The sequence below is a fragment of the Triticum urartu genome, chromosome 7A (assembly GCF_056163025.1).
Source record: "Triticum urartu cultivar PI428250 chromosome 7A, HENAU_Tu73, whole genome shotgun sequence".
In the NCBI taxonomy this organism is placed as follows: domain Eukaryota; kingdom Viridiplantae; phylum Streptophyta; class Magnoliopsida; order Poales; family Poaceae; genus Triticum; species Triticum urartu.
This window is the reverse complement of record NC_141879.1, coordinates 498,248,892-498,319,487: the sequence shown is the minus strand read 5'-3', so window position 1 is coordinate 498,319,487 and position 70,596 is coordinate 498,248,892. Positions and strand designations below refer to the sequence as shown.

General features: G+C 45.6%; 5 protein-coding genes and 1 long non-coding RNA gene across 7 annotated transcripts; 2 read left to right on the top strand and 4 right to left on the bottom strand.

The window, feature by feature from the left end:
• Positions 1 to 24,161: 24,161 nt before the first annotated feature.
• LOC125517951 (disease resistance protein RGA2-like) lies at positions 24,162 to 25,807 on the top strand. Its single transcript, XM_048682909.2, has one exon. It carries the CDS (start codon positions 24,188 to 24,190, stop codon positions 25,673 to 25,675), a length of 1,488 nt encoding a protein of 495 aa, XP_048538866.1. The 5' UTR covers positions 24,162 to 24,187; the 3' UTR covers positions 25,676 to 25,807.
• Positions 25,808 to 25,868: 61 nt separating this feature from the next.
• On the bottom strand, positions 25,869 to 27,528 carry LOC125517952 (transcription factor WRKY45-2-like). The gene is made up of 3 exons (XM_048682910.1): positions 27,059 to 27,528; positions 26,818 to 26,922; positions 25,869 to 26,647 (listed from the first exon to the last, which is right to left on the bottom strand). Exons 1-3 carry the CDS (start codon positions 27,511 to 27,513, stop codon positions 26,104 to 26,106), a joined length of 1,104 nt encoding a protein of 367 aa, XP_048538867.1. The 5' UTR covers positions 27,514 to 27,528; the 3' UTR covers positions 25,869 to 26,103.
• A 641-nt stretch (positions 27,529 to 28,169) lies between these two features.
• On the bottom strand, positions 28,170 to 44,918 carry LOC125517950 (protein MICRORCHIDIA 2-like). 2 transcript variants are annotated; one of them, XR_007287855.2, is made up of 21 exons: positions 44,673 to 44,918; positions 44,498 to 44,587; positions 42,981 to 43,015; positions 42,770 to 42,848; positions 42,573 to 42,662; positions 41,452 to 41,527; positions 41,267 to 41,345; positions 41,053 to 41,181; positions 40,117 to 40,215; positions 38,201 to 38,305; positions 37,975 to 38,124; positions 37,110 to 37,202; positions 35,638 to 35,689; positions 35,448 to 35,559; positions 34,567 to 34,805; positions 33,881 to 33,945; positions 33,443 to 33,528; positions 32,464 to 32,506; positions 32,277 to 32,383; positions 31,957 to 32,052; positions 28,170 to 28,444 (listed from the first exon to the last, which is right to left on the bottom strand). XR_007287855.2 is itself a non-coding variant. In XM_048682908.2 (20 exons), exons 1-19 carry the CDS (start codon positions 44,794 to 44,796, stop codon positions 32,279 to 32,281), a joined length of 1,851 nt encoding a protein of 616 aa, XP_048538865.1. In that variant the 5' UTR covers positions 44,797 to 44,917; the 3' UTR covers positions 28,170 to 28,444; positions 32,277 to 32,278. The 2 variants fall into 2 exon arrangements, 1 of the variants encoding a protein (XP_048538865.1); XM_048682908.2 differs by lacking the exon at positions 31,957 to 32,052 and having other exon boundaries at positions 44,673 to 44,917.
• Positions 44,919 to 45,377: 459 nt separating this feature from the next.
• Positions 45,378 to 49,931, top strand: LOC125523396 (uncharacterized). The gene is made up of 3 exons (XR_007290211.2): positions 45,378 to 46,865; positions 47,024 to 47,384; positions 47,481 to 49,931. It is a non-coding gene; the product is annotated as an uncharacterized LOC125523396 (long non-coding RNA).
• A 12,163-nt stretch (positions 49,932 to 62,094) lies between these two features.
• Positions 62,095 to 64,291, bottom strand: LOC125523036 (large ribosomal subunit protein eL20z). Its single transcript, XM_048688072.2, has 4 exons — positions 63,990 to 64,291; positions 63,770 to 63,890; positions 63,186 to 63,300; positions 62,095 to 62,385 (listed from the first exon to the last, which is right to left on the bottom strand). The coding sequence occupies exons 1-4, from the start codon at positions 64,150 to 64,152 to the stop codon at positions 62,323 to 62,325; spliced, it is 462 nt and encodes a 153-aa protein (XP_048544029.1). The 5' UTR covers positions 64,153 to 64,291; the 3' UTR covers positions 62,095 to 62,322.
• A 3,424-nt stretch (positions 64,292 to 67,715) lies between these two features.
• LOC125522777 (NAD(P)-binding Rossmann-fold superfamily protein) lies at positions 67,716 to 69,090 on the bottom strand. The gene is made up of 4 exons (XM_048687810.2): positions 68,737 to 69,090; positions 68,527 to 68,643; positions 68,110 to 68,382; positions 67,716 to 68,006 (listed from the first exon to the last, which is right to left on the bottom strand). Exons 1-4 carry the CDS (start codon positions 69,034 to 69,036, stop codon positions 67,839 to 67,841), a joined length of 858 nt encoding a protein of 285 aa, XP_048543767.1. The 5' UTR covers positions 69,037 to 69,090; the 3' UTR covers positions 67,716 to 67,838.
• Between the last annotated feature and the right edge of the window lie 1,506 nt (positions 69,091 to 70,596).

The following is a 70,596-nucleotide window of genomic DNA, read 5'->3' as shown; positions in this document are numbered from 1 at the left end:
CACCTCCGAGTTCAGCACACGTTCAGCTCGATGACGTCCCACGAACTCCAATCCAGTAGAGCTTAACGGGAGAGTTCCGTCAGCACGACGGCGTGGTGACAATGATGATGTTCTATCGTCGCAGGGCTTCGCCTGAGCACCTCTACGATATGATCGAGGTGGATTATGGTGGAAGGGGGCACCGCACACGGCTAAGAGATCTAGAGATCAATTGTTGTGTCTATGGGGTGCCCCCTGCCCCCGTATATAAACGAGTGGAGGAGGGGGAGGGCCGGCCCTCTCTATGGCACGCCCTAGGGGAGTCCTACTCCCACCGGGAGTAGGATTCCCCCTTTCCTAGTAGAACAAGGAACCCTTCCAAGTAGTAGGAGTAGGAGGGAAGGAAAGGGAAGGGAAAAGGCGAAGGAAGGAAGGGGGCGCCCCCCCTCCCTAGTCCAATTCGGACCAGCCCATGGGGAGGGGTGCGGCCACCCTTTGAGGCATTTCTCTCCTTTCCCGTATGGCCCATTAAGGCCCAATACGAATTCTCGTAACTCCCCGGTACTCCCGAAAATACCCGAATCACTCGGAACCTTTCCGATGTCCGACTTGTAACGCCCTCGATGCGGCTATAGCTCCCACGTGTCGAGGCACGACTTAGAGACATAACCGCATTGAAAGCAATGTCGCAAGTCAGGCAATCATTACAACATCCCATGTAATACATAATAAAAGGGGGAGATAACATAGTTGGCTTACACTCGCCACGTCACATCAGAGTACATAAATAACATCCATCAAACAAACACTCATGGCCCGACTACGGCGCCAAAATAGAAAAGAACCCAACATGCGACAAGGCCCTGAATCAAACCCCAACTCGGCCCCACTACTGATCATCGGGAAAGGAAACATAATAACGCTGAGAGTCCTCGTCGAACTCCCACTTGAGCTCGTACTCATCACCTGGAGCGAAATCACCTGGACCTGCATCTGGAGTTATAGTAACTGTGAGCCACAGGGACTCAGCAATCTCGCACCCTCGCGATCAAGACTATTTAAGCTTATAGGAAGGATAAGGCAAGTATATGTGGAGCTGCAGCAAGCGACTAGCATATATGGTGGCTAACTTATTCGCAAAGGAGAGCGAGAAGAGGAGGCAAAGCGCGAGCGAGAAGCTAGAAGGACAACCTGCGCAAACATAACTCCAACACCGTGTCCACTTCCCGGACTCCGCCGAGAAGAGGCCATCACGGCAACACACTCGGTTGATTCATTTTAATTAATTAAGGCTCAAGTTATCTACAACCGGACATTAACAAATTCCCATCTGCCCATAACCGCAGGCACGGCTTTCGAAAGTTCAATCCCTGCAGGGGAGTCCCAACTTAGCCCATGACAAGCTCTCACGGTCAACGAAGGAATAGACCTCCTCCCAAGACGTTCCGATCAGACTCGGTATCTCGGTAACTCAAGACACTTCGACAGGTTAAAACAAGACCAGCAACACCGCCCGAATGTGCCGACAAATCCCGATAGGAGCTGCACATATCTCTTTCTCAGGGCACACTCAGATGAGCCAGACGTCGGGTAAGCCAGCCCAGAGTTGCCCCTGGTAGCCTCGGACATCGCTCAGTGGGACCAACACTCAGAGGAGCACTGGCCCGGGGGGGTTAAAATAAGATGACCCTTGAGTCTGCAGAACCCAAGGGAAAGAAAAGGCTAGGTGGCAAATGGTAAGAACAATGTTGGGCATTGCTGGAAAAGCTTTAATCAAGGCGAAATATCAAGGGGTTCCCATTATAACCCAACCGCGTAAGGAACGCAAAAACCGGGAACATAACACCGATATGACGGAAACTAGGGCGGCAAGAGTGGAACAAAACACTAGGCGAGAGGCCGAGCCTTCCACCCTTTACCAAGTATATAGATGCATTAAGATAACATAGCAATATAATGATATCCCAACAAGTAAATAAAAGATGTTCCAACAAGGAACGGCCTCCAATCTTCACCTGCAACTAGCAACGCTATAAGAGGGGCTGAGCAAAGCGGTAACATAGCCAATCAACGGTTTGCTAGGACAAGGTGTGTTAGAGGTTGATATGGCAATTAGGAGGCTGACAAGCAAAAGGTAGGCATCGTAGCATTGGCATAGCAAGAGCGAGCAAACTAGCATAGCAAAGATAGTAGTGATTTCGAGGGTATGATCATCTTGCCTGCACAGGTGTCAGAGTTGACTGGATCCTCACAAGCAAACTCAACGGGCTCCTCGGTAGCGAACTCGTCTCCCAGCTCTACCCAAACAAGACAAACAAGCAACAAGGATACAATCAACCACGTGCAAGACCAAGCAATAGGATGAAATGAAGACATGCTATGCGGGATGCGATGCGGGATGCAAAATGCAAGATATGACAGGAAAAGTATGAACCTGGCCTCAACTTGGAATTCCAAGTGTGCCACTAGATATAGGGGATGAAATCGCTTGAAAACGATATAAAGATCATTGGAATCGGAGTTACGGTTTGGAAATGGCAAGCGTTGTAAGATATGACACCAGTCTGCGATTTACAGCAAGTAGGCATCTAAACGCAACGAAATGAACATGCTACAGCCGCCAATCATGACAACAAAATACATGGCAGGGATGCACACAAGATTCTTAACAAAAGAGTAGCACTGAGCCATGGCCAATTCATCCATTGAGAGCTTCAAACAAGCATGGCAAAAACACAAATGCAAAACAGATTCCAGACTTAGTGAAATTAACACTTGTCTGAAATTTCAGATCACGAAGCCCTCTTCGGAGCAGCAAAACAACATGATATATGATCAGAACATGACAAGTAAGAACATGGCATGGAGCTACTCAAAAATCTTAACAAAAGACCCAAAGTGACCTGGAGCCAAAAGGGTTCACAAAATATATTAACAGGCACACGAACATAGCATAAAACACAATCAGTTTTCAGACTTGGTGAAAACTGAGACATGCTAAAATATAACTCACGAAGGCATGTAAACGAGCTCGATGCACACACCACGGTGCAAGTCATGGCAAGGCAAGCATACACCCATTAATAAGGCACAAAATACAAGCTAGACATGGCAAGAACAATGGCATAGCATGCACGGATCAACTACAACAACGCCGGCAAAATCGCAAACGAGTTGACGATCTGCCCAGATTCGCCACGAAGCAAAAGTAGAGCTTGATTGACTCAAGCTAGGGTGCTCCATAATTGCAAAAAAAGGCATGGATGGAAAGATCATAACATGATTAACAAAACTCCTTTACTGATCATCCTCAAAAGAGGCACGGATCACTAGGAAACAAGCTGAACATATGGCATCATGAACTAAATAATCCCAGACTTAGTGAAAACAACTAAGTCCCTGAAAATAGATTTCCCGGGTGCCTCTCTTTGCAAGCTTGCACAAGTCACCACACACATCCTAAAAATGCATGGGTTGCACCCCTGGAAAGAAGAAAAAATGCTTAACAAAACATATGAAGGACTCACAGGCATAGCATGCACACAATAATCATGGCAAAAATGACAAAAGTCTAAGATGAACTAGCAGATCTGACAATTAACTCACGAAGCCTCCTTCTAACAACATTTTGGGCACCAAGATGAACTCAAATGAAAATGATGCAATGGAATGAAATGATGTACTCGTCGAGACAAAGATTTTGATATATTATATGGCCAAAACGGAGCTACGGATGCAAAGTTACGGGCGGTCAAAGTTAGCACAAAAATTAGGGTTCGGGAGCGAAAAGTCAACCGAGATTATTTTAGATCTGAGATCCAGATCGCGGATTTCGAGGATCGCCGGAGAGCTCGCCGGAGTTCCTGTAGATGACGGCGGCGGGCGAGGAAGACGAGGCCGGAGCGGAGAGGTGGCGATGGCGCGCTGTGGAGGAGAGGCCGGGGCGCCACGGCGAGGCGACGGCGGCTCGATCCGGCGCCGGGGCGAGGCGCGGCTGCCGGAGTTCGTCGCCAGCGAGCTTCGGTCGGCGGGGCGGCGCTTGGGCGGCGGGGCGTGGGCCGGACGCGGGGAAGACGAGGCGGCGCGGGCGGCGGAGAGTGGCCCGCTCGGGCGGCGCGGGGGCCGGGCGCGGGCTCCCGCGGGCCGGCGGCGGCGGCGGCGGTTAGCGCCACGTGGCGCGTGGCAAGTGGGCGGGCTGCGGCGGCGGACGCTGTCCGGCCTGGCGCGGACACGTCCGTCGGCGGCAAGATCTGTTTTTTTTAAAGGGTAGGGTTTGGACGGGGAACACGAGATCCGAAAATGGAGGGGGTTTATATAGGCATAAGTGGAGCTAGGAGAGTCCAAATGAGGTGCGGTTTTCGGCCACGCGATTGTGATCGAACGCACTAGGATATGGAGAAGAGTTTGGTGGGTTTTGGGCCAAAATGGAGGGGTGTTGGGCTGCAACACACACGAGGCCTTTTCGGTCCCTCGGTTAACCGTTGGAGTATCAAACGAAGTCCAATTGATACGAAACTTGACAGGCGGTCTACCGGTAGTAAACCAAGGCCGCATGACAAGTCTCGGTCCAATCCGGAAATGTTTAATCCCCACACACGAAAGAAAGCTAGAAATGGCCACCGGAGGAGAACAAAGCGTCAGAATGCAAAACGGACAACGGGGAAAATGCTCTAATGCATGAGATGAACACGTATGCAAATGCAATGCACATGATGACATGATATGAGATGCATGAAAATGAAAACAACACACGGAGACAAAGACCCGAACCCGAGAAATAAATATAACTTAACGCTGGAAACGGCAAGAGTTGGAGTACAAATTGGGAAAGTTACATCCCGGGTGTTACACGAATATAGTCGTCCAATATATCGATCTTTACGTCTCGACCATTTCGAGACTCCTCGTCATGTCCCCGATCTCATCCGGGACTCCAAACTCCTTCGGTACATCAAAACACATAAACTCATAATATAACCGTCATCAAACTTTAAGCGTGCGGACCCTACGGGTTCGAGAACTATGTAGACATGACCGGGACACGTCTCCGGTCAATAACCAATAGCGGAACCTGGATGCTCATATTGGATCCTACATATTCTATGAAGATCTTTATCGGTCAAACCGCATAACAACATATGTTGTTCCCTTTGTCATCGGTATGTTACTTGCCCGAGATTCGATCGTCGGTATCTCAATACCTAGTTCAATCTCGTTACCGGCAAGTCTCTTTACTCGTTCCATAACACATCATCCCGCAACTAACTCATTAGTTGTAATGCTTGCAAGGCTTATAGTGATGTGCATTACCGAGTGGGCCCAAAGATACCTCTCCAACAATCGGAGTGACAAATCCTAATCTCGAAATACGCCAACCCAACAAGTACCTTCGGAGACACATGTAGAGAACCTTTATAATCACCCAGTTACGTTGTGATGTTTGGTAGCACACAAAGTGTTCCTCCGGTAAACGGGAGTTGCATAATCTCATAGTCATAGGAACATGTATAAGTCATGAAGAAAGCAATAGCAACAAACTAAGCGATCAAGTGCTATGCTAACGGAGTGGGTCAAGTCAATCTCATCATTCTCTAATGATGTGACCCCATTAATCAAATGACAACTCATGTCTATGGTTAGGAAACATAACCATCTTTGATTAATGAGCTAGTCAAGTAGAGGCATAGTACTGACACTCTGTTTGTCTATGTATTCACACATGTATTATGTTTCGAGTTAATACAATTCTAGCATGAATAATAAACATTTATCATGAAATAAGGAAATAAATAATAACTTTATTATTGCCTCTAGGGCATATTTCCTTCAATGACTATGTATGACATGCCAACATCAGATAGCCTAACGCACCGTGTTAAATCTCCAAGGGCGCGACCGCGCGAGCGACGCGACGGTCGTGGTAGGCGCGACCATGATACGGGCTGCTGGCAGCCCTTGGATCTGAGATCAAACGGTCGCATGCTAAGTTGCTGAAAATTTGCAGAATAACCCTCTAGGATAGGATATTCGCCCATAGGTCTAGAATCACGCCATGCAACCGTTCGATCTTAGATCCAAGGGCTCTCGGAAGCCCGTATCATGGGAGAATGGAAAGCCGCTACCCTGCCGTTCACACGCTGGCAGTTCGCTCCTACTCGTCCCCGCATGTTCTTCAATACTACGGTGGTTCACTCCTAGTCGTCCCGTCCATTCACATTACGGCAGTTCCACTAATCCTAACCCTCCTCCCAAATCCATGGCGTCCCAAATCTCCACGATTGGCGGTGAGTACAAGGTTAGAACCATCACCGGCGATGAGTTCGACGTCATCTACACCCGTTCTTCCACGACAGTGAAAGGATGCCTTTCTCGCTTCAGACGCATGTTCAAAGACTCAGATGATGAGTGGGTCGCTGGGCTAGATGTTGAGTACACCACAGTCCTGGGACAAGAGAAGGATCTAAAGCACAAAGGGAGGAAGAAGCCCGTCGTGATCCAGGTTTGCGTGCATGACTTATGCTTGGTCTACCACATATGTCATGCCGACGTTGAGTGCCAGGATTTTAAGGACTTCCTCAAGAGCAACCTACTCAAATTCGTTACTGTAGACTTTGGTAACGACAAAGACGTCCTGCATCGGATAGGCCTCATTGTAGGCAACACCTTCGACCTCCAGAAGAATCGTCTGGTGTCCGCTCGTCAGCCTTCAATGCTGACCCTGGCAGGAGCCATGGTTCATCCTTCGTATGGTAAACTGAAGAAACCTCCATACACGTTTCATCGTCATGCATGGCAGCGGAATGTACTAGATATAGACCACATCCAGTACGCTGCAATGGATGGCTACCTTTGCTTCAATATCTACAAGGGTTGGATGAAGAGCAACAGCCAAGTGTGCGGTTCAAGCAAAGAAGTATCGGCCAAGAGGAAGAGGGACAAGGACGAAGTCGAGGACATGGACGAGGACTTCGAGTAAGGTGGCAGTGTCGTTGCTCATGGTGGTTCTAATGCAGTGTCTACCGGAATAGTTGCAAAGTTTAATTTCAGGTGTGCTTAATTTAATTTGAGGGTTGTGTTGTGCTGAGCCCCCAGCAGAACTATGTTATGTTTCTTCTCGTTACTTTAACTCTTCAGTACGTACATACTAGTATTTCTTACATTTCATCTTTTAGTTGGTATCAATGTTTTAAATAGCCGGCTATAGCTCCACTATAGCCCGCTATATAGCCTTTTCACTAGGGTGCCGCTAAACGGTCCCATGTATAAATAGCCCGCTATAGCCTGCTATAGCTCTGCTATAGCTGATTTTGAGGTCCGCCGCTATTTGGCAATAGCCCACTATTTAAAACATTGGTTGGTATAATGCTACCACTCGTTTCTTCACATTATATACGTACAATATATATGGCCAACATCATATAGCCAGCAGTTTAGTTGTCAAAGAATTTCAGGGTGCTTAGTTTTGTCAAAGAATTCCAGGATGCTTAGAGGGTGCTTGGATCCAAGGGACTTATTTTAGTCTGACTAAAAATAGTCTCTTTAAGAGGCTAAAGTTCCAAGCACCCCTGACTAAAGAGGGGCTAAAACTAGTCTTGAGACTAAAAAAATTTAGTCAGGGGTACCCCTACTAAAATGTGGATTAGTCCTCTCTCTACTCATTTAAATCCTCTCCTTTAACACAGGCGAGTTCTGGATTGGAGGGTTTGGAGGATAATAAATGCTCATTAACTTGATTTTAGCCTTTTTAGTATTTCGATCCAAGCACGGGTGAGGCTAGCCTGTTTTAGTCCCACTACTTTTAGTCATGGGACTAAAACGTATCCAAGCACCCTCTTAGTTTTATTTGAGGGGTGAGTTGTGTTGGACACCATTATTGTGACTAGCATTTTTAATAGTACTATATGCATAATTTGGCGACGAGTGCTCTCTATATGTACCACCTTTTTTTAATTTCAAGTTTTGCTCCATGGCGCAATCCATCGATACTACTGTTGTACAAAAATATACATTTTTAAAAGGCTAGAGGGCGGGGCAGTCTAGCTTGGTCGGTTTCACGAGAGGCGAGGGCCTTTGTGATTTGACGGCTCATTACTGCTGGAAGGCGGGGCCTTGTGATTTGACTGCTCGTATAAATGCGCGGACGACCTGATCGAGGAGGAGCAAAGAACTGTGCGGTAAACTCAAGTTTTCCACTGGAGTAGTATTGCAACGGAGGAGCACGAAACACGGCAGCCCAGTGCCATATGGCGATAAAAAATGATCTAATTTGCTAGTCATCTCATTGTTAGCATTGCTCTATTCATTCCCTCAAAAAAACATTGTTCTATTCATGCCTCGCAGAGAACATGACACGTGTGGCGAAACACCCGAAGCAAAAGATGAAACACATGAGCAAAAGAAGAAGGAAGATTATCACCCCAAATGATCTAATTTGCCGCGGAGTCGTAACTGCTTCTTCATCGCCTCCACGACCTCCATCTCCTTGCGCGTCTCCTTCGCCATCTTCATCATTGTGTCCATGACGCGGCATTTCTCGACGCGAGCCATCATCATCTGTTCCACGGCCATATTACGTACCTTGACAGCAGCCGGGTGCTCGATGCGGAGCTTCGCCAACTCTTCCTTCTGTTCCATGGCGAGGGCCTGCAGCATCTTCATCAAGGAACTACTATTCTCATGCAGCTTCTTCCAGTCGGCATTCTTCTCCTTCAACAGGTCGATCTCGTGGCAAAGCTTCGCATTGTCCTCCCGAAGTCGCAGGATTTCGCCGGTCACCTTCTTCTCCGAGGCAATGCTCTTCTTCAGCAGCATCACCAAGACGGCGGTCAACTCCCCCTGCTGATTGAGCTCAGCGGGCATGTCGTCGAGGCTCTCCTTCAGCAACTCCATCAAGCCTTGGATGAACTCCTTCTGCTTATTGAGCTGATCGGGCATGCCGTCAAGGGATAACGACTCCAGCTCCGCCGGCTCGGCATGTTCGCCTCCGCGGCTAGGGCGCTCCTGGGAGCCATCGCTTGCCCGTGAGAGATCTTTCGAGGTCTCTACGTGGCAGCGAGCCCTTTCTTTTTTTTCCGCAGCCTTGGTTGCCGCTCCCTTGTTACGAGTAGTTCTCGACCTAGAGCTCTGCTCACTGGCCATGGCAACGACGGATGAAGAAGAAGCACTTATGAGGAGGAAAGGTAGAGTGATTTTCGGTTAGGTAGTTCCCCTTTTTATAACCTAAGTACTAGTACTAGCACTAGTACTAATACCTGCATAGTGGGAACACGTTCAGGTTTGGTACGTACTACTAGTAGGTGTGAGCAGGCTTTCGAATGTGATGGGAACAAGGTAAAGATTAATTGATGGCTTTGGTTTCAAGGCCCGAAACGGCTCCCGATGAGTTTAGCGGAACATAAATTTCAAGTACTACTACACTGCTCAAATGCGTAAATATTATGTTACTATCAAAAATTGGCACAAAATACGAAGGAGACCAATGAAAGTACTACTAGCAACCCATGATTTAACTACTCGCATGCGCGCAGTGGAGTAATAATATCTTTCTTCCGCCCTCACGTCCACTCAATTTGCATGCGTTGTATTAGTTGACCACCAATGAAGTGAACGACTTTACACGCGTCAAATTATCACATGGGGTGGATCTTGGTACAAAATTGCGTCCGCCCGTGTACCCACGTGTGTGCGAGGAATTAGTGCGTGCATGGCGTGCGTGCACATCTTCGCTTCATGCATGTACCGCCATTATGGCTCAGGGAGGACGAGTACATTCTTCTGGAACCAGCAGCTCGTCACTGTGATCAATCCACGCAACGAGGTCACGACAGCGCCTACACATGTGCCACGTGGCTTCATGAACTGTAAGAGAGACACTGTGTAGCGTGCCATTAGTATTCTAATTTACGTATTTTGCACATACTCGAAGTACTAATAAGGTACACGTGCATTGCACGCATCAGATTTTGCAACCAAATTATGAATAAATACCACACTATAGCATGTAAGCTCTGAGTCATATATGCCTGATGTAGCCCTTCGTTTAATTCTTATAGTTCATCTCATTCAAAATCAATTAGTTTTTATAAAAAAGCTAAGAATGCGGGAATAGGAAAAACATGGGATTATAGTGGAATGTCGTCTTGAATCCTTTCAAAGAGGTTTGAGTGTTTGATTGTGCATAGAAAAAACGCAGAATTCTTTCAAAGAGGTTTGAGTGGATGGGATGTTTCCTATGAAATCTAGTGCAAATGAATCATATGGAAAAATTCCTATGGTTTACAATCCTACGAATCAAACAACAAAGATAGGAAAAATTCCTAATGATTAGAATCCTCCAAAATTCCTTTGAGAATCCTTTGAATCAAAGAATCCCTTAATCTATTTTATGATTCATGGAATTGTGCATTGTAAAGCATAAAGTAAAAAACAAATAATGGCAATTCAACTAGAAAAAAGTTTGGGCAGTTATGATACGGAAGATTCTAGAACAAAAGAGAACCACTGTTGTTTTGAGGTTTGTGCATTATGCTTAAGTTCAACCATGGAGTCTGCTAGATTGTACATGTGGCAAAATCCGGTGGGGGGCTAGAAGATGGTGCGAGGGGCCGAGTGAAGGGAGACTATGAAGGAATGCACAAGTGTGAGATCGATATTTAGAGAGAGAGGGCGAACACGCGCGCTGATGCGCGCAGTAGCGGAGCCATGAAAAATAAATGAGCTAGGGGGGCAAGCATTGCTAATCCTTTACGAGGAGGGTCAATTCATGAACTTAAACCATTTTTAGCAGCAATTGTCTAATGATCACATTCATATTAGCCTTGATATATAGTGATGTTAGGGGGGAGGGGGCAGGGCCCTTACTGCCCCCTGTCTTCGCCATTGTGCACACGTTTGAAAGATGAAGCGGAAGGCATGGATGATGCGAGGGGGGCGTTGGATACATAATTAATGTGGGTGTATTAGCTATATATGTTAATCCTATATAGAGAGGTATAGATTGATCGATGTGGACGTGGGAAAGAGGGTGAGACCTCACTGGATATATCGATTGATCGGTTTGTGTGGAAAACTATGAAAGACCTAGCTATATACACACATACATAGAGGAACATCGATCGTTGCGCATGCACGTGTGATAGATAAAGAATGCCCGATATGATGGAGAGGGGGATGTGTGTTGGTGTGTGCCTTCATGGGAGACCGACCTGAAGAAAAAGATTGCATGCGTGCGATGGATAATGCCGACTGGTAGTGTGTGTGCATGCATGGACGAGAAGGTTAGTGGTACAATTATAAAGAGAAGACTACTGTGTGGGTGTAAAAAAATAGCTGAATAGGTGAGGTCACAATCAATGTAAAGTTGAATTCAAATATTTGAATAAGAGATCCTGATGTTTGAAACCCATGCATGCATGAATATAATGGAGATCTTCGCGGTGTGGTTTGGAAACGATCATGTTGTAATGTATACACATTGAACAAGGTCAGACTGATTTGAATTTGAGATACCGATGGCAGACATCATTTGGCCACGTCGCATCCGTGCATGGACACACTATTCTAATTGGAGATGATGGGCGGCTTTCGCATCACATATCTATATCTATACCCCTATATATATATATATATATATATTATATTTTATATATTGTGTGCGGGTAACTTTAACTTTTGAAAGATGGTCGTTGGATGAGGCGAATCCGATGGTCCAAAGATGGCAAATTTGAGCACTACTGGCCGTTGGATATCATCTAGATTCCACCAGATTTCGCCACATGTATAATCTAGAAGACTTCATGGTTAAACTTAAGCATAATGCACAAACATCAAAACACAAGCACTTCTTATTTGTTCTAGAATCTTCCGTATCAGAATTGCCCAAATGTTTTTCTACATGTTTTGCCATTATTTGTTTTTACTTTATGTCTTACGACGCACAATTCCATGAATCTTAAAATAGATTAGCTTTCTTATAAAAACTAGATGATTTTGAATGAAATGAACTATAAGAATTAAACGAACATCTACATCATGCATATATGACTCAAATCTTGCATGCTATAATGTGGTATTTATTCATAATTTGCTTGCCAAATCTCATGCGTGCAATGCACATGTACCTTACTCTAGTCTAAATGGTGTTTGTGTGTGTGTTGTGCGTGTTGAGGTGCAAATTGTCTTTTTTTGATACATGTTAAGCTTGTTCTTCCGAAATTTCAAGCCGCGCCTTGTTATGCCAAAAATTCAAGCTAGCGTCTCTGTCTATCGTGCTAGGAAACTCCCGCCTCTTCAACCCGCGCCCTGTTAGCCCGAAATATTTAAGATATATCTTTGTCTCGTTGTGCTCCGACAACTCCCTCCATCTCAACCCGCGCCTTGCTATTCTGAAATTACAACACGCGCGAAAACTCCCACCTCCTGTGAAATCCCGACACGCAAAATGCCTGTGGTACCCCTGAACCGAAAGAACCGCCTCAATTCGGTGCGGGTACTTTCGTAACTTACCCCATATTTCGGACAAGCGCGTCTCTAAGCCATGGTTCCCCACTGTCATCCCATCCGCCCACCCATTCGTACACCGAGGCCGCGAAAACCCGCGACGAAACCCCACACCCTGCTCCGTCCGCCACCCAGCCGGAGCCTCTTCCCCGACGACGTCGTCCACAGCAACACCTCGACGTCCCTCATCCACCGTACCAGATGAGGATCCGTCGTCGATCTCATCGTCCCGCCGGTTCAGCCACACCGTCCTCCACCTCCAAGGAGCTGCCCCGACGTTCCCCTCATCTTTCGCGCCACCTCCATTCCCACACCGGCGTCTTCACCTGCACCACCGGAAGAGCATCATCATCACCATTTCCTCGGATGAAGCTGCGGCCTAATCGGCGCCACCAAAGAGGTTGTACACTAATCGCCGCATTTTCTTCTTGATTCGATCTCACGGTGCTGTCGGCGCTCAGTCCCGAGCCGACATGGCGCGGCTCCATCCACGGCGGCGTCGCCGGCCACTTCCTCCACAGCATCGCTCCCTTGGCGGTGACGTCCACATCAGTAGGACCTGCTGCTGCTTTAGCTCCCGCTTGCGCTGCTGCTCTGCTCTTACTCTCGGTCCCCTGCCTGGTCTGCTCTTGCTATTGCTCTTGCTCGCGCTGCTGCTCTCGCTCTTGCTCTTGCTTGTGATGCTGCTCCAATTTAGCTACACTTCACTCCAATGTCGCCGGGGTGAAGGAAGAACCAGCCGCAGCGGGGAGGGGGGCTCGCCGAAGAGGTACCCCACTATCTATCTTAGGGTTCAGGATGGGAGCGGTGGTCGCCGACGGTGGCGGGGCGGTGGCATGGGGATCGCCAGAGAAAAAGCTCGGCACGGGGGGGCCTAGAGGGATGGCCGGGGCGGCGGCGGACCGGCGGTGGGGAGTGTTTTTGGGGCAGGCGGGGCGGCGCACCGCCGGCCGCGGGCGGCGGGGGGCTGCTATTTGGCCGGCTCAGGGGGTGGAGGTTGAAGATGAACCGCAGGCCCTTGATTTCGTATCCAACAGCTGCAAAATCGACTGACCAGAGATGAAAAAGTCAGTCGACCGACGTGTAGCCTCACCTTGCTAGTGCGTCCAGTTTCGATAGCAAAATTCAGTTTCGACATCAAAATTCAGTTTCGACGGTTAAGTTCAGTTCGACAGTTAAGTTCAGTTTCGACAGTTAAATTCTGTTTTGACAGTTAAGTTCAGAGATGAGCGGCTGATGTATTTTACATCTAGTACTTTGTGTTTATGTATTTTACGTCATGTATTGGAGATGCTATTAGAATTCCACTCAGGTTAACGTTATTCGTTGTCTCTCTTGTCCTGCTTCAGCCTCGGCGTCGTACAACTCATCAGAGCTGCTCCAACGACGAAACCCTCCATCACAGCGGAGCAGTACCTCGGGCTCCATCTCCAGACGCCTAAGATCTTCTTCCCCTCCTTCGACAGCCAAGTCAGCCGGAGCATCCTCACCGGCCAACCCAGTCACGCTGAGATCGACATGGCTTCGCCAAAGAGGTTGTACACTTGTTGCATCTCTTTTTTACTCTACATGTTATATATATTGTCCACTGAGCACTCGTAGTAACGGGAAATACAATTATTTTATCCTACTATATGATAAGCAGTGAGGTACCAGGCAACTTAGCTATCCGTGATGGACTCTCTTGAACGCAATCATTATTTATCTCTGCGCGTTTGAGCTGTGCATTTGTCGATGGGCCTGGGAGTTGAGCTAGTATGGCAGTGGCCTGGGTCCAAAGTAATAGAAGTAACACAAAGACATTTTTTAGTGTAGGATTTTCCTTTCTCAAGCCTGCCTACTAGAATCGCCAGTGCTTGAAAGGAAAAGTGAATGAAAACATCGGAATTGGAAAGTTTCCTATGGTACTACTTTTCATGAATTTGGTGCAAAGGAATGGAGCAAAGGAAAACTGTAGGATTTGTTCCTTTAGTGTCTCCTTGAAAGAAAAACCGTAGTAATTCTAATTTCCACTTCTCCTCCTTTTCATATTCCTATTCATCAAGCACAAGACTAAGAGATAGTAGCATAATAGCATTATAACCGTACATTTTCTTGTGGTTTGACTTAATCTCACCATGCTTTTTTGCATCCTGTGATCTTCCAATTGTTGTGAATCAAACACCCAGATTGGCAGAAATTCTGTGTTTTTAAATTCTCTGTTTTGCACGTGCATTCCTATCCTATTCATGTCTATTTCCTATCCCTGCATTGTTAGAATCCTCAAATTCAAACAAGCCCTTACTCAATTACTTCTGTTGCAGATATGTGTTAAAGAAAACCTTGTGTGGTTTGTCCTGCTCCTGCGGCGCTGTGTTCCACCCCAGCTCAGCTGCTCCAACGACGGAAGGGTTCACCACAGCAGGGATCCGCTCTCCAGACTGTCTTTCGCCGCCTCAGATCTTCTTCCCCGCCGCCGGCAGCCACGGCAACTGCATTACCATCATCAACTGAGCAGATGACCTTGAGGACTACACGGGTCCGCAAGAGAGGTCGCACTCTTCCGTGTCTACTTACGTTATGCGTCGCTTAATATGATGACATGCTACATTATCGTCGTGTTCACCTATTAGACTCCGAGTCAGGTCCAAACTAATGCTGAAACTTGAGTTTTTAAATGGTTGTGGGGTACATATTGGGGCAGCAATCAGTACTATCTGTCTACTATCTGGTTAATCTCCGGTGTCTACTATGAGTTTCATGTTGGGTGCAAACAAACATTAAAGGAGCCATTATCTGTATTTTTTAACTAAAGCTATTATCTGCCTGATATCATTGGTTTTGGGTCTATCCACAGTTTGCTACCATCACTCTAGATTTGTGCATGCACTCCTTACATAATCTCACTATGTTTTATTACTATGCATGCCAGTTATTGTACACAATGGAACTGATCATGTAGAGCAAAAGAGACGAGTCTTGCATGGCAATAAAATTTCATGCAGACGTCGTTCCATGGTGGGCACAAAGGCAGCCCCCTCCACCCATTTCGGATCGTAATCAAGAGGAAGATAACTGTTATGAGGGGGATTCAGAAGGAGAAGACCACTCCTATTTACCCCATGAGGTCTTTGCTCTAACTTGGCATGTTGATGTTGGTAATATCATGCATATGGTGCCTTGCATTGCTTACTGTATACATTAAAGATGTCATCTGCTTAGTTTAGACATGCTTTGTGTCAATGCCATCTGTTTAGTTTCTTTATCGTATATGTGAATCATGCAATGCCATCTTGTCTAGCCAGGCATCATATATGTGAATTTTGCAATGCCACCCTGGTTAGCCAGTCATCTTATATGTGAATTATATCATGCCATCATTTTTTTATTACGTGTTAAATTTGTCAACAATTTTAGTACATTCAATTACTCTTCCTATGCATCAGCCATTTGGCACGGTCATGGAAAAATCTGGAGTGGAAACAAGGTCTTCAGAGCAGACAATGCTATCTGACGAAGTGCATGTCTTGCTGGTTACCGGTAGCTCCTCAGAGGAGGATTCAGAGACAGATGACCAGTCATATCCCCCCCCCCCCGAGGTGCATGCCCTAACTTGGCAGGGTTATGTTGCTCATATCGTGCGTATGGTATCTTGCATTGCTATGTCATTTGCTTAGTTTAGACATGCTTTGTGTGAATGCCACCTGTTTAGTGTCTAATTACCATATATGTGAATTATGCAATGCCATCTTGTTGCAAGACATTATATATGTGAATTATGCAATGTTATCTTGTTGCAAGACATTATGTATGTGAATTATGCAATGCCATGCTGTTTAGGCAAGCGTCATATATGTGAATTATATCATGTCGTCCTTTTTTTGTATTTCTCATTGCTTTTGTCGACAATGTTTGTATATTCAACTGCTCTTCCTGTGCATCAGCCATTTGAATTGGTGATGGAGAAATCTGGAGTGAAAACAAGGTCTTCAGAGCAGACAATGCTACCTGCTGAAGCAGATATCGTGCTGGTTACAGATAGCTCTTAAGAGGAGGATTCAGAGGCAGATGACCAGTCCTATTATCCCCTTGAGGTGTATGCTCAAACTTGGCAGGGTTATATTACTCATATAATGCATATGTTGTATTGCAATGCTTAGTTTTTACATCATATACACAATATTGAATGCCATCTCCTTAGTTGACACATCATATATGTGATTGCCCTCTGCTCACTTCCTTAGTATATAAATCATATATTTGAATTATGTCATGCCATGATGTTTACATAGATAGCATGTATCTGAATTATGGCATGCCAACCCATTTTCTAAAGAAATAATATAGTTATATCATCTCATCCCGTTTACATAGTCATCATATTTAAATTATGTCATTCTATCCGTGAATTATGTCATGCCATCATGTTTCCATCGACAGCATGTTTGTGATTTATGGCATGCCAACCACTTTAATAGACACATTGTATAGTTATATCATGTCATCATGTTTACATAGTCATCATATTTTGAAGTATGTCATTCTATCCTGTTTAGTTAGCCATCATACATGTGAAATTGTGTCATACTATCCTGTTTAATTAGCCATCATATATGTGAAATTATGTCCTGCTATTCTGTTTGCTTAGACAACATAAATGTGAATTATTTCATGCCATGTTTTCTTCCCTACTATCCATTGCACCTGTCTATCTTACAATGTCTGTACATTCAATTACTTTTCTTGTTTATCAGTCATTTCAATTGGAGGGAGTGATGGCAGTATCTGTGGGAGTAAAAACACGGTCTTCAGAAAAGATCGTGCTACCTGTTGATGCAGATAGAACCACGGTTGTACTTGCCCAAGAACCAGCCCCACCACACATAACCCACACTCATGCAGATTGTACCCCTACCCAGTTGGACAGAGAACCAGCTACACCCCTTCTAACCCCAACCCCAGCAGATAGACACCCAGTTCCCGTTGACACAACACCGTATCCACCACAGAGCGCCCAAACACGAGCAGTTAGTAAGGCAACTGCAGTGCCCAAATCACGAGGACCACCACTCTGAACCCGAAGTCAACGCTTAAAGCAGAAGAAGAATTATTCTCAGGTCAGGTTCCGTAGCTATGGTTCATACCACTTTGCTCTTGCATCATTGTATTTACTGATACCAACTAATTTCAAATTTTAAGGATGCAATTAAAACTCCAATGGCGCAACAGGTATGTTTTAAACCTGTTTCTTCAACGTGTTTGGTTGTTTGCTGTTGTAACTTGCTCTATGTTGATTTCAGTTTCAATTGAATAAACAGTTATGTTCTCATGCCATGCACATTACAAGTGTTGTTATTGCTGTGTAGTTTCCCACACTTATATTCTGTCTATGTTGCTTTGTCTTAAATAGATATGATTCGAACTGTATCTATCTTGATTTGGCAACATAAACTAGAATGATATAGACCATACAATGACCATACTACATAGATATATGTTTGTTTCATGTTGTTATCCTGTCCACCTTACTACTGAACTGATTTACCAAAATGAGTTTCATATACTACATTGTAAACCTGAGATGTGTTTGTTTGTTTCTCTTTTAGAACACGGATAAAATATTGGAGAAGAGTACCCTGTTATGCAATGGTAAAGGAAGTAATGAAAATAAGGTTCAAGATAGTGACACATCCTTGTTGGTCTCCAAGAAAGCTGATAAAAACTATATTGAAGACACTGAGACAACCCCAAAGTCCTGTCTTGATGTAGTGTTCAAGTTACTGACTACAACTGCTGGCACCAGCTCTTCGAACTCATTGCCTGAATCAGTTCGAATTCTTGAGTCTCAACTTCAAGTTGAAAGACATCGATCAGATGTTATGCGACAGGAAGCCGAAGGACTGAGGAAGTCCCTACAGAATTCAGATGCATACTTTCTGGTGCAACAGCAAGCGGTGGAGGACTTAAGCGCCAAACAAGAGAAACTTAATAAGCTTGCTAAGAATCTTGCCAGCATTATGGGTACCCAGGATATTGTTTCTTGAGCTCTTCTGAAGTGGTTTCAGTTCTGGACTTGTTTTGCTGCGACGTTTATATGTTGTTATGTTCCCTATATTTGCACTGGTGGCGAACTTTGATGCCTAGTGGGTGTAATATGTGTAATAGCCGTGATAGCCTAGTGTAAGTTGCTTGCTTATTTATTTCCTTGTTGTCTTGTTTATTTGTTTGCTTGTAGTCAGTGCAGTTCTTTTTCTGCGGTTTGCTAGTGGCTGCAATAACCTATTTTTTAAAATTAGGCCACAATAACCATGGGCTAATATTTACTGTAGTGACACTAGGCCTTCTGCGGGCCGTAGAAACAGTGGGCCTTCTATGGGTCGTATCATCAATGGGCCTTCTACGGGCCGTATCATCAATGGGCCTTATACAGGCCGTATGCTCGATTGGCCAAACATGGGCCAAACAGACCGCATTCTGGCCGTAAACGGGCTAGAGTTGGAATCGTCCATTCATGGGCCGACCGTAACGGGCCATCGTTAATAGGCCGTATTTGATGACGCTATGAAAACGGCCCAACGTATTAACGGATCACAAACGGGCCGACTGTAACCATGGGCTGAATTTGGCCCACAAGCAGAAAATGACAGTAACGGGCCGTAAGTAAACGAATGCTGGAAATGAATAAATGGGCTCTGAGAAGGCCGAAAGATAACATGGGCTGGAGACGGCCCAACGGAATAACGGGCCGTTAATGGGTATAAAGTGATACACTGTTCATTATGGGCCAGTTTCACCACGGGCCGTTAATGGGTGTAAAGTGATACACTGTTCATTACGGGCCAGTTTCAGCACGGGCCGCTAATGGGCCAAGAGTTACAAAGGGCCGAAAGACGTCATGGGCTATACATGGGCCAGAAGTGAAAATGGGCTGGAATCTATTGGACGGCCCAGATGACGCTACTGGGCCTAATTCGGATAGGGTGTAAATGGCCTTGGGTTAGCGGGCTGTAAATGGGCTATACGCGAACAGGCCGTTAACAGGCTTTCCATGGGCCGGCCCGCCAGCTTTTGACCAAGTCAAATGGGCCGGCCTTTTCACAGGAATGGGCCACTGTTGGGTCGTGCCACGTGTCGACGTATCATAGCCGCCTTCTGTCCAGTGAGTGGATGACATCTGTCCCAACGATGAGCCGACACGTGTTTCCTCTAGCCAATGATGATTTTACACGTGGAAAATCCCCATTGGTCGGGGCTGTTAACGGGTTATCGAATCCAAAACCCGACCCGATAGCTTAACGGCGTTCCGTTACGGTGGATGCCACGTGTCGGTCACCCTTGACGAAAGCACTTCTGTGACGCGTGATTTATTGTCATGGAAGTGGACACTTCCGTGATGATAATTTTGGTAATGTCATGGAACACTTCTACGACAGCACAGGTATGACTATCTTGATTCTGTAATAAATTTTTCATGGATGTACATGCATGACAAAAAAAGAGACCTACTGTGACAAATACGTATTATCACGGAAGTGTATTTTTTTGTAATGAGGGAGGAGGTCAAGGAAGAAGAAGACGAAGGGGCCCCCTCTCCCCTTCTCTCCCGGTGGCGCCGGAACGCTGTTGTGGCCATCATCATCATCATCACCGCGATCTACACCAACACCTCCGCCATCTTCACCAACATCTCCATCACCTTCCCCCCTCTATCTATAGCGGTCCACTCTCCCGCAACCCGCTGTACCCTCTACTTGAACATGGTGCTTTATGCTTCATATTATTATCCAATGATGTGTTGCCATCGTATGATGTCTGAGTAGATTTTCGTTGTCCTATTGGTGGTTGATGAATTGCTATGATTGATTTAATTTGCTTGTGGTTATGTTGATGTCCTTTGGTGCCCATCATATGATTGTGCGCGTGGATCACACCATAGGGTTAGTTGTATGTTGATAGGACTATGTATTGGAGGGCAAGAGTGACAGAAACTTCAACCTAGCATAGAAATTGATGCATACGGGATTGAAGGGGGACCAATATATCTTAATGCTATGGTTGGGTTTTACCTTAATGAACATTAGTAGTTGCGGATGCTTGCTAATAGTTCCAATTATAAGTGCATAGAATTCCAAGTCAGGGATGACATGCTAGCAGTGGCCTCTCCCACATAATACTTGCTATCGGTCTAGTAAGGTAGTCGATTGCTTAGGGGCAATTTTGCAACTCCTACCATCACTTTTCCACACTTGCTATATTTACTTTATTGTTTCTTTATCTAAACAGCCCCTACTTTTTATTTACATACTCTTTATTATCTTGCAAACCTATCCAACAACGCCTACAAAGTACTTCTAGTTTCATACTTGTTCTAGGTAAAGCGAACGTCAAGTGTGCATAGAGTTGTATCGGTGGTCGATAGAACTTGAGGGAATATTTGTTCTACCTTTAGCTCCTTGTTGGGTTCGACACTCTTACTTATCGAAAACTATTGCAATACCCTATACTTGTGGGTTATCATTTTCCCCTTGGTGTTAGACACACAGTTACTATGGTTACTATGACTTTGCACTGAGCCATGTTACTAAAGATGGGTCGGCCCTGAGGGGTACCCGTGCGAGCTTAATAGCGAGTGATGTGGAGTCGGGTTGACCTGGAAGGTGCCCGCGAGATACTTACGAGACGTGGCCGGGCCTTCTTAGCCCTTGCCGCAAGTACTCGTGACGGGGCGACGGGGTCACATCGATCGTGAGTCTCTGCTCTTACCGTGTGCTCCTAATCTACTACAGGTTTGGATATTTGATCAAGGGGCCTCTGGCCTGATAGCACTAACCATCACGTGTGCATTGCATGGGCGTTCTGCGTCGTATGCATCAGCCGAAGCTTAATTGACGTCAGCGACTGAGTGGCGTGCACCGGGTTAGACTGCGTAAGCTCCTGCCTTGTTTAAGGAGGTAGCTAGGTCTGCTCACCGGCCGCGTACGCAACATGCAGGAGTTCCTGGGGAGATGGCCCATGATCCCTGGGGGCATAGGTTTAGTCCGGCGTGCTTGACCTCTCTATTAAGCCTAGGTCGGGTTGCGGCGTATTGTTTGGCCGAGGTCGGGCATGATCCCGGAAAGTGTGTCCGGCCGGAGTTAATCGAGCGTGATGGGTAAGTTAGTGCACTCCTGCAGGGAAGAAAACATCTATCGATAGCCTGTCCTACGGTAACGGACACTTGGAGTTGTATCCCGATCGATACAACTAGAACTGGATACTTGTGATGAGAAATGAATTGTGAATGAGAAATGGATAGTATGGCTCTGGGATTGCTTTCTCGCAGGGAGTCGAGAAAGGATCTCTGGTCGAAGTTGATAACACTACTACTTTACATTATGTTGATCTGTACTCTTCTATATGCTGCAAGATGCTTGAAGATGCTAGTCTTCGATAGGCTAGGCTTTCCCCTTCTTTCTGGCATTCTGCAGTTTAGTCCACAGATATAGCCCATTTCCTTTGATACAGATGCATACTTAGTTTAGATCTGATGTAAGTCTTGCGAGTACTTTGGATGAGTACTCACGGCTGCTTTGCTACCTCTTTTCCCCCATACCCGTTTGTTGCGACCAGATGACGGATCCCAGGAGCCAGACGACACCACTAATGACTACTGCTACCCCGAGGGTGCCTACTACTACGTGACGGCCGCTGACGACTTGGAGTAGTTAGGAGGCTCCCAGGCAGGAGGCCTTGCCTTTTCAATCAATGTTGCTTTTGTGCTAGCCTTCTTAAGGCAAACTTGTTTAACTCATGTCTGTACTCAGATATTGTTGCTTCCGCTGACTCTTGTGTATTTGAGCTTATGTGTTCGAGCCCTCGAGGCCCCTGGATTGTAATATAAAGCTTGTATTATTTTAATTTGTGTCTAGAGTTGTGTTGTGATATCTTCCCGTGAGTCCTTGATCTTGATCGTACACATTTGCGTGTATGATTAGTGTACGATTGAATCGAGGGCGTCGCGTGAACCATTCGACTACAATGAAACGAAGGGCGGTGTGGATGATCATGGTTGTGCGGACGAATTGGAGGAGATCGAAGCGGAAGCGTTTGAACAATCGCAAGCAAAATCTGGGAAAAGCATAAGATCGAAGAACTACACAATCTTGGAAGATCAAGTTTTGATTCAAGCATGGAGTGCGGTGTCTCTTGATGCATGCACGGGTACTTCTCAAACTTTCAAGAGATATTGGCAAAGGATCGAAGATCAATACTTCCGCATTATGGCAAATCATCCCAATAGGACTCCACGCACATTTCGGTCGCTTCAAGGGCGTTGGGAGAATATCAAGCCTATGTACAGCCGTTGGGCAGCTTGCTTGGAGTAAGTACGCAATGCACCTCCAAGTGGCACCATGGAGTCTGACTATGTGAGTTTGTTTTGCCTTTGTTCAAATTGTGCATCATCATATTGCATCATGGGAAATGATTGGATCACTTTGTTCATATTGCGTAGTACAAGATTGCTCAACATAGATATAAGGACATGGAAGTTTCGGAAGGCAAATTTTTCAAAGTAGAGCATTGTTGGGAGTTGCTCCAAAAGTGCGAGAAGTGGAAGTTGATCGACAAAGAATCCCCACCAAAGAGAGGCTCACTTACAAACATGGATGAAGATGAGGATGAGGATGGCCCAAGACATTTGCACAAGCCCGATGACGACAAGAAGACCAAGGAGAAGATGAAGAGAGAGCAAGAAGCATCAAGCTTGAGGGAGAAGATTGATGCCATGGTGCAATCCAACGAGTCGATGTTGTTGAAGTCGTTGGAGATCAAGAAAGAGTTGGCCGAAAAGAAGGCAAAGGAGAAGCAAGAAAAGTGGCAGTTGCTCAAGGAAGAGGGGCTGCGCAAAGCTGCCATCGAGAAGAGAAGGGCATGCGCCGCCGAAAACATATCCATGTCCATGTTGCTCGCCGAAGAGAATAAGATCATGTCAATGAACCGCAATTACATGGACAACCTCACCAAAACATGGCAAGGAGAGAAATCTTGAAAAGAAGAATGGTGGCGTCGGCCGGTCCGTGCTACAGTTCCGGTGATGTTTTCTCCGCTCCATATGGTGGCAATGTGGATGATTTTTGTGCGGGAGTTGAAACAAACGCCGAGGTGGATTCGGTGGCGTCGATGAACTTCAAGGTGGACTCGATGGCGCGGAGTGAAAATCGATTAAGATGATGCCAGACATGGGCACAAACCTTTTGCAAGGCCCTCTTTTGCGTTAGCCGTAATGAACTTGGCTTCTATTTACGCGTAAAACTGTTTATGTCGTTTGAATTTGGACTTGTTTGTGAAATCATATGTCAAATGCGATATTTGTAGTTTACCTGTTTGCGGGTCGTTACGATGATGCCTGAGCAGAACCCGCATAGCCGATCCGTAAAAAAAAATATTCCATAAATATTTTTTTTTACGGATCCATTTGAGGGGTCTGCATCTGTGCCAGCCCGCGCCGGTCCGCAAAAACGGTTTTGCACGAACTGCAAACGTGTTTTGCGGGCCGGCGGGATGCGGGGTCTACTAGAGTTGCTTTTATGGGATGGAGGAAGTAGCTGCCCAGGTCATTAGGAGTAGACACGTGGGCAAAATATGGGGGGTCAAGGGTCAACATCGTTGAAGTCGAAGCAATAATAGAGGATTGCTTCCCAGTCTTGCACGTCGATCACCACAATCGCGCCACGTCTTGCCTCTCTCACGCATGATATGTGAGCGTGTTCGTCTCGCTGTGACACACACACCTTCTCCGTATCAAGAAAAACTCATGGAGATTGCCGTCTCCGCGGTGGCAAGCGAGCTAGCCGGCCGGCTCGTGTCTTTCCTCATCAGCAAGTACAGAGGCCAGGCACGCCCGAACAAGAAGGAGAACCTGGAGTCCCTCCGCCGGCTCCTCCTCAGAGTCCACACCATCGTCGAGGAGGCCGAGGGGCGATACATCACCAACTCACGGATGCTGCTGCAGCTCAAGGCGCTCACGGAAGCCATGTACCAGGGGTACGACGCCCTGGACACCCATGGCCCCCTGGAGCAGATCGGAGCACAACCGGAGGTGAGCGGCTCCTCACACTCCATGGATTTCAGAAGATTCAGTAGCACACCTGCCAGCCAAGAGGTGCAGACCGCGCTGAGAGCTCTGGAGACCGCCTCTGCGGAGATGGCCGAGTTCATCGCGCTCCTAGCAGGCTGCGAGCGCATGCTCCGCAGCCCGTACAGCTGCTACCTTCACATCGACAACTTCATGTTCGGGCGCCGGGTCGAGAGGCAGCGGGTCATCAACGTCTTGATGCAGGACGGCCAGCCGCCGCCCGGGGCTCCGACCGTGCTGCCCATCATCGGCGGCCGCAGGGTGGGCAAGAAGACGCTGGTGTGGAGCGTCTGCTCCGACGACCGGATCCGCTCTCGCTTCCCTTCCATCGTCCACGTCGACGGATGCGAGATTCAGAGCATCGACCGTGGCAGGTTTACCACTACTCCGGTGAGGACTTTGATCGTCGTCGAGTTCCGGTCGGACGTGGATGGCAGCGAATGGCGCGGGTTCCACTCGCTGCTCCGAGCTCTCACCGGCGCAGGGAGCAAGGTGGTGATCATAAGCCGGCTCGAGAGGCTAGCAAGGTTTGGAACCGTGAACCTCGTCCGGATCAACAGCTTCTCACGAGAGGAATACGGCTACCTTTTCAAGGTCCTCGCGTTCGGGAGCTCCGACCCGGCGGACCACCCGCGGCTGGCCCTGATAGGGAAGGAGCTGGCGGCGATGATGGAGGGGTCGCTCGTGCATCTGAACGTCTACTCAAGCATGCTGAGGAACAACCTGAATGTCCAGTTCTGGAGCCGCGTTCTGAAGCTGTACAGAACGGTCATGGAGGCGAACCTGTCCGTCTTCGGTGAGCATCCGAGAGCTCTTCTTGACAAAGGCAGCACCGTGGACATCACCAGGTTTTCGCCGTCGGCGGCGGCGGCTGCCCCGCTTCGGTTCATGTTGCTGATCGGTGGAAGGGGCTCTTCCGGACCAGGACCAGGTGAGTTCCCCAGGATGACATTTGGAGATATAATATCAGGCTCTGTTGTTCTGCCCATGAAGTTTGAGCTGGTGTGGGAGTCACGGTTGCCCCCGTACACCGTTATTTCTGGCACCTGTGTCGCAGAGAAGCCTCAACACTCGGCTTCACCGAGGAAGAAACGCCGTACATAATGTATGTTTCTGACGGCCATTAATGTGTCAGGACATCTGCCTCGTGATGTGAAAATCAGGGGAGGTTAGTTAGAAAGAAAGAATCCTAGTTAGGATGTAATTGCGTGTAAATTTTTATATGTTTAGCATTATTGTTCTTCGAATAGAAGGAAATTCAGAAACATGAAGCTAAAATTTACATAAAGTCGTGGAGTGGAGTGCAAAATAAACTAAAAATTCTGTTCACTTCTCAGTCACTCGGGAGAGACAAAAGCCTCGGCTCAACTAAAACAATACCCAACTTTCAGCTTCTAATTGTCATGAGACGAAAATAAACTGTACAAACTAAACTACGACTCGCAGTGGTTGCCGCTCAAGATGATCGACGATCCGCACAGCCATTATTTCCATTTACACGCGACAAATCGGTCGATCCACAGCTCGACGGATCAATGATCGAGGACGTAGAACACTAGGTCCCCGAGGGACGTGTAGTCATCAAGGTACTCTCCAAAGTTAACGGCGCCACCGTATTGCCGGGTGGACGTCACGTCTCCCTGGTCGGGCCAAGCAGGAGCCGTCGCCGTCGCCGCCGCGGCGGTGCTGTGCTGGGCAGAGTTCCCGGGGGTGCGGCTGCTCAGCACCTCCTCCTGGTCGCCGCTCTCAGGCTTCATGCCCTGCAGGCCGGAACCCGTCGCGGCGTCTTCGTCGACCAGCTTGGCGTTCAAGGTCATCGTCGTCGTGGTCGTGCTGGGAGCGGCGGCGGTGGAGCTGCCGGGCGCGAAGCTGATGAGGTGGCAGCCGGCGTGCAGGCCTTCGGCGGCGCCGGTGAGGTGGAGCATGTGCGACGCCACGGCGGCGGCGGCGGGGTCCCGGCAGGTGTGCACGCCGATGTAGGTGACCCTGAACATGCCCTCGTCGTCGTCGCAGCGCTGGACCTGCCGCTGCGCCGCGCACAGCTGGTCGTACTTGTGCGTGCACCGGAAGTAGGCCCTGCGGAAGAAACACGTTCACGCCCGGCGCTTGTCAGTTGACGGAGACCCGTCGACGTCGAGGGATTGATTGCAGGCATGGTTGGTAGGAGCACTGTTTGTCGTTCCACTTGGTGGTTTTTAGCGGTTTATTACTAGTAGTGATGATCATTGGCGGGCAGAGAAACGTACCTCGAGTGCTTGGAGTTGTGTATCTCCTTCTGCCCGTACTTGCGCCATGCCTGCCCGTCGTCCAAGCTCTTCACACTCTTCGTGACGACGGACGACTGCTGGGTCCTGCAACGCCAAATTACGAAAAGAAGTTTATTATAATCACATGACTGGACAAACATCCAGTTAATTAACGAGGGAGATTATGTCAAGAATAACATAACAAACAAATCAAAGAATCGTGAGCCCGAGCTTTCCTCACCTTCTCCGACAGGCCTTGCGGTTTCCTCCGGCGGCGGCGGACTTCCTCTTCCGGCCGCCGCTCGCACCATCGGTGACCTCGCTATGCACGTCCGAGGACCTCTCACTACCGCTGGTAGCAGCCGTGGCAGCGGCCGCAGCCTTGGCGGCGTGCATGGCCCGGGAGAAGGCGTGGAGGATCTGGTCCATGATGAGGCCGGCCTTGGGGGAGTCCCGGAGGAGGCCCTGCAGCTGCGTCGCGAACTCCCGCCCCTTGATCAGGCCATCCATCACCTGCGCCAACGGGGTCTCCATCTCCATGGACACGTACGGCGTTCCAAGCACGAGCACGTGGTACACCGGAACACTCTCCCGCTCTAGCACGACGCCGCCAGAGTAGCCAGCCAGTGATATGGGGCAGCGAGGCGAGGGCAGGGGGGAGCTCGAGGAAGGAAGGTTCGTGCTATATACTATCATGGCTGGTTGGCGACTACTTGTGCGCGCCGGTATCGTGTGATGCCGCTCTTCGCAGGTAGGTGAGGTGTAGGGGTGCTCGTGCGGGCCGTTACACTGATCGGTGGGTACCGCAGAGACGGGAGCACTTGAGCATCGTGCGCCGGGTTCAGCCGTCCGAAGCGTGCGTGACTGGCAAAATTGGACAATCGGTTCCTTGGTGTGGAGGGGTTGTCAAGGGGGAAGTATCCCGGAAGGAGCGACGCGTGACTAATTGCATGTCGTCAGTGCGTGACGAGGGCCGCGTGATGCGGGTGGGGGAGTGCGTGCCGCGTCATTGCTGGAATTTTTGTAGTAGCTACATTTCGCCGCTGCCCGTCAGGTTTGGGATGGCCTTTGGGATAACATACATCGCTTACTGGCCTAAGATTCGATTTGGACTTCCCGTTCCAGGCCGTCGTGCTGTGCAGTGGAGACGTGTTACAGCACGTGTTGGGTGTATTGCGATGTATGTTGACCTCCTTGCTAGCAACCATTGCTGGAATTCATCCAGTATCAAGGATATTTCATTAACCTGCTGCTTGTTGCAGTTATGGAACACTCGAGCCCGAGTGTTCCATGTTGAGTGCTGACATGGTGATTTTTTCAGGTATAAACAAGCCACATGTAAACATCAAATATAGCCAAAGGAAATTACTGATAATATGACTACCAAGTAGTATTCGATTATTCAATTGTCTTTGATCCCGAGCACGAAACAGCAGTTGCAACCAGACATCGTGACATATACACATCTGATAACCATATGCTGTTGGTACGCGCAGTTAGTTTCCTTCCTAATGTTCCTAAGCGTGGACCCAGTTTGGTACTAGCAAGAATATGAACAACGTCAGCACTTCACACCGTGGTTTCTTCATTAGCCTTGGTCGCTGCTCTGCATCCTTAATGAAATAACCTGAAAAAAAAACAATTTTGTCTTAACCAATGCCTCTCTGACCAAACATTCTACTTCTGCTATGGATTCCAAGGATAAATCAAGGATGCTTTGAACTTGCACAAAATTCAATCAACTATTTGAGTCACAGACCTTAAGCATATGTGATCATTTGAAACAATTAAAATGGTCACAACGTCTGGCACTACCGGCAAATATATGCCTAAGGTATTAGACACAGAAATTCTGGCTCCTCAATATTATCGATAAGCATTTTAATATGCTTATTGTGTCATTGTCGAAGACAATGGACAAGTAATTGCATTTACAGAACCTCAAGAAATCACTGGGTTCATTCGCACTAGAATTTGAATCAAGGGAAATTAAGAGAGGCAAGATGGGTTACTATTTGGGGTATGTTCCGTTTGTGGATTTGTGCCCATTTTTTAGGTCATGTACAATTTTTTTGATAATAGCCCCACAAAAAATGTGCACATGCCGTTTGCCTACTTCAAATGCAACTTCACCAAAATTTTGGTAGGGTTGGCTTGGGCATGAATCAAACGCACCCTTGGTCATCTAAATACATGGGCATGTTCGATTCAAGGAATGCACTGGTCCTAGATAAGTTGGTAAGTTACTCCCCACCATCATTTAACATTATACTCCGCCCCAAAATAAGTGACTCAACTTTGTACTAATTTTATACTAAAGTTAGTATAAAGTTAAGTCACTTATTTTGGGACGGAGGGAGTATTACAATTAGTGCTGCACCAGCTCATTTCGTCCCTCAAACCAAAGAAGATGGTGATTTCATTTCAAAGACCCATAAGAGTGATCAGCAATGATGGAGATTCGGTTAAGCTGCTGACAGCACAAAAATCTTCATCATTCGGTTCCCTAAATAATCGTTAGTATTCACTTAGACCTAGAATTCCCTTCACATTCTTAAGTTGTCGGAGTTAAAGATTAATAGGGATGTAAGTGGACGCATCCGCGGCACCCGCGGCCGTCTGGGAAAAATAAGCTAATCAATGTTGCTTTAAAAATCAAGCTAATACAAAAAAAAAGGAAAGCAGGCGTTCACGGATGTCGCGGATGCGTCCACTTACATCTCTAAAAATCATTGCAAGTCAAGGTACTAACCTTTTTAATATAAATACAGTGAACCTAGCAATTTGCAACCCGAAATCTAAATGAAAGGATCCAAGCTAAGCAGAAATTTTTTGGCAAGTATGGAACTTCCATATTTGTTAGTGCAAGGGTGCAAACAACACTAGTGGACACCACATCCAAGTCAACACCAAGACAATCTTTTTTTTTCCAAAAGCACTACAACTACATATCATCCTGTAAATTTCAGGTTCAAACATATTCAGTGTTCAGAGAAACTACGAAGAGCATAGATCAATGTTTAATAGTAAGCATGACTAGGTTCCTTCAGTACGGTTAGGTTGTTTGGTTAGCGATTTGTGTTTCAAATTTCTACAGATCAGGTAGCCAATCTATACCTGCTAATTCTTGGTCCGTAGCGACATTTTGCAAAAAAAAGTCCCTAACCTTTGTAGAAATCAACCCGCACTCCCGTCACCGGCCTGGCCTCAGTCGGTCACCCGCAGCCTGGCTTTGTGGCCCAATCCGCAGTCCCGTCGCTGGCCTGCCTCAATTCGGGACGAAGCCGGCCCACCTATAGTGGCCCATCAGTCAGTCACCCGCAGCCTGGCTTTGTCGCCCAATCCGCAGTCCCGTCGCTGGCCTGCCTCAATTCGGGACGAATCCGGCCCACCTATAGTGGCCAGTCTGGCTACAGTTTGGGAGAGGAGGCAAGTAGCCAACTGAGTTAGCACGCCTTGCACAAGTAGATTCGGAATATGCTTGTGTTGGGAGTTGAACCTCCCGTTCACTACCTAAGTCAGTAGCCAACTGAGCTAGCACGCCTTGCGCTGATATAAGTGAATTGGTTAATCTATTAAAGTACCACCTCAATCCCTAAAACTAATCCCACCGATTCAAATATGTTTTGCAAGTTGCATGGAATATCGGGAGGCCACCTTGGGAATCAATGATAAGAGAATGAGAAGCACTCTTACTCGAAAGATCTTGGAGAATCAAGTCATCAGTCCTTCTTCCGATGGAGCACGCGAACAGGAAGGAAAATAAAGCAGTGGAGGAGAACGGGTACGAGGCCGTTGACAATGCCGACGGACGGCAGAGGAGATCGCCTCGGGAACGGTCTGGGGTGACGCCTTGGAGGAGATCGACGGAGTGTTGGAGGTTCATCAGAAGACTTCCAGGGGAGTGAGGCGGGAAGATGCTTGGAACAGTGGCGGCGACACGAACCAAAAGCCGTCGGCGTTCTCCATGAAACTAAGGCTGCTACACAAGCTCATATTCTGAGGAGCGAAAGGGCGTGCCGATGCGCTTCACAGGAGGAATTCATCGCATATGGCGCACAGATCACAGGACTGCATGAGTAGTTTCTTCTTGAGACAACGCCATGCAGTTACAACTGTTCAGGGGATGGGCTATGCACGGCTGGGTAAAGCTGGGGTTAGGCCCAACAAGGTAAGCCTATAATTCTTTCATTTTCCTTTGTATACCCTTTCATTTTCTTCTTTTTAATTCAAACAACTTCCAAAGATCATGCATTTACTCAGCGTAAGCAACAACTCCCAACATGCAAGATTACACTAGCACCCCATATGGCGAGCCCGTTGTTTGCCCATAAATCACTGTCACGCTTAGGTGAAATGACGCGCCTTCCATCAACGATATGGATTTTACTTTTTTCAAAAATTTGACGGGGTACCACTTAGTCATCAATTTGAGCAAAATGTTAGCTAGCTCTCACCTTTTTTTTTCACTACCGACATTCTTTAAATTCCATGTCTTTCTTCCTAATCTGATTAACATGAACAGAGCAAGGTAGCAGGCCTACTAAGTCCATGTTCTTGTATCGCAGATGGAGGAGACCATATTCTTGGATTCATCATCAGTCATGGTTGGCATTGGTGCCTTGCCAACCATGTTTTTTCTTATCTGTTGCCAACCATGCTTCGTTTGGTGTATGGTTAGCCACAACGTTTTGGACGCTAAACCAAAGCACCTCTTTCTAGATGGTTAAGTAATGACAATTCAGAACATGATCAACCATGATCTAGAGGGCCCAAAACCAGATCAAGCTTTGCCAAATTGGAACTGAAAGAAATGATTCCAAAAAAAAATGCAACGAAAGAGGAACTCAGATCTGAGCTATGTTTTGGGGTCATAAAATAAAACCAAACGGGTATGCAACTCATGTTCTCGAATGTACTCCCTCCGTTCCGAATTACTTGTCGCGGGTATGGATGTATCTAGATGTATTTTAGTTTTAGATACATCCATTTCTACGACGAGTAATTTGGAACGGAGGGAGTACTCTGTAGCAAACTGGATAACTATTTTCTGCTCAATGAATTACCATAACTCCTGTCCGTTTAGGTTTTGCAGAAAAAGAAAGAATCAGATACTTATAAAAGCAATTCTAACCCTACATGTAGGGAGTAGCGCCGGGTTGGAAACTACAACGCAGAGCTGGACTCTCAAGGCTCAACCAAGACGGATCACGACAGGTGATTAAAGTATTAACTCTGTTCCAAAATAGACGAGCTTTAGAAAGTCTGCAGTAAAACTTATATTTATCATTGAAAACTAACTGAAAAATGGTCAAAGTTGCAAATTGAAGGTTGAGCAAAGTCAAAGATCAATTTTTTGCATGGTGTTTTACTATATTTATATTTCTGAAATTAACAAAGGTATAGACAAATTGGAAAGAACTTACAGAGAAGAATATGTCAGAAGTAGCCAAACTAACCTTCACATGTACGGGAGCTGCTGCTGGCTCTTCCGCACCTGCAGCTCAGTAGAAAGCTGAGAGCATTTCCTTTTTGTTTCCTCTAGTTCATGCTCCAACTCCAAAATCTACAAAAGAACAATTCTGATTTGATCTAGCAACATAATACGCTAGCTATTAGCTGATTACTTTGAATGGTATGACATACCGTCTGCTTCAATTGTGTATCTCGTTGTTTAAGCTCCTCGCGCCTGAAAGGAGTACTTCCAGGTTCAGTATGCAACAATGGTAAGAGTGATCTCAAACAACACAAACAATCACCAAGTCCTATCGATACAATTACATGCCAAGGTGTCATGCATAAACTATTCATTTAAGGGCTATAGTAGCTTGGCTCGTGGCACTCAAAAACAATGTCACCACATTTCAAGGTAGCACTAATTACCTCACACATAGCAAACAACTAAAGTGTAGCAACCAGCCAATTTAGTAGCTTCAAAATAAAATATTCTGCAGTTGAAGTTTGTAATTTCCCTAGACATGCAATTCATGTAATATTGTTAACATTAATTTTGTAATGTATGCTAACATACAGAATACTCTCAGCAATCAGCGTATCTCTATCTGATACTGATTCATTACCGATATGTCCCTGATACCTCTCAGGCTCTAGCAGTGCCGGCTGATTTCCACTATCCCCCACTATCCTACAGATTTTTATCTAATGACAGGCTGCTGATTTCCTCTTCCCTTTCTCTTAAATTAACATTTTTATGCTTGCTAACTTGCTGCTACAGTTTGGCTGTTGGTTCTTGGCTTTTGTTGGAATAATGAATAAGTTATAAGAGAATGGACTGCACCAACTAAATACATGCTAAATGGCTTGATACTTAATTGATAACATTATTTATTATTATTTTCAAAAATAGTCAAGCATATCAATATTGGTACTTCTGAAAATGATGTATAAACTAAAGAACTGATGGTGCAATTAGATTTATGCAAAATAGAGAAAAAAGACATAACAAACAAACAGCAACATTATGTTGACAACAAAACAGGAATTTTGAACACATTTAATTACAAAGTCTATTCAGGAGATTATATAATATATATATATACACACACACATACACAAAAATATTCTCCCATGTACATAAATTCATCAACCATCATCAAGAAATTACCTTGTGAACAGAGAAATGTTTTCATCACTCAGCTTCTCAAGGAAATTAGGATCAAGTTCACCATCAGAGGCAATATTGACTAGATCCTAAATGCCACAAATGATAATAAAAAGAATAGTGATCAGATATGTGCATGTGAAAAGAGTAATCAAGCATAGTATAACATAGGAATTTAACATTATATTAGCCATCATGCTAAACCGTGAAGAGTAAACACTCTCATCTAGTGCCAAAACATAGCCAATGGCTGTGCACATTATATAAGCCTTTTTGCATTACAGCAGAAAATGATATCAAGGGAGCAGTGACTCGGGAACTTGTGAAGAGAGTGGGGACACAGATGGCATGTTTATTGTCAACAAGAGCTACATTGGGGTCCAAGAATGGAAACAAGTAAAACTAGAACATGACCGAATTGAAAGACTAAAAGGTGCAAACCTCTTCCAAGCCTGCTGAATTCGTACCGTTTTCTTGTGCTTGGCCAGAAAATTGCAAACCAGAACCTGGATAAAATAAAATAGAACAAGCATGAATAAAGTATACAATAACAACATTTATAAGGTGAGTGGATTCTCAAACACGCAAAAAAAAGTTAGGGTGCTCTGGTCGTCATATGTTAAGAAAGTAAGTGAAAACAGTATCTGCGTACCACCAAATACTTCACAAGATCATCAGAACCTTGCTCTAAATAAAATAACTTGTCTATATTTCTACCACAGGATTTACCTTCTTCATGTACAAATATTCTAAACAAATGTTCTAAAACAATTTGAACAAGCTTATTTTGGTCAGAAAAAATAAGTGACATGCTCTTGTCCGTCCTTTTGACAACCAGCCCGGCAGCTTTTGCCCTGACAGGGTAACAGGGCATCACAAGATTTTTATTCAGTATTGTACACCACTAATTAGTTGCACAAAGACCTTTGAGTTCAAGAAAAGCTAAACAGAGAATCACATTTCAAGTAAGAATTATTTCTCACTTCAAACTTCGTGAAACTGCATGAATCCAAGTAGGACCGGAAGAGAGTGTACCTTTTGGCAGCTTAGCACACAGCATGGACTCACATTTTTGTATAACGATTGAAGGCAAAAAAAGGAAGCATTATATAGAGCTTGTCTTATACCTGCACCATTAGTTCTCAGTCCAAAGACTGCTGCATCATCATATGTTTCCGGTAGCAAATTTGATGAATGCGCTCCAATCCTCTGAGCAGTCGATGATGAATGCACTCCAATCCTCTGAGCAGTCGATGATTTCTGCTGAAACTCATGTCCAGGACCACCTGAACCTTTGGCAGCCTTATACTGTGTTTTTAATTGTGGATTCATTGGCTGGTAACCTATCAAATGACAGTTGTTTTTCCTGCAAAAACACCATTATTGCAGGAAACTACATTATACAAAGCAGAATGGGGACAAACGTCAGCATGCAAAATACCCATGGTATGTGGTATTACCACACAAGACACAGTATATGTGGTGTGGTAACACCAAATACAGTTCACTTCCCAATCCCAGGTATTGACCCAACAGTAAACAGTTTAATAAAACAAAACAAAAAAGCACTAAAAAAAAGAGAGATCAGCAACATGTTTCTTCTTTAGGCCTCCTTTGGTTTGTAGGAATTCTATAGGAATGCTATAGGATAGGATTTGCAAAGGAAAAAAAATCCTTTGAAGCCCTTTGGTTTGTAGGAATGGATTCCTATTCCTATGTAGGATATGAATCAATCCTTCACATTTTGGAGGAAAAAAACATTAGCTTAGACTCAATGGAGAATTCTCATCCTATGCATCAAATGACATCTCTTTCTCTATAGGAATTGAGATGCATGTCATCTCACTTCCTATGATTTTCCTATTCCTATAACATTCCTATCCTATGAAAAAAAGGAGGCCTTAATATGAAGCTTGTTCAAGTATTTAAAATGTGGTTCTAATCTCCTTAATAAGGATGAGAGAATATAGGCATCTTTATTTCAGATTGAGCATCCCAAGACACGTACCAGTACTCAATGATAATTTGTCTAAGTTTTGTTTCCAAACGAATGAATAGTGGAGTCCTCTCGAAATCCTGTTTGTCATGTGCCGGTTCAATAAAATTTGCCTCAAGTACACCTAAACCATGATGAGTGTCAACCCAGAGAAAAATAATTAAAGTAACACTTCTAAAAGTATTTAACATATAAAACTCACCTACAACACTCCTCCCTCTGCTCGATCCTTCCTGAAGAACCTTCCAGAAGGGCTGCAAAGGATTTTTTTTTAATAAAGAAAATAAGTTTTGGCCAACTTGTTATGCCGATGTTTTTTTGTACACAAAAAATGTTCCAGACCATGTATTGCAACAACTGAATTGCTAAAATTGTACATTTTCGATAGTAAGCTCCAGCTCGGAAAGTTAGTACAAAGTTGAGTCACTTATTTTGGGACGGACGGAGTATTATATAAGCTCCAGCTCGGAACCTTAATATGGTATTAAAAACATATGCTGAACAGTGATACACATTTTGACATCTCAACTATCATGTTCAACAAAAAAAAACAAGAAGAAAGTGAAATATTTGTAACTTTTCCGCCATTACAGGATGAGGCACTGCCTTAGGGTTTAGGGTCCCCCCCCCCCACCCCTGAGGAGGCCAGCGCTGTGTTCGCCGCCTGGTGTAAGGCGGTGATCGGATCACCCCGTCCAGGCTGAGGCATGGGACTTGCTGCTTCATCCAGCTCACTGCTTGATGGATCTGGAAGCAAAGGAGTGCATTTATCTTTCATAGCGCTACCTTTGCCTTCAAGTGACCTCCTCGAGACGATCAAATCAGAGGCAAAGTATCGGGTTACAGCAGGTGCAAGTAAATTGCAGCTGCTTTTATTAGCTATAGGGCCTCCTTTGGTTTTCCGGCTGTGGGGGCTTAGGCTTATACATAACATTTTCTCAGATCTATGATACAACGAGTCACGATGCTTATCCTTTTCTCAAAGAAAAATGGATTAGCACTTACAAATCCATTATGAATTAAATTGAATTTGGTTAGTCACATTACTATGGCAACTAGACACATGCCGGAAAATATTAATAACATTTTTGCTTTTTGCTACTATCAGATACAAATACAATAAGTCAATAACGCTATGGAATTATCAATGTTCACTAGGAAGATAAGAGGGAAATCACTGGTTGTAGAATCCAATATTAGCATCTATCTGCATTACATTCTAAGTCCCGAAAATGACTTAGCATCAACTTAAATACTCACTACCATTGTCTGCAATGAACAAAATAAATTTCTTAGAATTCTGTTCCTCTATACCAGTAAGTAGACACCAATGGGGACCACATGCACATGCATGCTTTCTAAAAATGATCACTCTCACACACAAAAGCAAGTATTAGTAGTGATCACAGAAGAATCCTTTCACCATTCTAGTATTCCACGAATTCACTACTTAAATCTTGAGGAGAATGCGCAACAAAGGCACTTTGTTGCAAAGTACTACCTCTGTTCACTAATGTAAGACAGTCAGTCTGGCACACCGATCCATTGGAAAACAATAAGTTCTCACTATAGACTGCAGGACGAAAAACACTGCCTACATGTTGAGATTCAAGCAGCATAACACATAATAGGGAAAAAACAAACAAACATCCCAGAACTGGATAGAGTGGTTACCATTATTAGTCGATTTTTATGGTAGACATTCATCCCAAAAATGCCCAAAACTGGCGCCTCCTTGGCAAATCCGACATCTACCTTCACTGAGACCTACAGTTTCAGTCAAAATGCAGTTTTAAACAAAAGTGACTGTTTCTGTAACTACAATGTGCTCGAACAGACAAAATAATGGAATTGGAGAGGAAAGCCAACATAGGCATGATAACAATTAGCAAAGTATCAATGGCATTAAATGCAGACTATTCTGAAATAGAGTAGCACATGGAAGAAATGACTACTATAAACGATAACCTCAAGGTGAGGCCAAATGACTATTACTCCCTCCGTAAACTAATATAAGAGCATTTAGATCACTACTTTAGTAATCCAAACGCTCTTATATTAGTTTACAGAGGGAGTACAATTTATACATGATAATCTCAAGTGTGCAACCTGAGCCCTGCTAAAAAAATCGCGTGCTTATGTAAGATTTGAAAAAAAAACATGTAAAATGGTTGAGTATCATTAGCAGCTGCAAAGTTTCAAGCAGAATTTTAAATTTTTTGGCCTATGTGAAAAAAAATAGAGCATATAAACCTTTTGGCAGGCTTGTCATTTTAGTGTTTAATTAAAATCAAATATTTTTTCACCAAATGATGCAAATACATAGACCATTCTAATATCTATATGCAAGTTTTTCTTGGAACTTTATTGTTGAGTACAAATCAACTCAGCTTTTTTAGAGAATATTGCAAATACATAGTCATTCTTTGCATACTGGCATGCAAGTTTCTTTCGGAAGATATTTTCAAACTTTAAACCCCACACTTTAAATTTGTCAAAATAATGAGAGCACATGTGCCTGTTATACACATTTACTTACCACTTGAGAATCAAGCGTGACTTGAGGCTTGTAAGTAAACATTTTCTTGAACTTTAGATCATGAGCAATGTTTATATGTTCAACCACTTTTCCTCTTAATATAATTTGGAAGTTTGCATACTTCTTAAGATAAAGGATGGAAGTATACGCCTGTAAATTGACAAACAAAAATTACTAGTCATATGCAGATAGGGAAAAGAATAGAATGTACAGAAATAAAACCTACTCGCAAAGAGAATCTGAGTCTGTGGGATATATGTTGCTCAATAATTTCTTTTTGGATCTTTGTCGTCCCCGCAGTAGCTTTAGCTTGATCTCTAAGTAATATGTCCTGAAATTGAGCAACAAGGTATAAGCATTTCAATTAGTACAAGAATGGTAGAGTGGTATGAAGGCATGTCCCATGCTCTGCCACAACTCAAGTTTTAAATAACAATATTTTATTGTCTCATGATCTAATATGTACCTGTCTAAATGTGAAATGCAGCCATATTTTTCAAGTAAAGAACAACAATAATTCTTGCTCAATTGTTGATTTCCCATAAAATTGTGAACACATGCACAAGTAGCCTAACTCTGCTATAAGAATACAACAACAGTACATGTGCTTCTGTACGCACAGATAGTTTCCTAGAATGAACATCAGTTCCGCAGAGAGCATGCGACTCATGGAAAATTATTCCCTATTCCCTTGACATTGCACAGATCAGCAAGGTGGTTTCCACAGGCATGAAACAGAAATCATTCTTCATTTGCATTATGCACCATTTCCGTTTGTTTTTCGAAAGCAGGATTAACTGGATGAAGCGACCATTGCTTTTGTCAGCCATACGGTGCCTATCAACCATGCTGAATGGCAATGCACACGAGGGTGGGCTCAGAGGTTTGCCATATTTGCTGCTCATCATGATCTCAATGGATCAGTGCCCCTTTGTGGACATGTCAGCGGCACGGCAGGCAACGGCAAACAGAGAGAAACGTTGGTAGCACGGCCTTGTTTGGTTTGGTAGATGTGGGTAGTGTGGTCCCGCTGGACATGTCTCCATCCCAGCAGGCAGCAGCGAACAAAAGGAATACTTCAGAGACACAGAACTTGCTTGGTTTAGGAGAAATCGGCAGCATGGCCTCATTTTTTGATTTTTAGGAAAATCAAAGAAACAGCCGTTATTCCAATTTTTTTAACTTCCGTGAAATTTATTAAACAATAATCATGTCTGTTACAAGAGAGGGGATCAAGAAGTCAGGAGGATGATCACGCCATTCCATAGAAAGTTTCCCCCTATGCGCTGCGGCATTGCTTTCCCGGGCACAATGCACAATCATCGCCTTGCCGAAAGAAGTCATCAACTTCCGACAATCATCAGTAACCACAGCTCCCGAAGCACGGTATTCTGATGGATCCAGCATGGCCTGTACAATTTCCATCGAGTCACATTCAACGGCCAGCAAATGAATCACCATCTCATCAGCAAGACGCAGTCCTTCGAGAAGGGCACATGCCTCCATGGAAACTACGTCCAAGCTCCAAAGCAAGCTCTTTATAAGAACAGGATGCCCCAGCAAATATTCCATTGCAGTCCCACAGCAGAGCTCCAGTAGCTCCCGCCCCAGTATCCGAATGGAAACTAGCATCAACGTTTAACTTTATTACTCCCTGAGCGGGCCGGGTCCACTTCATAACTTTCTGTGGGGCCTTCCCCTTTGCCGCTAGCGCATTTGCGTAGTTATTCCGATTTATTAAAAGATCAACGAAGACGTAGGAGAGCAAGGAACAGCATAGGTTTTGGGGCCCGCTTGTAGATGCTAATTGTTATGGGACGGGTGGGATGGAGAAGGGAGCAGCATACATCACCTCCACCGATGTCAACACCAATTCAGACTTCTAAAATTGTAGAGAAATGCACATGGGAGGGCAACAGTCTACTATACATGGGAAAGTAGTTCTGCTCTATTCTCCCCTAGTTTGTGATGCTAACAGAGTAACAGGATAAAGGTGGCGTAGTTAATTATCTAAAATCACAGGATTCCCGTCAGCAACAATGTTTGCTTCATAAAACAAGTTTGAATGCTTGTTTAAATGTTCTCTACAAGAATGTGAAGGTAATGTGTTGTACTTGAAACATAAACTGCAGGAATATTTACCTCATCATCATCATCGAAGTCAAGTTCTAAAAGGCCATCATCATTCATCCATAGATCATATATCACCACCTTAGTTCCATGGCTCTCAATATCCTTGAACTGAACAGACAAGGAAATTATCAATATATGCACATTTAAAGAGTCGGTTGCCTAGGTATACATCACTGTGCAGTTGTTATGGTCAGGGTATAGATTCAGAAAATGTGATAATCGACTAAACTAGCCATTAAAGAACCCCAACTAAAGTCAAGCATATGTGCTATATAGCATCAAAAAACCATTCACGATGCCATTTTGGAATAAAGAAATTAAGGCTAGAATTGCAAAACTAGAAGTATTCCATTTGTTGTTAGTTTGCTCTATAGACAATATTTTGAGTTCGATGTTGCCTAAACAAGAGCAGACTGCTGAAGGAAAATGTGTATGGATCAGCTCCAGCATGCCAATCTGGATTATGACAACAGCGCAAGTCTATGAATATCAATACATCTTTGGTTCACTTACCCACCCTTGCCTAACATGGATTTGTTTTGAGGGAGAGCTTGGAGGCTTCTAAAACATATATACGACGCACTAAGATGCTCAACTGCTGCTTTGCATCTAAAAACTTCAAAAAAAAAAAGAACTCTATTTCTTCTACATATTTTCAGTTTTCTTGAATATATATGCTAAATGGTGGAAGTTCCATCAAAATAAAAATAGATAACTACAAATATTTTATCATAGTTTGTTGAAAAAATTTGATCGATTTTATATGTGAGCTGAACAAGAGACACAACATATCTGTACCTTTAATATCATATCATGCCTTTGCACCTAAAATATTTGGCTAACTCATTCATGAAAAATCAAATATACTGATAGTGAAAACTCACTACTTGATCTCAAAATACGACTGGGGAATGGACTAAAAATACTGTCTGGGACGAATGCCACCTGCTGTAGCAGTTCTTCCATTGAAGAAAAGGGGGACCAATCAAGTATTATCTTCAAGCTACTGTCCCAATCACCTTGTGAACCATACACCAAAGGTACAATGTGGTCATCTTGGATTTGAAAATCGAGCTGTAACAGTGATAGAAAATGTCAGCTCCTAAGAGAAAGCCGCAAGAACGATACACTACTAAAGTACTAGTCCAACATGACATACCACAGGGACAACTATGTCATCCTTCATTGTTCTCCTCAAGAAAGTGTATGAGAGCAAGCCAACACTCAAGGTAACATTACTGCAGGAGAAAGAAATTGTGTTAATCACTGATAAATACACAGAATCCAACAAATGCCATAAAAATTAGAAACAAATCAATAATGACTGGAATGAAGATTATCTACCTCCCACGGATTGCACGAGTAAAAACAATTGCATCAGCACCAAGTCTCATTGTGCTCGTCTTAAAGCCATTTCCATCTGTATATTGACAAAGGTAGGAACTTAATAATTGATAGACATAACAAATGTTTTAGAAAGGAAAATGAAGCATTAAGTAGCTAGATAATAGGTGAAAATAAAGTTTCTTAAATATTTAGTTGAACTAAAACTCTAAACATATACTTTAGGCTTGGATTTGCAGAAACATCTCATACCGAGTGCAAATTGGTAATTAAACTATTGAAGTAAAGGTCATTCTAATTTTTGTGAGGTGAGCCAAGAACTACAGTGGAATATAGGTCTAAAAAATATTGCTACCAATGAGGGATCAGTCTATGATTTAATTTGGTGAACCATATACCTATTTCATACCAAGTGTGAATCGGTAATTAAACTATTAAAGCAATAAAGCCTTTAATCCCAAACAAGTTGGGGTAGGCTAGAGGTGAAACATATAAGATCTCGCGACCAACGCATAGTTCTGGCACATGGATAGCAAGCTTACACGCACCCCTGTCCATGGCTAGTTCTTCAGTGATACTCCAGTCCTTCAGATCTCTTCAATTAAACTATTGAAGTAAAGGTCATTCTAATTTTTGTGAGGTGAGCCAAGAACTACAGCGGAATATAAGTCCAAAAAATCGTGTTATCAATGAGGGATCATTCCATTATTTAATTTGGTGAACCATATACCTAACTATAGACATCCGGGTTTCTAGCTACCCTTTTAGGCTTGAATGAAAAATAATCAGTGAATACATACATGCTTACACACTATACCATCATCATATAAACTAACAGAAAAATGAAGAGCATTTAACCGGTAAGAACTTTATTCAAGCCTCTCATAACTTCCATCAAATGGTGTGTTATTCTACTATTCAACAGTACAACACAATATCATAAATGTACGAGGTGTTGAAAGGGATTAAAGTACACTAAGATGGTATGCAGTATGCTGAATATAACAACATTATTATTACTTTCCATTCCAGTTTCCTCAATTACTAGGCTATGCATCTTCAAAGCCAAAATTAATTAGCAGAGTAATAAAATATTCCAACTCAAACAGAACGATGCATACACTGGCCAATGGTTGTCTTTGATTTCTTGGTTGAGAATCCTAAACTCATACATTGCCGTACACCTTCAGGATCCATTCCTCCTCCATCGTCTGTGACAGTGGCTCCAAGTTAGCAGAACTTGGTGAAGAAAATTGTATTGATCAACCTATTCCACTAATCATATTGCAGTTTCATGTTTTGCATTGTATCTGGGTACCTTGGAAAACCAGCATTGGGCTACTGTCTTTTAAATTGATGCTTTTATCCACTTTTACAAATGTGGCTCCGTTGCAAATCTGAGAAACCATATCAGAAGATAATTATTTCTATTCATAAAATTCGCCCAGTAACAAGCTAGGCTATGGCAATTCTAAGGGACCAGCAGTGTTGGAGATAAATGTATGGAACTTCTAACAGATATTCCAAACCTCATCAACTGCGTTGTCAAGAAGTTCAGCTATAGCTGCAATAGAAAAGGACAAGAGAGTAAATGTTAGGAAAAATCGACCAGGGCAGCACAAGTAACATGTATGATAAAGAAACAGATGTTAGAAATTACCACACAATCTAATTGCTCTGCTTATTATAATTAAAAGAACATTCCAACAACACATCTAATTTGCATCTTGTCACCAAACTACATTCTTCCTTGAACTGTAAGTAGCATGCGTTCTTTAGTATTAGTAAAAGCAATAAATTCAGATGGACAAGCGCAAACATTCTAAACAGAAAGATGCATACTAAAGAATACATTCTTCCATCAAAGCCAAGTGGTCTCAGCCACCATCAACTCTGCCACAGCAGTCGTTCACTAGAACAGCTGCTTCATGGAATTCGATGCCATCAGAGAGGACCCAAGGACCACACATTAGGGCAAAAGAGCATTGCAATCAGAGTGATCATGCCCGTGTCACATCAGAGTAAACCTGAGGCTGCAATGAGCTGGAGTAAAGAATATGCATCGACTGATGGTCTCACAAACGTACCATAGAACACGAAACAGTGGAGATGGGTGGGAGTAGAAATGAATCAATTTAGAATGTGCTCTGGGTGAGGAATGTCAGATCGAAGCATGTGGAGCTGAGTGGGATCCCAACAACAGTATCCCTTATGCTCAGCACTGTAGCCTAGAGAACACACAGTTGACTGAGCAATCAGCTTACCGCCCTCGCGCTGAAGGAGTAAGCACCAAAATATGATTGTTACGCATGGCAATCCTGTGGTTTTATTGTTACGCATGGGAATCCTGTGGTTTTAGATAACTGGAGACACCATCTTTATCCAGCTAGAATCACAAACCCACAGGGATTATAACAGAACTACAATTATCCCACCTTGCATTGCCGTAGTTCAGGTTATACAAATTTATTTTATATATTCCCGAGATGATAAAGACATACCATATGCAGCCTCCGATCTAAAGAGCAAAACAGGTACTGATATCACATCAGCCGGTGCCACCGGTCTAGATAATATTAAGTTACTATGTATCCACTCGAGAGTTGAGATGATAGAGAAAAACTACATGTAAGTGCAATTCTAAGGAGCGAAGCTACTACACGTCACTGGTACAAACAGCAAGCCAGCAAACCGATAAACATCATGCGAAACTATGAATGTACACCATCGATTTTGGAACAGTTGAATAAAATCCCCTTCCACTGAGAATCACTTGATCCAACAAAATTAACATTAACATCATTTGCTGCACAACCCCACCAAAGTAGTAGAGGATCACAATTCCGATTACCTGATGTCCCCCTTTGTCGAACAAGCCTAGCTTCTCTCAATTTCCTTTATTAAATGCTAGCCCCCTTAGTTTGGGACAGCAATTTCACCCTTATTATAATGTGTAAAACCCCAATAACCCCCGCCACCTACTCGACCACCACAAAAGCAAAACAAACAATGGAACGGAAAGGACAAGAGGCGGAGGGGCACCAACCTCCGAACGCCCACTTGTGGGAGGTCGCGTTGGTGTGGAGGAACTTGGGGTGCACCCGCGCGCGGTCGAAGTCCCCTGTCTCCAGCATGTCTGCGAGAATGGCCAGCAGCATCAGCAGCGTGATCCACGTCGAAGTCGCGGAACGAAAGCATGACCAGAGGGGGAGAAGACGGACCGTGGAACCCGCGGGCGGCGGCGGAGGGGGCCTCGAACGCGCCGGCCTTCCAGAAGCTGCGGCAATCGAGGGATCGAGGGCCGCTGGCCATGCCGCCTGAACCGCCGGCCATCGCCGCTGGCATTGGAAGGTTAGGGTTTAGGTCGGTTCGCCGGGGAGGTTTCGCCGACGAGTCCGCCGCCCAGCAGTTGCTATGGGACGCAATGCCCTAATAAACGACTCTTTTTCTCTCTCTCTTCGAACAGCGTAAATAAAAGGCTGCGAGCCTGCTAATAGGCGTCGGTTGGGCGCCAGCCGTCCGATTAATTTCCTCCAAACGTTAGATGGAATGTACTCTCTCAATTACTTTATATAAGGTGTATTTGTTTTTTGATAAAATTTCAGAGTGCATTTGTTCCAATTCCTCATAATTTATTTCTCACCCCTTCAGAAAAAAAAGGAATGTATCTCTCTCGATTTTCTGTATCTCTTATAATAATAATAATAATAATAATAAGGAAACTATCTCTCCTGGTTGTATGTATATCTTCCTTTCCTTGCCTAATTGATTAAATTTCTGCAGACCAACAAATTATCCAAAGGTAATTTCATTCCAAATATTTTGAAATTATAATTGGTTTGATGTCAAAAATTGGCATGCCAAATTTTGGCAACAACTAAATATTGGCTGGAGATTGGTTGCTTGTCAATTTTCATTGCCAATCTCACAAGAAGTTGCCAAATGTTGGCAACTTTTGATTTTGCTAGATGTTGGCTTGCCAAATATTGGCAATACCAAATGTTGGTAGCAAACCAATTATGCTTTATGTGCTCTGGTCATCGTGTCAGAAAAAATACATCTTATATAAAGAAACGGAAGGAGTATTTGTAAGGGTTTTCTTTTAAAAAGAGTTGAGTGGATGCTAGAAATTCTATGGGAAATAGCACACAAAAAATTGTAGATTTTTTTATAAGATTCAGTCCTATGAATCAAACAACCAACATAAGAAAAAAACACAAAGATTATAATCCTTCAAATTCATATGAAAATCCTTTGAGTCAAAGGTACCTTTAGTTTCAAAGAAGAATAAGAAAAATCGGCCCACTCTCGCTCTATTTTTTACTAGCTACTAAGGCCCTTCATTATGTAGGGCAAAAGCGGAGCCAAATTTATTTTTGCTTCATTTGACACTGGTGCCTTTCATTGCCCAGCTGGTGCCATAGGAAAAAATTAGAGAATCGGAGCACCTAGTTGCTCCCATGCCCACTTCCTTCATGCAATGAAGTAGTAGTCCCTCCGTTAGAGATTCCAACAAGTGACTACATACGGAGCAAAATGAGTGAATCTACACTCTAAAATATGTCTACATACATTCATATGTTGTAGTCCATTTAAAATGTCATATATTTAGGAACGGAGGGAGTAGTATTTTAGCATTAATGTGTGAAGGAAAGGTGACTTTGTCAACCACTTTTTTATGCAATTGTGGGTCCTGCTTTTACACGTGCTGCAAGTACACATTGCTGGAGCGGTGCCAAATTATTTTCTCAGGTCATCGCTGATGATGTAGCAAGATTTTGAGATACTGGGCACCAATTACATAGTGGAAGGCTTAATTGCTCGTGTTTGTAACAGTGGTATATATATTCCAGTGGTTAACATCAATCATGTCCGACATATACCTTACGCCCACCATATTCTATATCTATACCAATATAAAAAGACCTAAAAGGGCAGATCCAACATATCTCAACCATCCGATCATGTTAATCCAACAACCCTTATTGTCCTGATGTTTAGCGACTAAACATGTTTAGCACTAATCAATCCCGATGATCCCCTTCCCTATGCGTACCTTTCGCACGAAAGGAACCACCCCCGCCGCATCGCATCGCCCCAATCGCGTCGCCACGCCCGCCCCCAACCATCGCGACCTGACCCGCCGCTCCTTCGCCGCCCAGTCGCTCCTTTGGCGTCCAGCCGCTCCACGCCGCGCCACCATCGCCTCCTAAACCGGCCGTTGGGGACGCCGTCGTTGGAGCAGTGACGGCGCGCGGCTGCCGCCTTTCCGCCGCCACAGCCTTCCCGCCTGCTGGACGGTAGTGACGCCGTCGCCGCCGCCTGGGGGCCCGGCCATCCGGGACGCCGCCGCCGCCTTCGAGCGTCTGCCATCGGTTCGTCGGTTCAGACCTCCCCGCAGCCGCAACCAACAGGTATTCATCCATTCAAACTCTATTTTCGGATACATGCTTCTTCATGTTCGTTTCAATGCACAATTTCAGCAAATCTGCTATCCAAAGTGATGGAACATATTTTACTTTGCATTGCCTGAACTTTTCTCACCATTATATGGATTTCACCTGTCAAGCAGATGGAACGTACTCATTTCGATGCTTCCCTGTCGTTGTCAGAGAATCAGGATCGTTCCGACGTTACGAACAATTCCACTTTAGAGAATCTCCACGCTAAAAAACTGTAGGGCGGCAACGGATAGTATGCCCGGATGTCTGATGACAAGAAGGCGGAATACCTCTAGAAACGGCGTCAGGCATGGGCTGAAAAAAGGCTGCAAGTCTTGCTAATGCCAACTGTCAGCAAGTATGTCAACAACATTTTTCATCATGTTTGTCTCTACAACGTTATGATGCATGTTCAACATGTATATGACATGCAAGCTCGAGAAAGATTTGTGCCCCCAAGTTATGTATCTGGACCCTCGAGTGAGATGATAGGTGTCTACTCAACCTACACTAATTTCATCTTTTATTATGATTGCATGTCCTTCCGGAGTTCATATACCTAATTGCCATGTTCATGTATGTTGCCAGATGAACCTTCTGAGAGGAAACGATGACATATGCGGGAACAATATGCAAACATGCCAAAGCATGACAAAGAAGTTGTCTTGTGTAGGAATCATGCATATAAGATAGGACGACGGCATACCACCCCATTATCCGAACAATCTTACATTGCCGATGTCGCGGGTGGGTCCAAATCGCACTCAACAAGTACACCTTCCATACCGACACAACCATATGGATATAGCTTCACTGGTATTTTTCAGTCCCCGTTGTTGTCCATTTACTAGCACTTTAGGTATGAAAGAACATGTTGTGCCCCCATGTTTGGTTTTGGTAATTGATGACAATCTCTATGGACTAATGGTTTCCTTGAGTTATATTTGAAGGTTTTGTCCATAGGCTTTTTTTGGAGTACATGTGTTGGTTTCAAGAAGAGTTTGTGTCGATCAAGGTGATATTCAAGGAATTACCTAAAGATTGGTCTTGTGAGAGGCTGATCAAGACTAAGTCAAAGAGTGAATCAAGTTGATCAACCCACAAAGCGTAGAAGATGTACCGAGAGGGATCAAGTGATCTCATGGTATGGTAAGAATTGTCAATTACGCTTTTGTGTACTAACCCATGGTCTTCGTGAGAGTTCTTTGTGGGGTTAGGTTGCGGTGTGCAAGTTCAAGTGGAGCATCATGAAGAGATCAAATGCTTGAAGCTTGTCGTCCTTTGTGGTGACAATGGACTTGTGAAGATGTGCGGAAGAGTGGCTCACCCATAGTGAAGTATGAGGGAGCAATCAACTAGTCTTCATTGAGTCAACACAATCAAGAAAGGTGGTCCAACTTGAGGGAGTCAAGATCGTCATCCTATCTCAAGTGGACCATGTGCAAGGCAAGGTTTGCCCTTGATAGGTTTTCTATTTTACCGGTCTCATGATGGTAGTTGGGAGACCGGGTTATAGGATCGATTGCCATATTATCAAGGGAGGCTCTCGATGAGTAGCTTGATCGTATCGTTCGTTGAGAGCTCAAACCATTGCATCCTTGCATTATCTTTCTTGGTTCTTGTTTGGTTCTCTTTGTGAGTCTTAAAGATTATGGTCATCTTGATGACAAGCTCAAGTTCATCGAAAACGGAGTTCACTCGCATCTTCTATGGTGTTTCGATGTTGGAGGTTTTGCCGGTTCTTCTCGGTTGGAGGTTTCACTCCTCTTTTTGTTAGGCATACTTCCCCTGCCTCTTCTTACTATAACCAGTCGCTATTTTGATGCTACTCGTTGTCTTGTTTCCAACAAGCTTGAGTTTGCTCAATTCGGAGCTCATATGCAGAAGTTATGGCAGTTCCTGTCTTCTTGAGAGTGGCTTTTGTCTGGTCCCAGCGGTAGTACCGCGAGCCCAAGCGGTAATACCGCTTGGAGCTCTCAGTCGTAGTACCGCTGCAGTGCCGCTCTTCTACCACCTTGATTTTGGGTCCTGCTCTTTTCGTGTCGGGTTTAGCAGTAGTTGCACGGCAGTAAGGCACGGTAGTACCGCTCCGGTCGGGCGGTAGTACCGCTTCTGCATTTCTACCATCGTACTCTGCTCTGCCCTGCCTCTTTTGGTCCCGTGTTCTGCTCCTCCAGCGGTAGTACCGATGGGGTGAGTGGTAGTACCGCTCATATGCGGTACTACCGCCCCAAGGTTCATGTTTTGTTGCTCCATTTCCTTGTTTCTTCCGCCCGAGCGGTAGTACCGCTCGTGTGCGGGCTGAGCACATAACGGTTGGATTTTCCCCCTCCTATATAAGGGGGTCTTCTTCCCCAATGAACCTTATCCTTTGGGCTCGTGTTCTTCCCCCATTGTTGACCTTCTTCGAGCTTGCTAACTCTCAATCCCTTCATGGATTCTTGCTGGTTTTTGAGGGAAAAGAGAGAGGAGATCTAGATCCATATTTCCACCAATCACTTTCTCCTCTATGTGAGGGGAACCTCTTGGATCTAGATCTTGGAGTTCTTTGTGTTCTCTTTCTTGTTCTTTCTCTCATTTTCCTCCCTAGCATTAGTTGCTTCAGTGGGATTTGAGAGAGAAGGACTTGGGCACTCCGTGTGCCCTTGCCATTGCATTTGGTGCGTCGGTTTGAGTTCTCCACGGTGATACGTGGAAGTTATAAGTTGAGAAGCTTATTACTCTTGGGTGCTTGGTGCCCTTGAGCTTGTTCCTCTTGGGTGCTTGGGCGCCCTAGACGGTTGAGGTCACCTCGGAGCCATATTCCATTGTGGTGAAGTTTCGTGGTGTCGTTGGGAAGTTAACCCCAACCTTTGTGGTGTTCGGAGCTCAATCATTGTGGTGTAAAGCTCCGAGCAAGCATCGGGGTCTCCAATTAGGCTGTGGAGATCGCCGCGAGCAATTTGACGGGTACCGGTGACCGCCCCCAAGGGTTGCCAAAGTGTACGGGTTCGGTGACCACCCCCAAGGGTTGTCATTTGTACGGGTTCGGTGACCGCCCTCAAGGGTCCCTTAGTGGAATCACGGCATCTTGCATTATGCGAGGGCGTGAGGCGATTACGGTGGCCCTAGTGGCTTTGATCAACTCATCAAAGCATATATTCCAACTCTGAGATGCTTGCACCAGTCCATAGATGGATCGCTGGAGCTTGCACATTTTGTTAACACCTTTAGGATTGATAAAACCTTCTGGTTGCATCATATACAACTCTTCTTTAAGAAATCCATTAAGGATTGCAGTTTTGTTATCCATTTGCCAGATTTCATAAAATGCGGCAATTGCTAACATGATTTGGACAGACTTTAAGCATCGATACGAGTGAGAAAATCTCATCGTAGTCAACACCTTGAACTTTGTCAAAAACCTTTTTCGACAAGTCTAGCTTTGTAGATAGTAATACTACTATCAGCGTCCGTCTTCTTCTTGAAGATCCATTTTTTTATGGCTTGCCGATCATCGGGCAAATCCATCAAAGTCCATACTTTGTTCTCATACATGGATCATATCTCAGATTTCATGGCCTCAAACCATTTCGCGGAATCTGGGCTCATCATCGCTTCCTCATAGTTCGTAGGTTCGTCATGGTCAAGTAACATGACCTCCAGAACAGGATTACCGTACCACTCTGGTGCGGATCTCACTCTGGTTTACCTACGAGTTTTGGTAGTAACTTGATCTGAAGTTACATGATCATCATCATTAGCTTCCTCACTAATTGGTGTAGTAGTCACAGGAACAGATTTCTGTGATGAACTACTTTCCAATAAGGGAGCATGTATAGTTACCTCATCAAGTTCTACTTTCCTCCCACTCACTTCTTTCGAGAGAAATTCCTTCTCTAGAAAGGATCCATTCAAAGCAACGAATATCTTGCCTTCGGATCTGTGATAGAAGGTGTACCCAACATTTTCTTTTGGGTATCCTATGAAGACGCACTTCTCCGATTTGGGTTTGAGCTTATCAGGTTGAAACTTTTTCACATAAGCATTGCAACCTCAAAATTTAAGAAACGACAGCTTAGGTTTCTTGCCAAACCATAGTTCATACGGTGTCGTTTCAACGGATTTAGATGGTGCCCTATTTAACGTGAATGCAGCTGTCTCTAATGCATAACCCCAAAACGATAGTGGTAGATCGGTAAGAGACATCATAGGTCGCACCATATCTAATAAAGTACGGTTATGACGTTCAGACACACCATTACATTGTGGTGTTCCAGGTGGCGTGAGTAGTGAAACTATTTCACATTGTTTTTAACTGAAGGCCAAACTCGTAACTCAAATACTCTTCTCTACGATCAGATCATAGAAACTTTATTTTCTTGTTACGATGATTTTTCACTTCACTCTGAAATTCTTTGAACTTTTCAAATGTTTCAGACTTATGTTTCATCAAGTAGATATACTCATGTCTGCTCAAATCATCTATGAAGATCAGAAAATAATGATACCTGTCGGGAGCCTCAATATTCATCGGACCACATACATCAGTATGTATGATTTCCAACAAATCTGTTGCTCGCTCTATTGTTCCGGAGAACGGAGTCTTTAGTCATCTTGCCCATAAGGCATGGTTCGCAAGCACCAAGTGATTCATAATCAAGTGATTCCAAAATCCCATCAGCATGGAGTTTCTTCATGCGCTTTACACCAATATGACCTAAACGGCAGTGCCACAAATAAGTTGCACTATCATTATTAACTTTGCATCTTTTTGGTTTCAATATTATGATTATGTGTATCACTACGATCGAGATCCAACGAACTATTTTCATTGGGTGTGTAACCATATAAGGTTTTATTCATGTAAACAGAATAACAATTTATTCTCTTTACTTAAATGAATAACCGTATTACGATAAACATGATCAAATCATATTCATGCTCAACGCAAACACCAAATAACACTTATTTAGGTTCAACACTAATCCCGGAATTATAGGGAGTGTGCGATGATGATCATATCAATCTTGGAACCACTTCCAACACACATCGTCACTTCATCCTTAACTAGCCTCTGTTTATTCTGCAACTCCCGTTTCGAGTTACTAATCTTAGCAACTGAACTAGTACCAAATACTGAGGGGTTGCTATAAACACTAGTAAAGTACACATCAATAACATGTATATCAAATATACTTATGTTCACTTTGCCATCCTTCTTATCCGCCAATCACTTGGGGTAGTTCCGCTTCCAGTGACCAGTCCCTTTGCAGTAGAAGCACTTAGTCTCAGGCTTAGGACTAGACTTGGGCTTCTTCACTTGAGCAGCAACTTGCTTGCCGTTCTTCTTGAAGTTCCCCTTCTTCCCTTTGCCCTTTTCTTGAAACTAGTGGTCTTTTCAACCATCAACACTTGATGTTTTTCTTGATTTCTACCTTCATAGATTTCATTATCATGAAAAGCTCGGGAGTCTTTTTCGTCATCCCTTGCATACTATAGTTCATTACGAAGTTCTACTAACTTGGTGATGGTGACTAGAGAATTCTGTCAATCACTATCTTATCTGGAAGATTAACTCCCACTTGATTCAAGCGATTTTAGTACTCAGACAATCTGAGAACATGCTCACTGCTTGAGCGATTCTCCTCCATCTTTTAGCTATAGAACTTGTTGGAGACTTCATATCTCTCAACTCGGGTATTTGCTTGAAATATTAACTTCAACTCCTGGAACATCTCATATGGTCCATGACGTTCAAAACGTCTTTGAAGTCCCGATTCTAAGCCGTTAAGCATGGTGCACTAAACTATCAAGTAGTCATCATATTGAGCTAGCCAAACGTTCATAACGTCTGCATCTGCTCCTGCAATAGGTCTGTCACCTAGCGGTGCATCAAGGACATAATTCTTCTGTGCAGCAATGAAGATAAACCTCAGATCACGGATCCAATCCGCATCATTGCTACTAACATCTTTCAACACAATTTTCTCTAGGAAGATATCAAAATAAACACAGGGAAGCAACAACGCGAGCTATTGATCTACAACATAATTTGCAAAATACTACCAGGACTAAGTTCATGATAAATTTAAGTTCAATTAATCATATTACTTAAGAACTCCCACTTAGATAGACATCCCTCTAATCCTCTAAGTGATCACGTGATCCAAATCAACTAAACCATGTCCGATCATCACGTGAGATGGAGCAGTTTCATTGGTGAACATCACTATGTTGATCATATCTACTATATGATTCACGCTCGACCTTTCGGTCTCCGTGTTCCGAGGCCATATCTGTATATGCTTGGCTCGTCAAGTATAACCTGAGTATTCCGCGTGTGCAACTGTTTTGCACCCGTTGTATTTGAACGTAGAGCCTATCACACCCGATCATCACGTGGTGTCTCAGCACGAAGAACTTTCGCAACGGTGCATACTCAGGGAGAACACTTCTTGATAATTAGTGAGAGATCATCTTAAAATGCTACCGTCAATCAAAGCAAGATAAGATGCATAAAAGATAAACATCACATGCAATCAATATAAGTGATATGATATGGCCATCATCATCTTGTGCTTGTGATCTCCATCTTCGAAGCACCGTCGTGATCACCATCGTCACCGGCGCGACACCTTGATCACCATCGTAGCATCGTTGTCGTCTCGCCAATCTTATGCTTCCACGACTATCGCTACCGCTTAGTGATAAAGTAAAGCATTACAGCGCAATTGCATTGCATACAATAAAGCGACAACCATATGGCTCCTGCCAGTTGCCGATAACTCGGTTACAAAACATGATCATCTCATACAATAAAATTTAGCATCATGTCTTGACCATATCACATCACAACATGCCCTGCAAAAACAAGTTAGACGTCCTCTACTTTGTTGTTGCAAGTTTTACGTGGCCGCTACGGGCTTAAGCAAGAACCAATCTTACCTACGCATCAAAACCACAACGATAGTTTGTCAAGTTGGTGCTGTTTTAACCTTCGCAAGGACCGGGCGTAGCCACACTCGGTTCAACTAAAGTTGGAGAAACTGACACCCGCCTGCCACCTATGTGCAAAGCACGTCGGGAGAACCGGTCTCGCGTAAGCGTACGCGTAATGTCGGTCCGGGCCGCTTCGTCCAACAATACCGCCGAACCAAAGTATGACATGCTGGTAAGCAGTATGACTTATATCGCCCACAACTCACTTGTGTTCTACTCGTGCATATAACATCAACACATAAAGCCTAGGCTCGGATGCCACTGTTGGGGAACGTAGTAATTTCAAAAAAAATTCCTACGCACACACAAGATCATGGTGATGCATAGCAACGAGAGGGGAGAGTGTGATCTACGCACCCTTGTAGACCGACAGCGGAAGCGTTAGCACAACGCGGTTGATGTAGTCGTACGTCTTCACGGCCCGACCGATCAAGCACCGAAACTACGGCACCTCCGAGTTCTAGCACACGTTCAGCTCGATGACGATCCCCGGACTCCGATCCAGCAAAGTGTCGGGGAAGAGTTCCGTCAGCACGACGGCGTGGTGACGATCTTGATGTTCTACCATCGCAGGGCTTCGCCTAAGCACCGCTACAATATTATCAAGGATTATGGTGGAAGGGGGCACCGCACACGGCTAAGAATATGATCACGTGGATCAACTTGTGTCTATGGGGTGCCCCCTGCCCCCGTATATAAAGGAGTGGAGGAGGGGAGGGCCGGCCCTCTCTATGGCGCGCCCTAGGGGAGTCCTACTCCCACCAGGAGTAGGATTCCCCCTTTCCTAGTCCAACTAGGAGTCCTTCCATGTAGTAGGAGTAGGAGTCAAGGCAAGGGAAAAGAGAAGAGAAGGAAGGAGGGGGCGCAGCCCTTTCCCCTAGTCCAATTCGGACTAGGCCTTGGGGGGGCGCCCAACCTCTCCTATCTCTTTCCCCTAAAGCCCAATAAGGCCCATATACTCCCCGGCGAATTCCCGTAACTCTCCGGTACTCCGAAAAATACTCGAATCACTCGGAACCTTTCCGATGTCCGAATATAGTCGTCCAATATATTGATTTTTACGTCTCGACCATTTCGAGACTCCTCGTCATGTCCCCGATCTCATCCGGGACTCCGAACTCCTTCGGTACATCAAAACTCATAAACTCATAATATAACTGTCATCGAAACCTTAAGCGTGCGGACCCTACGGGTTCGAGAACAATGTAGACATGACCGAGACACGTCTCCGGTCAATAACCAATAGCGGAACCTGGATGCTCATATTGGCTCCCACATATTCTACGAAGATCTTTATCGGTCAGACCGCATAACAACATACGTTGTTCCCTTTGTCATCGGTATGTTACTTGCCCGAGATTCGATCGTCGGTATCTCAATACCTAGTTCAATCTCGTTACCAGCAAGTCTCTTTACTCGTTTCGTAATACATCATCTCGCAACCAAGTCATTAGTTGCAATGCTTGCAAGGCTTATGTGATGTGCATTACCGAGAGGGCCCAGAGATACCTCTCCGACAATCGGAGTGACAAATCCTAATCTCGAAATACGCCAACCCAACATGTACCTTTGGAGACACCTGTAGAGCTCCTTTGTAATCACCCAGTTACGTTGTGACGTTTGGTAGCACACAAAGTGTTCCTCCGGCAAACGGGAGTTGCATAATCTCATAGTCATAGGAACATGTATAAGTCATGAAGAAAGCAATAGCAACATACTAAATGATCGGGTGCTAAGCTAATGGAATGGGTCATGTCAATCATATCATTCTCCTAATGATGTGATCCCATTAATCAAATAACAACACATGTCTATGGTTAGGAAACATAACCATCTTTGATTAACGAGCTAGTCAAGTAGAGGCATGCTAGTGACTTTTAGTTTGTCTATGCATTCACACAAGTATTATGTTTCCGGATAATACAATTCTAGCATGAATAATAAACATTTATCATGAAATAAGGAAATAAATAATAACTTTATTATTGCCTCTAGGGCATATTTCCTTCATGCACATATGACAAACAAATATGGTGATGCTGGGTCACCTTGACGAAGCCCTCTCGAAGGGGAAAACTGCTCAGTCAAATCACCATTCACCTTGATCTGATACCTCACTGTGGTTACGCAATTCATCACCAAATCAGTCCACCTCTCCCCAAAGCCAAGTTTGTGCAGCATAGCACGCAGGAAGTCCCATTCGACTCGATCATATGCTTTACTCATATCCGCTTTAACTGCAGCAACTCCATCATTACCATTTTTCTTGTTGAGCAAGAAGTGTGAGAGCTCGTAACCAATGAGGACATTATCCGTGATTAACCTCCCTGACACGCAGGCACTTTGGTTATCCGAGATGATCTATGGCAGAATCAACTATAGCCGGTTGGCCAAAACCTTGGAAACCAACTTATAAACCACATTACATAAACTGATTGGCCGCAAGTCTTTGATCCTGTTTGGGTTCTTCACTTTGGGGATAAGAACAACCACTGTATCATTCCACCCTTCCGGCATTGCGCCCCCATTTAGAACCGCCAAGACCTCCTCAACCACCTTGTCCCACATAAAATTCCAATGCCTCTTATACACGATGGAGGGCATACTGTCGGGGCCCGGCGCCTTGAGGTCTCCGATGTGATCAAGAGCTGCCTTGACCTCCTCCCTGGAGTACTCAGCCTCAAGAATGGCCCGCATGGCCGGGGTTACCCACGCTTGCACTTTGTCGATGAGTTCCGGCAACCGGTCACCGTGCCCCAACGTGAACAATTCCTGAAAAAACAAGCAAACATAGTTATTAAGCTCCTCTCCCTCCTTCACCTCCGAGTCGTCCTCCTTCCTCAACACTCTAACTCTGTTTGCCTTCTTCTTAGCAAACGCCATAGCCATGAAGTATTTTGTACTCCTATTACCCTTCTTCAACCATGTGACATGAGACCGTTGCTTGGCTTTGGTATTCCTCCTCTCTTCAATCTTTTCCACCCTACACCAAAGCTTCGCCTCCTCTCTAATTTTCTCTTCACTCACCAGAGCACGCATACACCTTTCTAGCTCCCGGCGTGCTTGTGAAAGGATCGATATGGTTGACTAGAGGGGGGGTGAATAGGCAACTAACAATTTTTAGCTTTTCTTTAACAATTTAAACTTTGCATCAAAGTAGGTTGTCTAGATATGCAACTAGGCGAGCAACCTATATGATGCAACAAGGATAGGAACACAAGCAAGCAAGATATATGAAACAAATAAGCTTGCACAAGTAAAGGCACGAGATAACCAAGAGTGGAGACGGTGGAGACGAGGATGTGTTGCCGAAGTTCCTTCCCTTTGAGAGGAAGTACGTCTCCGTTGGAGCGGTGTGGAGGCACAATGCTCACCAAGAAGCCACTAGGGCCACCGTATTCTCCTCATGCCCTCACACAATGCGAGATGCCGTGATTCCACTATTGGTGCCCTTGGAGGCGGCGACCGAACCTTTACAAACTAGGTTGGGGCAATCTCCACAACTCAATTGGAGGCTCCCAACGACACCACGAAGCTTCACCACAATGGACTATGGCTTCGCGGTGACCTCAATCGTCTAGGATGCTCAAACACCCAAAAGTAACAAGATCCGCAAGGGATTAGTGGGGGGAATCAAATATCTCTTGGTGGAAGTGTAGATCGAGGCCTTCTCAACCACTCCCGAGCAAATCAACAAGTTTGGTCGGCTAGGGAGTGAGATCGGGCGAAAATGGAGTTTAGAGCAATAATGGAGCTTAGGGGTGAAAGAGGTGAGTCAACGGGGAAGAAGGGGACCCCTTATATAGTGTGGGAAAAGGATCCAACCGTTACCCACCAACCAGCCTGCGGCCAGCGGTACTCCCGCAAGGCCGCGCGGTACTACTGTTTGCAACCAAGCGGTACTACCGCACGACTGTGTGGTACTACCGTGCCGACCCACGGTACTGCCGCAACCCCAGCGACAGTAAAGATAAACAGACGCGCAGGAGCTGGGGGCGGTACTTCCGCACGCGCGGTACTACCACGCCCCCATGCGGTACTACCGCAAGGCAAAAAACCCCAGCCAGGGGGAAGGGAACTTCCGCGCCTACTTCCGCAAAGAAACGGAAGTAGCAAAAACCCGACACAGCAGTACCGCCGAGGGGCGGTACTACTGCCTGACTGCATAGCGCGGTACTACCGCTCGGCGAAAACGGTACTACCACGGTAGGTGGGGATGTAAAAAATTGCATCCACCCCTACTACCGCAAAGGGGCGGCACTAGCCTGGTGGGCAGCGGTAGTGCGGCTCCAGGGGAGCGGTACTACTGTGGGCACCTGTGGTACTACCGCGCCACCGCGCGGTACTACCGCGGATGCCTACAGTACTACCGTTTTCCTGGGAGCGGTACTACCGCGACCAACCACAGCAGCCAGACAAGGGAGGCAAGAAAACGGAGGAAGCTCCAAGGAAAAAGGAGGGGATAAGAAGGAGACGTGTACGTGATGATTCCACCCAACCCTTTCCAACGCGGACCCCCTCTTAATAGTACGGCTTTCCTACGACTCAAATCCACCAAAAAGAAACGTAGAAAAGACGTTGTCTTCATCAGTCTTCGAGGGGCACCCAATCGTCTTGTGCCTAGTAATGAAGTGTCTGGAATACTCAAGGCACACGATTAGTCCGCAAATGCATTGTCATCAATCACCAAAACACTTAGGGATAGATATGCCCTTACAGCTTGCTTCAGCTTCTCCTCCAAGTCACCTGCCATTTCCTTCCCCCACTTAGACATACGCCCCGCCACTGACCTCAACGCTGTGGCAACACCACCTCTCCCTTCTAAGCATCCTTCTTCCCAAGCCCCTTGCACCTCCTCACTACATCCCTCCTCCTGTAGCCACCATGCTTCAAAACGGAATCCACGGTCTCCGCCCCGCTCCCTTCTATTTTCTTCCTGGGTGCAAACGATGACGGGCCTGTGGTCTGAGTGGCGGGGAGCCCCGTTGAGAACACTGAAGTTGGGGAACCAGTCACACCAGGAAGCATTCGGCGTGGCCCTATCAAGGCGCTCACAAATGTAGGTGCTAAGTTCCTTACTATGATTTCGCCAGGTGAATTTATCGCCCTCATACCCAATATCACTGAGCGCGCAAGATTCGAGGGCCTCTCTGAAGTTATCCAGCAGCCTTTGTGGTCGAACCGCACCCCCTATCTTCTCATCCAGTGACAATATCTCGTTGAACTCTCCTAGACAAAGCCACAGACGACCCCCTTGGTGTTGTTGACCCAGAACTCGTAGGGTTTTCTATGTCTGCACCTTCCGATCAGCCGCTGACTCTCCATATACCCCCGTAAGCCACCAGATTCTACCATCCTCCTCCTTCACGTCCACATCCACATGTCTTCTTCCGAACGATCGAAGCGTAATATCCACCTCGCGTCTCCAGAACAGCACCACCCCCTGCTTCGCCCTTCTGCACTCCATGCCGCCATATGAGGCAAACCCAACATCCAACGAAACCTTTCCAACTCCTTCTTCGACAGTTTTATCTCCGCCAAAAACAGTACATCGGGCACCTCCATCCTCCCCATCTCGAGGAGGCTACGAACTGCCGGGCCGTTCCCGAGTCCCCGACAGTTCCATCCGATTATTTTCATTGTGTTCGGCGGGGCTGCTCCTGCAGCCCGGCCGATAAAACGTTGATAGGCGAAACTGTCCTTGCATCCGTCTCCTCTCCCACCCCCTGCACTCCTTCCTCCTCACGACTCTTCTCCCCCACTTGCTCCACTCCCTCGTCCATCCTCCCCCTCTTCGAGCCCAGAACTGTCTCATTGTCCTGCCTCACCCTCCCCTCCGGCCGATCGCGCCCTTTCTTATGATATCGTTTACCAGTGTAATTCTTCTGTGGCTCAGCAGTCTCCTGATGCTGGGCTAACTGAGTGTTCTGTTTCTCCAGTGGCCTACCTTCCACCTTTCCATCTACATCCATGACTATTTCCTTCCCACCCTGACTCTAGGATGCATTGGAGGCATCTAACTTTCCTTGATCAGTAGGGTTTTCCTTGGACCCCCCCCAAGCATCAACTTCCTAGGGTTCCATGCCTTACTCGGTGGCGGTGCCAATTTGCTCGGGCTCGTCACCTCCTCCCCTCCCTCTGTTCCTCCTTTACTCCCATTGCCTGATTTCGATTCAGATTTTCTCCAGGTGAGGCTGTCACTCCCACTCCCCGACCGGCCCCCGGAGCGGCTGTACCCGTAGCTTCGGCCTCCACCAGAACCACGACCCCCCGATCTCCACGTACCCTCCTCAGTTCTCCCCCTCCTCTGCCCAAGATCAGCCTTGAGCCATCTGCCGAATTGTTGCTTCTCTCCCTTACTGGTTTTAATCAGGTAGTCCTTGTCCCCGTGTCCGATCATACCGCATGTGTAGCAGAAATCCGGTAAGAACTCATACTCAAACCTACACCAGTCCACATCTTCCTCATCTTCGGAACCGATAGGCTTCTCTCCTTTTCCGCCCCTACTCTCCTTCCGATCCGCACCATCGTCCAGGGTGAATCCCCTCATGATTGGTTTATCAATCCGCATCCGTACCTTGATTCAAAGGAATCTACCAATTGCACTTCCATCCGCTCCTGTATCCGCCTCCACAAATCTACCAATGGTGTTGCCAATGTCCTCCGCCGAATCCTCATTCATCATACCCAAAGGGAGGTTAAAAACCCTGACCCAGATCGGGATATCATTGAAGGCGTAGTCTTCGAGCCGCTTGCTAGGCACATATTCCTCCACCACCACCAGATCCTTGTCGAACATCCATGGTCCGTCCTCCACCGCTTTCCGCTTCCCCGATTCCTGGTGAAACGTGAAGAGGAATTTGTTTACCCCTATCTCCGTACAGGTGATCCCCTTGATCGGGCACCACACCTTCCCCAGGGTGAGCGAGATCGCGTCTGGATGGGCCAACTTCTCGGACATGATCTTCCCCACCGACTGGAACGCCACCTCTTTGCCCTTCTCCTTCGCCGAACACCGGATCTTCACCCCCTTCCTCTCCTCCTCCGAAAGCTTCAAACCCCGCATTAGCCTCGCCACCGACTGGAACGCCACCTCTTTGCCCTTCTCCTTCGCCGAACACCGGATCTTCACCCCCTTCCTCTCCTCCTCCGAAAGCTTCAAACCCCGCATTAGCCTCGCCACACCCTCCATCACTTCCTTCAAACCCCCTCTCTCCCTCCTAGGGTGGATTGTGTCTTACGACCACGCGCCCTAGGGAGCACGCAGAAGGCCTATGGTGGATGGGGAATGGGATCGGAGTCGGGAATCGCTCGCACGTAGGAGATGCCGGATGCCCGGCCGAGTAGTACATGACTTCTAGTAAGACAAGAAAAAGATAGTACTGATTTAATTTAGATCATTCCAAGCCAGGGGAGGGGTGTGGAGAGGAAAAATAAGATAGGGTGAACCGAAAAAAGACCAACATGGAGGGTCAAGCCAATCGATATAGGGTTTTTCTTGGGAGGGGGGGGGGGGGTGTTTGGGAACCAGCATGAAAGGGGTGATGGGAGGTGAGGAGAACGTACCAACTATGATTCAATATTAAAGAAATTACTGTTATTAAGTAAATACCCGTGCCAATGCACGGGGCTCAACCATTTTCCAACGCAACAAAAAAAAACTATACAAGACAAATCTTGATACAAAACAAAAAGACAAATAAGATTTTGTTTTGGATAAATCATATATTTTCTGTCATTGCTTAATTTGACAAAATAGCTATGTGTCCGTGATTTATCCGTTGAGTTATGAAATATAAAAAGATTGATTACTATTTATTTGTGAGGTAAATACACTGGGAATGCCTAAATAAAGTATCTCTACTTTTATTCCCGTGATGACTTTGGAACCATATGATTCCCCGACAACAAAGAAACATCGTCGTTTCCGGACAGAAGCAGCGTTTTTTTTAAGATACCCTTCTGTTCACAAATATAAGATGTAGTAATTATTTTTTCTAAATCGGATGAATATAGACACGTTTTAGTGTGTTTGTTCATTCATTTCAGTCATATGTAGTTCATATTAAAATATCCAAAACATCTAATATTTTTGTGAGGGGAGGGTGTACAAATTTCTATTAAAAATGTGTTTCACAATAAAAAATCACTCTTCAAAACAAACAATCTTGCTACCACAGTTACAACATACTACTATATCCCAGAAAATAAATTGCCGGACTAACAATTCAACACACAGATCACATATATACGCCCCTGTGAATGATATAGGATAATCGATTGTGTTATTCACATGGATGAACCGTATGGTACAACTATAGACATGACAAATATGGCGAGGAACATGTGGATTTGGATTGCCGACTTCCAGCATGACAGAATAAGGCCATTAAGAATCTGGATTGATGACTTCCAGGCTCCAGCGTCACCAGAAAGGACGCATTCGTTCTCAAAAAAAGAACGGACGCATTCTTACGCCATTGAGCATGAAAGGGACTACTGCAAAAATGCCCTGCAGGAGAATTTTTCGTTACAGCCAACAAAAACTGGAATTAGTTAAATGCACTACACAACATCAGGCATCGATCTCGATCTCAACAGTTTAATTGACCCAATTTCTTTGGCACAACTCCCTGTGTAACATTCAGGTCGAGAGGGGCACACTTTCTATTGCGACATGCCATTGTAGATGTACCATTGGACATAAACTAAACCAAAGGCATATACATCAAACCCATATGGTAAGCGAGGCTACTCGTTTGTTCTATGTTCATGTCTCATGCGACAATTTCTGATATTGTAGCTCGTAGCTCTGAATATTTATCTTCTCAAAAATGATGCAGCTCCATGTTATTTCAACTGTTCCAGCTGGGTTGGTTCTTGTTTCTAGGCATAATAACCAAGGGAACATATGCTAGCAAGTCAATATCCTAGCACAGATGTAGGACGTTGTGTTCATCGTTGCTTACTACTAACATTTGAAAACGGCCCTTAATGGATGATTTTTGTTGCACTTCTCAACCACAGCATGAGTAACTAACAAAAAAGTCAATGGTGTTAGTGGTATATTTTTTGAACTGAAGAAGAAGCACTTTTAATTTTTTTTCTTCTTTTTTGGAGATAGAAGCACTTTCAGTAACAGAAACAAAGATCACACAGCTTTATAAAATTAACTTTACAGGAAGCATTCGTGTAAGGAAACATTAATAAGTATCTAAGTGTTTTCAGTTCATTTTATATACAAAAGACAAACAACAGCGCACCGGAAGAAAATGCTAGTATGTGATAAGCTTTAGAAAATGGAGTACTTACAGCAACTGTGCAGGCAATCAATCCAGGCTTCTCCCGGTGATCCAAAGCAACAAAGAATAGAAGAAAAGCACCAATATACCAGGGAATTGCAGCCAAGAAGAACCCTAGTAAGAACCTTCAAAACAAAACCAACCTAAAGTCTTTAATATGGATTGACTGTGCTTTCATTTTAAATTTGCAGGTAAGAACAATGAACTTACACAAACTCCTTAATATGAATGTTATAACGATGCTAAAAGATGGCAGTTTACTAGATAGCAGCACAGTAGCACAACACATTCCAGAAGTAACCAAGCCAGTTTAGGACAATCCTCTTCTGCTGTATCAACTTATATCATAATCCAATTCCAGTACCATTTGATTGCAAATTCTCACTAGCAAGGATGGCATGTTTTGGACCTGGAACATATCCTCCAAATGCTGCTCACCCAATTTGTTAATGAAACAGTCACTCGTGCAATCCCCCATTCTTCACATACCAAGTAGCAACCAAGTGTCACATACTGTTACCTACTCAAGAGTTTCCTAACTTTGCCACATCGATCGCATTGGAGACAAACACCACCAAAAGGAAGGACACTTACAAAGCCCAGCCGACGCCGACGCCGCAGAACGGCAGCCGCGGCTCCCGGACTGGGAGGCCCTCCACCAAGACCTGCTGCTGGATGGTGCACGGGAAAGCAACAACGCCCTGAGCAGCGCGTCCTGCGCGCCAAGACATAGACGCACGCACACAGGGAGTCGTTTCAGTCTCCACGGAGACGGGCCGGAGCTGGAGGGTAGTGCGAGAGAAGGAGCGCTGACCTTTCAGGGAGGGGTCGTAGGCGGCTGCAGCGGCGGGCGGCGGCGGAGGAGGGGAGAAGGTGCCGTAGTGGTGGTGGTGGTATAGGGGAGGAGGGCTGGCGCCGGCGACGGGGAAGGCGGAAGGGAGCTTGGCGGTGGGGTCCCTGGTCTGTTGCATCGCCATGGACGAACGAATTTCGAGAGATCTCGAGGTGTGGTGGTGTGCGCTGTGTACTTCTGGAAGGGGAGAAAAATGTCGCCGGTTCTGGGGAAGAATATAAACGGTGGAGAGAAAGCGCGTCCGTCTATCGTGCGACAAACAGAGAGGTGGACTGAATACAATGTTTTGTTTTGGATGGGTGGATTAAACACACCAGGGTCTCCCTCAAAAAAAAAACCACCAGGGTCTTTTTTATTCGAATTCAAAGGATTTATGAAAATTTAGAGGATCTGATCAGTAAAAAAACGGAAATGCTTGCACTCAGCCGGCTGAAAACACGTCGCGCGTCAACTGCCTCATTTGCTGGATGTGTGTCCTATGGACTCCACTTTCTCTCTAGAAACACGAGTCTTCTCATGTTCACTTGTTCGTCCCGGTATCTCGCACTTTTATCCTCTTCTACAAACGCCGCTCCATTGCACCTCAACACATGCTACTTCGAACGAATAGGGACACGACACGGGGGAACGGCCTGCCGCCTGCCGAAGCTCTCATCGCCGAAGGCTCGTGTGCCGCTTCAAGGCGACGCCCTCATGGATGCAAGGGACATTGCGATGCCGCTACAAAAGGGGTTTCGTCGTGGCCTAGTGCTACAAGCCCGGCCACCGGGGTGCTATGTCCCGGCCGCGCAGGCGCTGGTTGCCGACAGTGATGTCGCGACTATCGGTGTGTTTCGAAAACATGCATGTGTTTGGCACACTGGTTTGTAACATGACCACTGTAGCGGAAACATCGTCGGTTGTGGAGGCGTTGATGACGCATGTCGCTGGGCTGCAACGTTGCCCATACTCCAAAAAACATCACCAGTGTTGCAGACCGGCCACGATGGCGTTTGTTGTTAAATGAGGGACGCTTTGCAACATTGCTCATGTTTCGGAAACATCATCGGTGTGTCGCTCCATCTGAAAGATCATATGGGGATGCCTTGCTCCCCTAAGGTACGCGTGTTTGCATGAAGAGTTGTGACCAATTTACTTGCCACCTGAGCCAACAAATTTTTGCGCCATCTCGAGATTACTGATATATGTCCTCTATGTGGCGTGGAACGAGAGAGCAGATTCCATGCATTTTGTAGCTACCCACTGGCTAGAGAGCTATGGCGTGCTATGGCTTTGGACTGGAATATCCTCAAGATGGAGTCCATCCGCAACTCCGGACCAGAATGGCTTTTCACATTACTAGAACCCCTAGACGAGATGGCGAGGTTGGTTGTGCTCATGACCATGTGGTGAAGTTGGTTCGTGCGGAACGAGATCGCAGATGACAAAGCGCCACCCTCAACCGAAGCCTCTCGACGTTTTCTACATGGATATATTAATTCATTCTTGTGCATCCAGCAACACCCTCATGGAGATCACGTGAAGGGAAAGATGGTGGTTCCTGCAGTACACCTAGGTGCATCGGCGTGCTCCGTTCCCAAGTTGTTGTTGCGTTGGTCACCCCCGAGATGGGCTGGACCAAGCTTAACATGGACGACAGCTTCATCGCGTCTACGGGCGCGGCTGGCGGTGGTATGATTCTCCGTAACTATAAAGGCGAGATTATCTATAGCGCATGTAGGGAGATTTGTACTTGTGATAGTGCTTTGGAGGCGGAACTAGTAGCCTGTAGAGAAGGGATATACTTGGCCTTGCACCGGACGGACATGCCAGTCATAGTTGAGCTAGATAGTGCGGAGGCGATGACGATGCTCACAATAACCACGACAGATAGATCGAGGCACCGCTCACTCATTGAGGAGATCCACAGGTTGGTAGATCTTGATGCTAGGGAGATTTTATTTATTTATTGTAGTCGCTCGCAAAATAATGTTAGTCATGAGCTGGCCGCGTATGGACATAGTACCCTTGAACCGCAGTCTGGCTAAATGTCGGGACGGGCTTTGTTGTAACTTGGGTATGGATGAGAAGCCTCCTTAAATAATGAGAATCTTCTTTACCCCTGCAAAGAAAAAGGAAAACATCATTGGTGTTGCGGACATTCCATGCGGGTTAATTTGACGGTGGGGACGCGCTGACCAAGATATTACAAGTGTGTTGTTTGATTCGTACATCGCAACTTATAGGATACAATATTTTTTAAAGATTCTTTTCCATCAGAACTCATAGGAATTGTTTCGTCAACTCCAACCACATGCGTGGACCTGAATCATATATAAGTACTAACCCATTTTCATATATATACTCGTGCTGTAACGGAGCCACATTAACTTTAAGAGCTTAATATTAATTTCTCATACATATTAAATGATATTGATGACCTTTTTTTACCATCAAATCCTCACACACACTCTCTTCCTCACTCTCTTTCCCCCTCCCTCTCTCTCTCTTTAATATACACACATATCCATCTTATTGCATACGGGACCATAATCCATCTATTTCACACACACACGCTAGTGCTTAATAATATGGATTATGTGTATTATATTTGCCACCACAACTGAGGAAATTAATTTCATGTAAATCGGCCAGCCACAACTCCAAGAATATGCGGAGGAGGTGGCCCGGATCGGCGTCGGCGCCGTCCGGCGCGGGCCACGGGCCCGCTTCCAAGTGCGTCTGCGCGCCGGCCACCCACGTCGGGTCCTTCAAGTGCCGCTTCCAGCGCACCAACTTCCAGGGCCACGGCTAGGGAAGCCGCCCTTCTTCGCCCCCTCCACCGGCCGCGGCCAACGCGGTGCCGCGGGACCTGGCCTCGCCGTCCTCGTCCTCCGGCACCGTCGCGACCCAGTGACGCAGCCCAAGCATCGGCCTCGAGAATCAAGAACGCTCGACAACAGAAAGGGAAGGGAAGGTCATATACATGCCATAAGAAAGAGAGTTTATTTACTACTCCCTCGATGTATTGTTTCCTTTATTTGGAGATTGATTACCATCCGTGAGTTAAGGTAAGATTAATGTGATTGAGCGATTTTTCTGAAAATCAATTATTTGTTTTCTAATTAATGTGATTGAGTGATTTAAGGTAAGGTTAATTAATTTAGATTTGATCTTTAAAGATTGTTCGTGATTGATTTTACATTACTAAATAACTTGCGTCAGTATGGAAAGTTCTGATCTGTTCAGATTTCTTTCGTTGTGTGAGAGGGTGACGTGAAAATAAACCGATGAAGTGGAGGAAGGAGACGAAAAGAAAAAAACCCAGCAAAGGTGGGAGGAGGTGCCCAAAAAAATCATGAAAGATGGAACGAAAAAAAACTGGAAGCGAGACTACCAACTGCTTCATTAGGAATAGAGATACATATCGTGCAATCATGTGGTGGTATTCTAAGATGACACAACACTCTATTCATGTATCTTCTCCCTCCGTCCCAAAATAAGTGTGTCAATCTCAGTACAACTTTGTACTAAAATTAGTACAACGTCGAGACACTTATTTTGGGACAGAAAGAGTACTATTGTGTTGCACGCCCATTTTTTATTTTCCAACGTGCAACCAATTTCCAACAATGCGGTCGAGTGGGTTCTCTTTGGCTAAACCAACACGGTAGGTTTTATACGGCAAGAAGTTCCACAGATGAAACATGGTAGGTTTTATGCTTCTGAATTCCATAGATGAACCACGACTTACAAGTTAGAACAACAACAGTTCACTGACGCCGTATTAGGCACATTACTACTAGTCCCTATCTAATCAGGCTCAAGAACTCATTTCTGTTTAATAGAAGCAAACATGTCCTTGAGGGGGCGGCTTGGAGCATCAGCTCGGGTGACAATCTCGACGACCTTGTAGGAAGACTCCTCCGGGCATAACAACGCTTCCACAGCCACTTCTGCAACCTGGTCTCTCGATATGGAGCCCTCGTAGAGAGTGTCCTGCAAATAGTTCACAGATGAACATCTTATGTTGGCTGTATGAGCAACAATCTCTCGAATAAACAAGGTTCCATGGTGAAGAAGTGTGCGTGCTATTGCTTACCTCTGGCTCCATGACAATGTTCCCGGTGGGCGGCTGTTCTGTGAGCCCTCCAGGCCTCACAATGGTGTAATTTATCCCTGATCCCCTGATGTATTTCTCCGCCTGCAGCTTCGCAACGAGCACCAAGCCGAACAGGTTGAGCACGATGTAGGCTGGATTCAGAAGCTGGCCCATCGCGGCCCCGTTCACTAAAATGGAGCTCACGAGCACGAATCTTGTAACTCCAGCCTTTCGGCACGCTTCCACGAGATTCACCGTCCCCAAGTTGTCCACCTGCAGTAGCATGATTTTCAGCTAGCTATCACTTGCAAATTGCAATAGCAAAACTGAACTCTTTACATGGGCACGAGCATGCCGGTCAGAAGTTCAGAACCATCCAGGCAAGAAAGTGAGCTCCTGCTTCGGTTGCAGACAAACCTTCCAGGGAGCGAAGGGGTCAAACGACCGCCGGAAGCCCGTCGCGCAGACGACGGCGTCGACGCCGCGCACGGCCTCGACCAGCTTGTCGGCGCCCTCCGTCACGTCGGCCCTCACCTGCAATTCGACCAGCCGACACGCGTCTCACGGCACAACAACCGGCAGCAGAGGAGTAGGAATGCGACTGTACTCAAGTAAAGATGAACTAACGAGCTGGAGGTTGGGGTCCTGGGGCAGGCTGCCGCGGGCCCTGCCCACGTTCGTCGTGCCGGCGACGACGCCGAAGCCCCTCTCCAGCAGCTTCGCCACGACGCGCTTGCCGGTTTTCCCCGTCGAGCCGGCCACGAACACGGTGGTCGTCTTCTTGGCGTCCGGAGCGCTCGCCGACGCCTGGTCCATCGTGGAGGCGGCCGGGCGGGTGACGTGGAGCTTTCGGGTGGTGGGGGAGAGGCGGGTGAGCGCGAGAGGCAGGCGGGGGCGGGCGGTGGTGGCGTGGAAAACACCGGCCATTGGTTATGTGTGGCCTGTGGGTCTGTTCGTTTGAGATGTCTGTACTCTCTAGAACCGTCTTGCTTGTTCGTTTGTGTAGTACACTTTGTTGCAGACAACTAGGGTTTGAGCATTTACAACCGGAGTATGGCAAATCCTGCCCTAAAACGCTGATCGGCTACACTTCAAATTTTCATCCCACACATCTCAATTATAGCAAACCTCAAATATATATAAAGACATGCAACACTAATCGTCTGGCTACTACATCAGAACATGTCATCGGACTAACAAAATTTGATATGTTCTATATACATACTAGTTATGGAGAAAATCATCCACGGCTGCCCTTGTCCCTTTCGACGCCCTTGCCGTCCTTCTTGCAGAAGTAGCACTCGAAAACGCAAAATGGATCCAGCTGGAGCTGTTCGTCGCTAGAGTTGTCCGACCCGCCACCGCCCTCCTCTTCTTTGGAGGGCAGTCCGTCCATGGCACGGAATGCCCGATTTTGCTCTCGTGTGAGGACGCGTGTGTTCCTTTGTTGCTGCTTCTTCATGATGCGGGCACGGATGCCTTCCTCCTCTACAACAGCGTACGCTGCCGCCTCATCTGCCACCATGTCGGCAGCGAGGCGGACCTCGGGCACTCTTATCCTCTCTTTCCCACGGCGGGCACACCGGTCCCTGTAGCACTCATACTCCGGCGGACCGGAGATGGGGTACCAAACCACAACGATCCAGCCCTGATGGATCTGAGTGCCCGTTGCGCCCACGCAATGAATTCAAGCTAGGCAGATCCCCCAACAGTCGAACGCAGTCCTCCCAGGAGAGACCGAGGGCAATGCGGACGGCCATAGCCTCCTCCATCCCACACGGGACGACACCCCAGTCGACGGATCTGGACTGGCCGGAGTCAGATTCGCTGCCCCCATGCTGGAGAAGGTCGAAGATCGTCGGACGGGAGTTTGGGGGCGGAGTAGAATGGAGTGGCTAGAGTTTGGTCTGGAGAGCGTATGGGGATGAATATATGTGGGGTCAAGTGGGCCATCGTGGGTCGACTTCGACATGGCGGACGCGCCCGGTCGCACCCAGGCCGCCCCCCCATATATCCGTCTTAGATTTGGACTAGATATAAGAGGGTGCTGGTCAGACTGGGTGTTTGAGGCGTCCGTCTGGATCTCTTTTCTTTTTGACCAGTTATTGACCTAGCCGTCCATCCAGACTTTTCCTAGTTTGGGGCGCGGCCCCCTCCCTTCCTTCTCCCCTTCCCCTCCTTTCCCCTTCTCCTAGTTGGACTAGGAAATAAGGAAACCTACTCCTACTAGGAGTAGGAATCCTACTCCCTTGGTGCGCCCCTCCTAGGGCCGGCCTCCTCCTCCCTCCCTCCTTTATATACGGGGGCAGGGGGCACCCCAAGACACACAAGTTGATCATTGATCCCTTAGCCGTGTGTGGTGCCCCCTCCACCATAATTCACCTTGACCATATCGTAGCGGTGCTTAGGCGAAACCCTGCGTCTGTAGCAACATCATCACCGTCAACACGCCGTCGTGCTGACGGAAATCTCCCGTGAAGCTCTGCT

Excerpts from the sequence above, each read along its gene's own strand:
- LOC125517950 (XM_048682908.2), bottom strand. The coding sequence starts at position 44,796 with ATGCCAGCGGCGATGGCCGGCGGTTCAGGCGGCATGGCCAGCGGCCCT. Across the intron at positions 44,588-44,672 it reads CGCCGCCCGCGGGTTCCACG|ACATGCTGGAGACAGGGGAC; the intron begins GTCCGTCTTCTC and ends CCATTCTCGCAG. Across the intron at positions 43,016-44,497 it reads CCACAAGTGGGCGTTCGGAG|CTATAGCTGAACTTCTTGAC; the intron begins GTTGGTGCCCCT and ends TTTCTATTGCAG.
- LOC125522777 (XM_048687810.2), bottom strand. The coding sequence starts at position 69,036 with ATGGCCGGTGTTTTCCACGCCACCACCGCCCGCCCCCGCCTGCCTCTC. Across the intron at positions 68,644-68,736 it reads AGGACCCCAACCTCCAGCTC|GTGAGGGCCGACGTGACGGA; the intron begins GTTAGTTCATCT and ends GTCGAATTGCAG. Across the intron at positions 68,007-68,109 it reads ACATTGTCATGGAGCCAGAG|GACACTCTCTACGAGGGCTC; the intron begins GTAAGCAATAGC and ends AACTATTTGCAG.
- LOC125517951 (XM_048682909.2), top strand. The coding sequence starts at position 24,188 with ATGATATGTGAGCGTGTTCGTCTCGCTGTGACACACACACCTTCTCCG.
- LOC125517952 (XM_048682910.1), bottom strand. The coding sequence starts at position 27,513 with ATGATAGTATATAGCACGAACCTTCCTTCCTCGAGCTCCCCCCTGCCC. Across the intron at positions 26,923-27,058 it reads CGCAAGGCCTGTCGGAGAAG|GACCCAGCAGTCGTCCGTCG; the intron begins GTGAGGAAAGCT and ends TTGGCGTTGCAG. Across the intron at positions 26,648-26,817 it reads CACAACTCCAAGCACTCGAG|GGCCTACTTCCGGTGCACGC; the intron begins GTACGTTTCTCT and ends TTTCTTCCGCAG.
- LOC125523036 (XM_048688072.2), bottom strand. The coding sequence starts at position 64,152 with ATGGCGATGCAACAGACCAGGGACCCCACCGCCAAGCTCCCTTCCGCC. Across the intron at positions 63,891-63,989 it reads CTACGACCCCTCCCTGAAAG|GACGCGCTGCTCAGGGCGTT; the intron begins GTCAGCGCTCCT and ends CTTGGCGCGCAG. Across the intron at positions 63,301-63,769 it reads GTCGGCGTCGGCTGGGCTTT|GTTCTTACTAGGGTTCTTCT; the intron begins GTAAGTGTCCTT and ends TTTGTTTTGAAG.